The 72089-nt window shown below is 38.4% G+C and overlaps 2 protein-coding genes across 2 annotated transcripts; one reads left to right on the top strand and one right to left on the bottom strand.

The window, feature by feature from the left end:
* Positions 1-18377: 18377 nt before the first annotated feature.
* LOC117279017 (uncharacterized) lies at positions 18378-19202 on the top strand. The gene has a single exon (XM_033658449.1). It carries the CDS (start codon positions 18378-18380, stop codon positions 19200-19202), a length of 825 nt encoding a protein of 274 aa, XP_033514340.1.
* Positions 19203-50867: 31665 nt separating this feature from the next.
* On the bottom strand, positions 50868-52393 carry LOC138892238 (uncharacterized mitochondrial protein AtMg00810-like). The gene is made up of 2 exons (XM_070175943.1): positions 52260-52393; positions 50868-51840 (listed from the first exon to the last, which is right to left on the bottom strand). The coding sequence occupies exons 1-2, from the start codon at positions 52391-52393 to the stop codon at positions 50868-50870; spliced, it is 1107 nt and encodes a 368-aa protein (XP_070032044.1).
* Positions 52394-72089: the final 19696 nt, after the last annotated feature.

The following is a 72089-nucleotide window of genomic DNA, read 5'->3' as shown; positions in this document are numbered from 1 at the left end:
TGTCTATTATTTACTGATTTTCATTCCTTACATACTCGGTACATTATGTGTACTGACGTCCCTTTTACCTGGGGATGGTGCGTTTTATGCCCGCAGGTCTCGATAGACAGGTCGAGAGTCCTCCAAGTAGGCGATCAGCTCAGTAGAAGATATTGCTGCACTCCATTTGCTCCGAAGTTGCTTGTTTGGTCAGTATGATTTAGATGTGTATGGTTTGGTATGGCGGGGTTCTGTCCCAACCTCTATGACAATTATATGCTCTTAGAGACTTGTAGACAAATGTCGTGTACGTGAAAGATTGTACGGCCTTGTCGGCTTATGTTTTGAATTTATAAATGATCATGTTTGCCTATTAGGCCCGTATGTCACGTGTATATGATAAAGTAATAAGAAAGATACGTTACGTTGGTACTCGGTTGAGTAAGGTACCGGGTGCCTGTCGCGGCCCATCGGTTTGGGTCATGACAAAAATGGTATTAGAGCAGTTCTGTCCTAGGGATGTCTACAAGAAGTATCTAGTAGAGTCTTATTTATGGGTGTGTTGTGCACCACACTTATAAGCAGGAGGCTACAGGGCATTTGGGACTGTCACTCTTTCTTCTTACTCTAGATCGTGTGGTAGAGCTCAGTTGTAGGAACTCAATTTCCTAAACTCTATCTTATTTCTAATATGACGATGCCTACGTCTAAAAAGACGGTTGGTAAGAGATTGCATGTGGATGTGAAAGAGTTGAGTCAGAGGAACTCGATTTTGCATGATGCTTATGATAGATCAATGAAAAGTCTTCAACAGATCATGTGTGTACTAAGACGTGTAAGCCTTTTTAATAAGGAGCCTTAAGGCAGGAATATCTATCCACCCATATGGTGAAAGGCAATGAGAGATTTAGAAGATAGATACAAGTTTCAACAAGTAAAAGAAGCAAGATGAAAAAGGGTACGGGGCGCCCAGTTAATGAAAATTATCTGTATTTACAATCCAGGCAGAGGAATATAAGCCTTTTGAGTTACCTTCAACAATAATAGTGGTATGTACATTTGGCCAGACCCATCTCATTTATGCCCTATGGGGGCTAACATAAGTAGTATAAGAGAAGGCATGATATCAGGATCTAGCTGGGGTTAGAGTGACCCAAAATGATGGATGGATTGTTTGCGTTAGTTGACAGTTCTAAAGGATATTGCAAACGTGCTAATAGATGGTGCACTCTAAAATAATACAGCTAGATATGAGTACTACAAGGATAGGCACTGGAATCCTGGAAGGGATAAATATTATCTTAGTGTAGCTCCCGTTCCTAGTAGACAGAAAATGTTAGGCAACCCGAAGTGCCAGTAGATGGAGCAAAGGGGAGCTAAAAGCAAAAGAATGTCTTATTGAGGTTTTCAAAATAAAGTGATAGACAGAAATGTTAGCAGGGAAATAAGAAGAGAGTTAATGTGATACATGGATGACAACGGTAGGACAAAAAAATGACTATATTACAGAGTCTATAGTTAATTGAATGAAAAAGACGAAAGGTGACAGGCCTTGAGACCACAAAAGAGTAAAGGCCATACAGTCATACCCTCATTTGGAGGAATAAGTTCGTGACTCTAACGTGATTACTAGAAGAAAAAGTTAGACCCCAGAATAATAGAAATCAGTATGGGCTGGTGAACAAGATAAACTAAATGTGAGTTAAGGACTAAGTGACTGGAAAATAGTCAGCATAATGAGAATTTCATATTACGTTTCGGTGACAATAGAATGGATAACGGAAGAAGATTCATGAGAAATTCAAAGAATGGTCATTCAGGAAGACGCTCCCTAAAGCAAGCAATGTGAGCAAACTTAAGCTTAACGGACCGTATGTGCCAATTATACTAAGTGTCACCCTCGCGAGTAAGGAAATTTGTTATCCTTGGTATAGAAGGATTTCCGCAAGGCAAGTAAGGGCTATCGATGATGTGAAAAGACTCCAAAGATGAATAGGTAAAACATCTATACGTAGATTATCGTATCACCAGTCTTAGTACTCCCCTAAAGGGGGGAATATGGAGTAATGTGGCATTGAGTCATAATTAAGTGGTTGTAGTAACTATGAAATGGTAAAGGAAGAATGCGATAAAAATGAGAAAGGGATGAGATTGCACTTATTCAAATCCTATAGATATGCTACGATTCCAGAACATTGTGCAAGCACGACATTAAGGAGAGGAAGTAAGGGTTCTTGCTCAAGATGTTATTGATAGATAAGGAGCCAGTGCGAGATGTAAGTTAAGACAAAGGAAATAACCTAAGAATGATTTTGCAGAATATCGATATAAGAATGGGCCAACGAGTAGTTAGTAGTTGATTCACGAAGAACCTAGTTATGGCTAGACAAGAGGTTACAGACAAATCAACAGATCGTGCTAGATAAACATAGTGAACCCCTACATGGGGAATTCAGTCTCGCAAATATGACATTGTAATACTTGAGATATATTCAGATAGGAGGTGGGGTAGTCAAAGGTACCAAAAATATTATGGAAATAAGAGAGAATGCCACTGGGAAGACAATCAAAATATCAGCTCAGAGGCAACCTTACAAGCACAAGGGCGTGGACATAAGTAACTACGGATAAGTAGAGGCAAGGAAGGACATCAAAAGGTCTGTCGAGTATACAATGTAATACACTCACAGCTTTACAAGAGTCAGAGGGTTCTCTCTAAGTACCACAATAAAAGACTAGCTATGGAAAATAAGGAAGAAGGCTTCAACCTAAACTCATTGACCTAAAGAGAAAGTGATCTTATAATAACAGTTTCACAACAACGTTGTATGCACTCCATAAGAAAGTGGCACCTACCGTGGCTAATGAACGGGAAGAAAAATTAGAAGTGATATTCAAGATCATATGAGTTGTATGGAATTCAATATGTGTTGGCACTAAGGTAAGCTAAGTATGCACGCAACAAGGGGGCAGGAAGACCGGGAAAAGTAATTGCTCACATTTAAAGAAAGCTGGGAAGGAACGGAAAGAATCATTCGATTGATAATCCAGAGTTAGTTATGTTATGAACGCATGAGTTCAAAGTTTTTTTCTTCTTTTTTTTTATATACATGCAGCATGTATGTTGACAATCATACAGACATAGAATACTCTGGTATAAGTTAAAGGAAGGAATTGAGCCCAGGGCATAGACAAAGGATTGAGTTGTTAGAAGATTGTATCATGGATATTCCAAAGCACCATGAAAGGCTAAAAGTAATAACTAACACCATTACCCACAAATCGGAAGGTAGCTTAAGCCTACATAAAGGTTGATCAGAGGAAAGAGGAAACAAAAGAGTTACATCAACTAAGTAAATCAGGAGTTTGATTATTGAACCCAGAAAATTAAAGAAATCGTGATTGAGAACATTGCACGATCACTCTTAATATCAGAGTTACAAGAGAGAAAGTACAACAACCATGTTCTATAACGGCCCTATGATAAAGCCAGTTGGAAAAGTACCAGCCTCATAAAAAGTCAGTACGAAACTTCCACCGAATTGTGTATGCACTAGAGGTGCAAGTATTATAATAAAGCTTCAAGTTATGGACGTGAATTATACCTATGTGGAAGGGAGGTCATGAAAGAGATGGAAGATACGATGCAAGATTTTAAGGTAGCAAGGTAAAGGTGAACAACGTACGAAATACTCAAATGCAGAAGGATGTGAATAGTCCATACTTGGATAAAAGGCTAGAAGTGCGGGGATTCAGTATCCAGGAATGATAGCAGCATCGTCAGTGGCATATCTTCCAGCCTATGGTTTCTAGGTACCGAGAGATCTAGCCAAGAGAGTAAAGGAGAGCTAGAGATGATGAGATGTCTCGCTTGATGTTCCAGAATAATACAAGAAAATCTATGGTGCAAGAAAGATTGCGAGCAGTATAAATGGATATATGTAGGTCGCAAGCTAAAGTATGATAGAGCGACAAATTTTTAGGAAGACAAGAGTAAGAACAAGAAATGGTGAGTGAGAAGGTGACGAGAATGAATAAGTTCTCGGGATTAAGCCCATAAAAACAAGAGAGCTGATGGGTTCTCTAAGTAATAAAAGGCTCAGTATAGCCTGAATGAACTCAAAAGAGTCTAAGACTAGTAGCATTTAGAAGAGATGGAATGCTGCCCTGGTAGTGAAATAAAGGTATAATTGTGACAGATAAAAGATAACGTTTGGGCCTTCGATTGAATAATGATTTGAAGAAAAAAAAGGAAAAGGAGAAAAGATTTCGCGGACGGTACGAGATAAGAATACCCCCATAAGGTGAATCACATAGAGATACTATGAAATATGATTATGGAAATAACTTCAAATATTCCTCGATGCAACGTAAGCCCTAGTGGCAAGGTTTTACGTAAGAAGTTTCAAGTTATCAATGGTATATTGTAGATCAATATTGAGGTAAATCATAATGGATGGACAAAGTCACAAAGTGTGAGCTGAGATTAGGTCATCATTCTTAAGATGAACAGTAACGAGGAAGCATTAAAGGACTTAGATTTATACATATGGATAAGCAACAAGAGTAAGCTGGAATTTTATAGCAGACCTCCGCAACGATAAATCGAAGTAAGAATTATGATATAGTATGGCCTACTTAGATGTAATAAAGCTAATGACGCCTAGAGGGACAGCTTGATATAATTTTTATATGTTCACAAAGTGAAGCCTAGAGATTGGCTAAAAGCTGGAAGAAAGAGAAGAGAAGAGTCGCATAAGCACACATACAAAGTTAGAGTCGTAAAGGCTGCGTGATAGAAGGTAGCAATAGTTACGAGATTAGAAGAATTTCGACTACAAGTCGTGGTGTGAGAAAGTGGCTTAAATGGGGGAATGCTCTGGCCTTTGGGATTCATTCACAGAACAGTTGCCTAAATGGCAAGAAGAGTATTAATGTTTTCGCAAGAGTTATGGGTTATGAGAATGATAAGTGCATCAGTCAATATTCGAGGACGAATGTTCCAAAGGGGGGAATGATGTTACACCCCATATTTTCGTACGTAAAAGTATGCCATAAGCAAATTGGTAAAAGCTCGAAAATGAGATATTACATCCCGCATTTTGGTATGTTAAAGTTTCATTGTAAGTTAATCAACGTAAGTTCGAGAATGAGATTATTTTGAGATTATAAGCATTATGCTATTTCAAACAAGTGATGAATAAATTCGTGAAGATGAGAGGGCAAGCAAATCGAAGAAATAAATTTTCGTCGAAAGTGATATTTTGGGATAAAATACGGTCCAAGCTAAAATACCCGGTACTTATGGACTAGTACCATGCAAGGTACCACATGACCATGATAGTAAGGTGTGTTAAAAGTGAGTAGTATTCTAGGTAATTTGCGATAATTCTTAATTATATGGATAATTGATTGATTGTAGAGATTATTATAATATTAGGTGGATAAGTGTCTTTTGGGAATTGCCACATGGCATAGACTAAGCCAAAGTGGCAAGATGCATAAAATGAGTCATAAGGCAAAAGGCCATCTTGTTTACACGTATAGATACTTGGTCTATCTATTAGTAAGTTATGGAATTTTTCTAAGAGTAAGTAAAATGACATTCCAACATTATTAAGAGAGAAATAACAAGAACGATAGCACTTCCTAAAATTCAAGTTCCTACATGAAACCAAACAATTCCAGTTACAATTCAAAACACTAACAGACGCTAAACTCCATCCAAAACAAAGCTTCCAACAAAATTCTGGCAACCAAATTCTCCTACAAGGTTTCAACAAAATTCTTGCAACCAAACAATTCTAACGAGAATTGTTAGAACCGTAACAACATAAAATTTTGCGGTTCTAAAGGAATACGGTACAATCTTTTTCAAGAATGTTATACGGATTTTTTCCTACTCCAAGTATGTTAGGGCTATCCTTATTTCTTTGAGCATGATCAATACGATACAAACAAAACGAGTAAATGCACAATTTTCATAAATGACTCTATTAATATGAAATATTAGGGGTGTCTATATTCTTGATTCCCTATGTGAATTATTATTATATCTTCTGTTCATGGTTCTCAGAAAATATGTATTATAAAATTTATCCGACAGGCATATTATTTTTATGACATTTCGAGAAAATCTTATTAACGTATTTTTTAAGGCATATTATTTTTATGACATTCCGAGAAAATATTATTAACGTATTTCTTATGCATTTCATGCATTTATATATATACATTGACCCATGACCAGATGGTGTTATATACGTGTATATATGTATATTATATGTATATGGGATATGGAAAAAAGTTACGGCGTTATATATGCATCACTACCTGATCAGCTGGTATACGTTGATGATTTTTTCACAGTGGCCAAAATGATATGATGGGATGCCCGTAGAGGCTTGATGATGTTATGAACACATATACCTCTGCATGGTATGACATTTATACGCATATGCATGACATTATAAAAATGAAATGATTCACATAACTATGCAGACATATATATCGAGTCTTTTTACTTCATGTTTCTCTCACGTCTATTATTTACTGATTTTCATTGCTTACATACTCGGTATATTATGTGTACTAACGTCCCTTTGGCCTGGGGATGCTGCGTTTCATGCCCGCAGGTCTCGATAGACAGGTCGAGAGTCCTCTAAGTATGAGATCAGCTCAGCAGAAGATATTGGTGTCCTCCATTTGCTCCGTAATTGCTTGTTTGGTCAGTATGATTTAGATGTGTATGATTTGGTATGGCGGGGCTCTGTCCCGACCTTTATGATAATTATGCACTCTTAAAGGCTTGTAGAAAAATGTCGTATACCTGAAAGATTGTACGGCCTTGTCGGCCTATGTTTTGAATTTATAAATGATCATGTTGGCCTATTAGGCCCGTATGTCACGTGCATATGATGAAGTAATAAGAAAGCTACGTTATGCTGATACTCGATTAAGTAAGGTACCGGATACCTATCGCAGCCCATCGGTTTGGGTCGTGACATATCTTTCATCCCAATCTTACTCGGAATAGCCAATTTTATATGAACCACTCGGGACTTACATAATTCACATGAATATTGTGGGATCCAATTCTAAGAGAAGAGTTTAGCCAACATACCTCAATTGATCTTCCTTAACTCTAAAATATTCCGAAATTCTTAGCAACTTCAATCTATTTTAGAAATATAACAAATTGAACTAAAATTAGGAGGATGATTATGGTTCTAGCTCATTTGAGTATTTTATCAAATACTAGGTGTGCATTAAGGTTTCAAGGTCCTTTTTTGGAGGATTCCATCATCCCACAACCCAATCCTTACCATGCTTAGTTCAACAATCTTCCTAAACCCCTTGATATCACATGCATGTAAAATAAACAACTCTCATGCCCAAAAATTATCTTCCTAATTACCCATTTCCATATAATTTCGAAATTAGGGGTTAGGGTGTAGAATCTTACCTCTAGGACGAAGACTTAGTGAGTTTCCCTTCTTAATCTTCCAAAACTTGAGCAAGAATTGAAGAATCAATTGTTGAGGAACACCTTCTCACTCTAGGGCACTCTCTCTCACTCTAAAATATCAAATTATAGCTCAAAAATGATCCAAAATGTGTATTTAATGAAGTAGGGTCGGGTTTTTATAAACCCCAAAATGAAGATCCGGAACAGGTTCTGTGGTCGCATATGCGACCGCATAATAGTTATGCAGACCACATATCGGTCGCATAATTGGTGTCCAAAATGACCAAAAATCTGTCTGTGTCTGCAATCTCTATGCGGTCTGCATAACTGTTCTGCGATCGCATAGTGCACCGCATAACAGTTATGTAGTCGCATAGTCAACTGCATAATTGCTTCTACCTGGCCCAATTAACTGCCTCACTCTGCGGCCATTATACGGTCCGCAGAGTGATTTTGCATTCGCATAATGGACCGCAGAAATGTATTTCATTGCCAAACATTTTCCTTTACTTTCCAGTGCACTGTTCAACCCAATTCGGTACCACGAAACATTATTTTCCTTTGTAAATTTTACCGGGCTTTACACTTTAAGTACTTTAAAATTTTCTGGTGTATTACATTCTCCCCTGCTTAGGATCATTTGTCCTCGAATGAGGGTAAAATCCGTCATTAGCATCTTCTGCAACTCAGTTTGTTTTATACCACACACTAGCAGCCCCAAATTTAACTAACTCCCTCAATTTCAAACAATTTCGCAAGAGTTTCCCTTATAATTAGGCCTATCCACCTGTTAGAGAGCCCCAGAAACACATCCTAACAACATATACATAATCCAACGACGTAATATAATACAAAACAATACCAAATGTGGCCTCATAAGTAATATATTTCCAGAAAGGAACACCCTTAACGCCAATTGTTCAAATGATACAAAATTCATAAAAAATAAGTCTTATAATTTTTCTAGATCACAACTTTATAAATACATAGTCATTCAAACAAATAATGATACTTTTTCTTTATTTCTTCCTCGGCCTCCCAGGTAGCCTCTTCAACCTGTTAGTTTCTCCTTAACACTTTCACAGAGGTAATTGTTTTATTTCTCAATTTTCGGACTTGCCGATTGATAATAGAAATCGGAATCTCTTCGTAAGTCAATTTCTCATTTACCTCAATAGTCTCAACCGGAACAATGAGTGTCAGATCTCCAACTACTTTCTTCAACATCGACACATGAAGCACCAGGTGTACTAATGACATCTCAGGTGGTAACTCAACCTTGTACGCCACCTCATAAATCTTCTGAATGATTTTGTACGGTCCGACATACCTCGAACTCAATTTCCCTTTCTTACCAAATCGCATTACACACTTCATGGGGGAAACTTTCAAGAATACCCAATCATCTTCTTTGAACTCCAAATCCCTATGACGAACATCCGAATAGGATTTCTGATGACTCTAAGCAGTCTTCAACTGCTCCTTAATGATATTAACTTTTTCCATGGCCTAATGCACGAGGTCTGGCCCTATCAACTCTGCTTCCTCAATTTCGAACCACCCAATGGGAGATCTATATCTCCTACTATATAAAGCCTCGAACAGTGCCATTTGAATGCTAGCGTGATAGCTATTATTGTATGCAAATTCTATGAGTGGTAAATAATCATCCTAGCTACCTTTGAAGTCTAGAACGCAAGAATGTAACATATTCTCAAGCATCTGAATAGTCCGCTCTGCCTGTCCGTCAGTCTGCGGGTGAAAGGTTGTACTAAGATTTACCTGAGTGCCCAAACCATGCTGAAATTTCTTCCAAAAGTTAGCAGAGAATTGTGCTCCCCGATCAGATATGATAGAAACTGGAGTGCCATGCAACCTGACTATTTCTTTGATATATAATTGAGCATATTGTTCCGCCGTATCGGTAGCCTTAACTGGCAAAATGTGTGCTGATTTCATGAGTCTATCCACAATCACCCAAATCGAGTCAAACTTATGAGGAGTACGAGGTAATCCTACCACAAAGCCCATATTAATCATTTACCACTTCCACATTGGAATTTCTATGTTCTGTGCCAACCCACCGGGCCGTTGGTGTTCGGCCTTCACTTGCTGATAATTCAGATATCTTGCCACAAAGTCTGCCACATCCCTCTTCATATCATTCCACCAATAGACTTCCTTAAGATCATGATACATTTTTATAGAACCTGGGTGCACGGAATATTTAGAAGTGTGAGCTCCTGTCAAAATTCTTTCACGTAGACCATCCACATTTGGAACACATAGTCGCCCTTGGTACCTTAGTGTACCATCATCCATGCCAACAAAAAAGGCCATGGTCTTATGTTTATGAATCCCCTCTTTCAATTGCGCCAACAATGGATCATTGTATTGTTTCTCTTTGACTTCCACCACAAGTGATGATTCAGCCCTATTTCGCACAATTACCCCTCCTTCACTAGAGTCCGTAAGACGAACTCCCAAACTATCCAATTGATGAACTTCCTTGGCCAATGGCCTTTGATATGCCTCCAAGTATGCTAAGCTACCCATAGATTTTCGGCTAAGAGCACCCGCCACAATATTAGCCTTCCCCGGATGGTATAAAATATCAATGTCATAATCCTTGAGTAATTCAAGCCATCTTCTCTGCCTCAGATTCGATTCCTTCTGTTTGAAAATATATTGAAGGCTCTTATGGTCCGTGAATATATCCACATGGACCCCATATAAATAATGACGCCAAATTTTCAATGCAAATACCACCGCCGCAAGTTCTAATTTATGTGTTGGATAGTTCTTTTCATGATTCTTTAGTTGCCTAGAAGCATAAGCTATCACCTTCCCATGTTGCATTAACACACATCCAAGCCGATTCTTGAAACATCACAATGTACCATAAATCCATCTATACCCTCTGGTAGAGTCAACACCGATACCGTAGTCAATCTTGCTTTCAATTCTTGGAAACTCTTTTCACAAGCATCTGACCATTGGAACTTAATTTCCTTCTGCGTCAATTTAGTCAATGGAGAGGAAAAAGTAGAAAACCCCTCCACAAACTTTCTGTAATATCCAGCTAAGCCTAAGAAACTACGAATTTCTATTGGAGTTGTAGGCCTCAGCCAATTCTTCACAGCTGAAATTTTCTGAGGATCAATCTTAATTCCCTCACTAGAGACTACATGACCCAAGAATATAACCGATTCAAGCCAAAATTCACACTTTGAAAACTTTTCATATAACTGGTGCTGATGTAGGGTTTGTAGAACTACCCTGAGATGATCGGCATGGTCTTCTCGACTTCGTGAATATACAAGAATATCGTCAATAAACACTATCACAAAAGAGTCGAGGAATGGCTTAAAAACTCGATTCATAAGATCCATGAAGGCTGCTGGGGCATTTGTTAGCACAAAAGACATCACCAAAAATTCAAAGTGCCCATATTGCATTCTGAAAGCTGTTTCCGGAATATCCCGCTCCCTGATCTTCAATTGGTGATACCCGGATCGTAAATCAATTTTGGAGAAGTACCTAGCACCTTGAAGTTGGTCAAATAAGTCATCTATTCTTGGCAGTGGATACTTATTCTTAATTGTTACCTTATTAAGCTGCCGATAGTCAATACACATTCTCAGTGACCCCATCTTTCTTTCTTACAAAAAGGACAGGTGCGCCCCAAGGTGACACACTTGGCCGGATAAAACCCTTTTCTAACAAATCTCTCAATTGTTCCTTTAGCTCCTTCAATTCTACCGGTGCCATTCTGTAGGGTAAAATAGATATAGGATGTGTGTCTGGCATCACATCAATCCCAAAATCAATCTCCCTGTCTGGTGGGATCCCAGGGAGTTCATCCGGAAAGACTTCCAGAAATTCATTCACAACAGGTATAGACTCAAGTGTAGGTGCTTCAGCATCGGTGTCCGTAACTCGGACCAAATGGTAAATACATCCCTTTTTGATCATTTTCGTGGCCTTAAGGTAAGAAATATACCTACTATTTGGCACTACATCATCACCCTTCCACTCAATAACTGGCTCATTTGGAAATTTGAACCTAACAGTTCTGGTTCGGCAATCAAGCTTGGCAAAACAAGAATAAAGCCAGTGTATCCCCATTATCACATCAAAATCGACCATTCTCTAAATTAATAGGATCGGCCACGGTGTCTCGACCATGCAACGTGACAACACAATCCCTATAAACCCGCGCAGCCAAAATAGACTCACCAACCGGAGTAGATACATAGAACGGCTCATAAAGATGTTCTGGTTCTATCCCAAATTCCATAGCAACATAAGGTGTGACATATGACAAAGTGGAATCGGGATCAATAAGAGCATATACATCATGAGATTGGATAATCAATATACCTGTGACAACATCTGGAGAAGCCTCTGAATTCTGGCGACCCCTCATAGCATAGAAACAACCGGATCCTCTCGAACTCTGTGCTCCACCCCTAGCTGCAGCACGTCCTACGTGTGTTGGAGTGCCTCGAGTTGGAGGAGGTGCTGCGGATGTAGTAGCTGCAGAACTGGCTGGCTGTGCCATGACCCTGCCTCACCCTGGCGGGACGAACGATAATCCCTTTGAATGTGACCTCTCAATCTGCATCCGTTGCATATGGGTAAGTTCATTTAGCATATTCCTAGGTGCATCTTTCCACACCTAGGACATGGGGGGCTCCTCTGCTTCTAGAATCTACCACCATGACGACCCTGTTGATTTGATCCCTTGTTTCCCTGACTAGGCCTGAAACGGCTCCACTATTGCTGCTGACTGGGCCCTGATGGTGGTGCACTAGCCGAAGACTAAGCAAAGGACTGTGATGGCCCTGACGACCTTCCTCTGAAGGCTGACCTGCCGCCACCAGAAGAACCACCAAAGTTGCCCATAGACCGGGCCTTATTACTACCCTCTTGCTCCATTTTGTTCCTTAATTTGCAGGTCTCTGTGGCTTTAGCGAATGCCACCATCTTTCCATAGTTCATATCAGAATTCAAGGTAGCTGTAGCAGCCTCATTAATTACTATGGGACTAAGTCCCTGCATAAATCAACGCACTCTAGACTCCATAGTAGGCAACATGTAAATAGCATACTTAGACAGGTACGCGAATCTCATATGGTAATCCCACACACTCAGGCTACCTTGCTTCAAGTTCTCAAACTCAGTAGCACGGGCTCCCTTAGTCTCAACAGGCAAGAAATGATCAATAAAGGCATCAACAAACTCACCCTACCTCGCCGGAGGGCTCCCTTCTTCACGGGACTCCTCCCATAGTTCAAACCAAGAATATGCCACCTCTTTCAGGCGGTAGGAGGCCAATTCAACTGCTCTATTTCAATAGCACACATAATTCTGAGAGTCTTGTGCATCTCATCAGTGAAATCCTGGGGATCATCCTCTGGGTTAGTACCCGTGAACACTGGTGGATCTAACTGGAGAAACCCGTTCACCCTAGAATTAGCAGAATCCCCTGGCTGACTGAAAGAAGTGGGTGCAATATTTGACCTCTGGGCATGAGATGCCACTATCTGAGCCAACATCTGTATGGCTCCTCTAAGATCAACATCAGAAATACCAGAATCAGAAGCTAGAACTGGAGATGGAACTGGAATATTAGTTGGAGGAACCGTTGCACCTTCAGTAGGTGTAGGGACAGGTACGGTCTGATCAATTGTAGTAGAGTCAGGCAGTGTAGTAACTGGAGGAATATTATCACTCCCCGGGTGCTCACCCCCATCATCAATTATTGGATCAACCGTCACTCTTGGGGTGACATTGGCTCTTTGTCTAGTTCTTGCCTTCTTCTTAGGTGCCATGTAATGAAAATTAGAGCAACTCAAGAGTTAAAGGAGGAACAATCTTACAACCAGCTTTATCGCACGATCAAGAACATGAAAGAAGGGTATTATTCCTAAATGCCCATGTAGCATCCTAATTATAGATATGGTCAACAACACACCGATAATAAGGACTCTACTAGACATGGCTCCGAGACATCCTAGGCCATTTAAAACCTTAGGCTCTGATACCAAGTTTGTCACGTCCCAAAACCGAGGAGCGCGACCGACGCTCAACCGAGTGAACCCGACCAAGCAAGCCTGTTTGATTTCCTTCTACCCAAACTCATCCACGAATGGAGATAATACATATTTTCATTAATTAGACAAAAAGGTGTTTACGTCTACAATACCAATTCATTTCCAATAGTTCATCATTTTTAAAGTCTCAAATGGACAAGTAATACAACCATAACATAATATATATTTTGACTTTTCCAGTACCAATACACAACCCATACTATGTCTGCAGAGCCTCTATAGTTACAGAAGAGTACAATGATAATGCCGGTAACAAGGCCCCGACTATACCTCAAACAGAATACACAAAGTACAAAAGATACATGACCCCGGGATAAAGTGGGGCTCACCAAGTCAGCTGGGAAGAAGGTTTATTGCTATCACTGATGAATATCTCCTGCTGTGGAACCGCCTGGATCCATTTAAAGATGCAGCGCCCCCGGCAAAAGGGACGTTAGTACTGTCGAATAGCACTAGTATGTATAACTAAACCTTCTCTCAATACAATGACAAATAATACAAACAAGATTATCATAATGTTAATGGAAGCTTTAATCAACATCAAACCTCAATTTAGGATCAAGATAGTGTTTTAATTAATTTCCATTATCTCACATTGGGAGATTTTTAGTATCAATATACCATTGTTGACAATACCATTATTCACAATACCATTATTCACAAAACCAGTACCACCTTACTCTTAGCACGGAGTCCGATCACGACCCGATCGGCTAGGCTATCTCATTAGAGACATCAACCACAATTTCTTTCAGTATCAGTACCACCGTCCTTAACACGGAGTACGATCACAACCCGATCGACTAGGCTATCCTTTAGGGAGATCGACCATAATCACAATTCAAATTACAATTTCTAACACAATCACTACCATGCGTGCGGCATGGTGTTCGATCACGACCCGACCGGCTAGGATGTTTTATTCAAGACATCAACCTTTTTGTATCAATCATCGCATTTCATATTACTTTCACATCTTTTCATTTCATTGGCACTAATGGCCATAATTTATAAGATCATTCTTGGTACGTTGGCTGTACTTAGTATTTCATGCTCACCTTTTCACTTTCTAACATCAACATCATCAACAATAACAACAACAATTCAAATCAAGGCATAGAGCACACATGTGAGCAATTAAGAGTCTAAGGCACATAGAGATTCTTTACAAAATTTGGCATAATAGCCTTCGTTTGAACTTGACTTGAAGTCGAAACATTATTAATGCACAACCCATATTTTAACACATCCTCAATGGATAACATAACATGAATAAAGCATTTGGGAAACTTGTTGAACATATATCTTTCATCCCAATCTTACTCGGAATAGCCAATTTTATATAAACCACTCGGGACTTACATAATTCACATGAATATCGTGGGATCCCATTCTAAGAGAAGATTTTAGCCAACAAACCTCAATTGAGCTTCCTTAACTCTAAAATATTCTGAAATTCTTAGCAACTTCAATCTATTTTAGAAATATAACAAACTGAACCAAAATTAGGAAGATGATTATGGTTCTAGCTCATTTGAGAATTTTATCAAACACTAAATGTGCATTAAGGTTTCAAGGTCCTTTTATGGAGGATTCCATCATCCCACAACCCAATCCTTACCATGCTTAGTTCAACAATCTTCTTACACCCCTTGATATCACATGCATGTAAAATAAACAACTCTCACGCCCAAAACTTATCTTGCTAATTACCCATTTCCAGATAATTTTGAAATTAGGGGTTAGGGTATAGAATCTTACCTCTAAGATGAAGACCTAGTGAATTTCTCTTCTTAATATTCCAAAACTTGAGCAAGAATTGAAGAATCATTGTTGAGAAACACCTTCTCACTCTAGGGCACTCTCTCCCACTCTAAAATAACAGATTATAGCTTAAAAATGACCCAAAACATGTATTTAACGAAGTAGGGTCGGGTTTTGAAAAATCCAAAAATGAAGCTCCGGAACAGGTTCTGCGGTCGCATTATTGGTGTCCAAAACGACCAAAAATCTGCCTGTGTCTGCGGTCACTATGCTGTCCGCATAACTGTTCTGCTGTCGCATAATGCATCTTGATTCACATCATAGATGCTAAAACATCATACAACCTACTGCTCGAACATCCGTGGATTCATGAGAATGAAGTGGTATCGTCTACCTTGCATCAATGTCTGAAGTACATAAGGGATGGAGAGATAGTTAAAATTGATGTAGACATCAATCCTTTCACTAAGACGGAGTCATACTTTGCAGATGCAAAATTCTACCTAGATTCTTGTGGACCGAGTGTGGAGAAACCATCATCAGTCGACGAAGCTGATATCAAGTCAGAAGAAAAAAATGAAGCTCAATGGACTACCACCAAGATGCCTAAGAAGAGAACTGAAGAAATCTCCATTAAGCTCTGATCATTTGAAGGTGACATACAGACAACGACTGATAAGGAGAATCTAATTTTTTGCTATGTTCCACGTGAGTGTCGAAAGAAAGGGAAACCTTTGCTATAGGAATGTACTCTAAAGAAGCAAATGGGTCACAAAGATATTCAACATTTGAAGGAGCATATGACTGTCCCAGTTGCACAAATCCCATACGCGACTTGTGAGTCTACTAAAGGCAATCTCCAAGTTGATAAAATAAGGCACTATGATCCTAAGGCCTTCATACTGCTTGAAAAGTCTGGTTATGACTTCTCCAATCCATCAAGACTAGGAGAACTCAAAGACGAAGTCACTGGTGAAAAGATACATGGGCTCAATGAATCCCAAATGAAGTTGAGAAAGCAAGGGCACTACGTCGCCACTCCAAAGTTTGGGTTGGGATTCAGTTTAGCAGAGCCTCTTCGAATTTCATCTAAGAGAAGCAAAGAGATAGCTTCATCATAACACACCTCGGTAGAGGAGATGAAGGAAGTTAAGGGCAAGCAAATAAAACAACGGGCTTCAGTGTTTGATCGCATTGGAGGCTCAACCCCTCCGGTCTCGGTGTTTGAAATGCTAAGTCACAAAGGTGAACGTGTATCTTCCAAACATCTAAAAGAAGTTTCCACTACCTCAAAGACCTCTGTCTTTTGTTGCCGGGGAACCACAAGGAAGTCACCATCTAGAAAGATATTGTCAAAACATATGGAGAAAGTCCATGAGGAGCGGGATCATTTTGAAGTTGTTGCTGACAAAGAAATCTGTAGTGCTTTCCCGTCACGTATGAAGAGGAAGTCTATTTTGTCAATATCCACAGATGGTCCACTGAAGGTGCAAAGGAGAACTATTATTTACACTTGCCAACCTCATAAAGAAGTAGAGAAAAAGAAAGAGAAAGAGAAAGAAGCCAGGCCGACAATCCAAGGAAGTCGAAGAGAAAGGTCAGACTTTGTGGAAATATCCTATCACATAACTGTGGAAGATAGCCCATGCCTTGACGTTGATGATGAAGTCCACGAGGCTCCCCCTCAACAAGAAGATGGCAGTTAATCAACTGTGGATGAGTTTAAGGAACTCAATTTAGGCACTCCGAAATATCCACGCCTCACCTTCATTAGTACGCTTCTTACGCCTCAGGAAGAGGAGGAATACTCCAAGTTATTGACCGAGTACAAAGATGTCTTCACTTGGTTGTATAAAAAAATGCCTGGTCTTAGTCCCAAGGTAGCCGTTCATCATTTAGGGATCAAAAGTGGAGCACGCCCTGTGAAGCAGTCACAACGCAAGTTTCGACCAAAGCTAGTACCACAAATTGAAGTCGAAGTCAACAAGCTCATCGAGGCGGGATTTACTCGAGAGGTGAAGTACCCATCATGGATATTGAATATTGTACATGTCAGGAAGAAGAATGGTCAAATACGTGTTTGTGTTGACTTTCGAGACCTAAACAAGGCATGTTTAAAAGATGACTTTCCGCTACCAATTATTGAACTCATGGTTGATGCTACAACAGGGTATGAAGCTATGTCATTCATGGATAGGTCCTCCGGATATAATCAAATCAGAATGTCTCCAAAAGATGAAGAGTGTACTACTTTCCGAAGTCCGAAAGGGATATACTGCTATAAAGTGATGCCCTTCGATCTGAAGAATGCTAGTGCCACCTACCAACGCACGATGCAAAACATCTTTGATGACATGCTTCATCAGAGGGTTGAATGATACGCTTATGACTTAGTGGTGAAGATGAAGAGTAGGCGTTACCACCTTGAAGACCTTCGAATTGTTTTTGAAGGGGTAAGAAAATTTGACCTAAAGATGAATCCACTCAAGTGTGTATTTGGAGTTACCTCAGGAATGTTTCCTGGCTTCATTGTGCGTCATTGTGGAAATGAAGTTGATCCCAAAGATTGACGCCATTTAGAAAATGCTCGAGCCAAAGAACTTGAGGGAGCTTCGAAGTCTACAGGGAAACTTAGCATTCATCCAGAGGTTCATCTCTAATCTGGCAGGACGATGTCAACCTTTCAATCATCTATTGAGGAAGGATATCCCTTTTCATTGGGATCAGTCATGTCAAAATGCTTTTGAAAGCATAAAAAGATACTTGCTGAATCCACCTGTGTTAGGGGCACCAATGCTTGGGAAGCCATTGATACTCTACATTGCGGCACAAGAACACTCACTTGGGGCACTACTTTCTCAAGAGAATGATGAAGGAAAGGAACAAGCCTTGTACTACCTCAGTCGAACTCTGATAGGAGCTGAGTTGAACTACATGCTGTTGAGAAAATATGCTTAGTGTTACTTTATGCAATAAGGAAACTAAGGCATTATTTTGAAGCATACACCATCAAACTCATCTCTCGAGCAGATCCTGTGAAGTTCGTGATGACTCGACCTATTCTTTCTGGATGCCTAGCAAGATGGTCCATATTGTTTAACCAATATGAGATCACATACATACCTCAAAAGGTTGTGAAAGGACAAGCACTCGCCAATTTTCTAGCTGATCATCCTCTTCCAGCGGAATGGGAGCTTTCTGATGAGTTTGTAGATAAAGACGTTATGTTCGTTGAAGAATTTCCACCATGGACAATATTCTTTGATGGATCCACATGTCGGAACGGTGCGGGGGCAGGTGTTGTGTTGGTCTCTCTAGATAGACAAATCTTGCCATTCTCCTTTGTTTTAGGTGAAACATGTTCCAACAATGCTGCAGAGTACCAAGCTTTGATCATCGGTCTTGAAATGGCATTAGACATGGAGATTCTACAGTTGAAGATATACGGTGACACTAAGTTGATCATCAACCAAATTTTGGGGATTTACGATGTAAAGAAGGAAGATTCTTTGCCATACCACCAATATGCTTCTTGTTTATTTGAAAGATTCGACCATGTGTTCTTAAACCACGTCCCAAGAGAAGAAAATCGCATGGCTGATGCTTTGGCTAAATTGGCCACGACGATGGCACTTGGAGAGAATGAGTCAATAAAGGTACAAGTGTGTCATCGATGGATCATTCCTATACTTCTTGATCTTCAAATCAACGAAAGTCATCATACGTCTGTTGGGGTGATTGAAGAAGAGGATTGGAGGCAACCATTGATAGAGTACCTTGAACATGGAAATTTACCCGAGGATCGGCGACAAAGAATAGATATCAAGAGAAGGGCACCACAATTCATCTTCATTATTTCGCCGCTCTTTTGAAGGACTATTCTTGCGATGTCTTGACAAAGAAGAAGCCCACCAAGCGATGGAGGAAGCACATTCTGGCTCATGTGGAGCACACCAATCTGGTCCTAAACTCCATTTTTGCATCAAGAGGATGGGCTACTACTGGCCGACAATGGTGAAGGATTGCATGGAACATGCCAAAAGAAGTCAAGTGTGTCAATTCTATGCTAACTATATCCACCTACCTCCGGAGCCTCTTCATCTAACTGTAGCTTCATGGCCTTTTGATGCATGGGGACTTGATGTTGTTGGACCACTTCCAAAGTCATCAAAGGGACAAATATACATATTGGCTGCCACAAACTACTTCTCTAGATGGGCTGAAGTTATTCCACTCAAGGAAGTAAAAAAGGAAACTGTTGCCGATTTTATCAAGTCGAACATAATTTTTAGGTATGACATACCAAGATACATAATCACTTATAATGGAATGCCATTTGACAACAAGCTCGTGAGGAGTCTATGCGAGAAATTTAGTTTTAAGCAACATAAGTCTTCAATATATAATGCACCCGCCAATGGCCTTGCTGAAGCTTTTAACAAGACGCTTGGTAACCTTTTGAAGAAAGTTGATGCAAAGAACAAGAGAGTCTGGCATGAGAAAATTGGTGAAGCTTTGTGGGCATACCGGACAACCTTCAGAACTGCTACACAAGTAACTCTTTACTCGTTGGTGTATGGTGTAGAAGCAGTCCTTCCGTTGGAGCGACAAATTCCATCATTGCGGATCGCAATCCAAGAAGGACTCACGACCGAAGTGAATGATCAGCTTCTCCTAACAGGGTTAGAGGCATTGGATGAGAAAAGATTGGATGTGCAACAAAAATTGGAATGCTATCAAGCTCGACTAGCTGGAGCCTTCAACAAGAAAGTGCGGCCACGATCATATTCCAAGTAGGGGATTTAGTCCTAGCTATTCGACGACCCATAATCCTCAACAAACGCATAGGCGGCAGGTTTACCTCAAAATGGCATGGGCCTTATATTCTGAAGGAAGCCTATTTAAGTAGCGAATACAAAATCGTTGATAAGGATGGTCTTAGAGTTGGTCCGATCAACGGAAAATTTCTGAAGCAGTACTTCCCATGAATGTCACCTACGCTCCTCGAGGCACGAGCCTAAACTGCAAGTCATGACGCTCCTTGATGCATGAGCCTAAACTGCACGTTACTACACTCCTGGCCCGCATGAGTCTAAACTATGTACGGTCAAAACAAATAAAAGTCCGCTAGGTTGAAACCCTCGCGAGAGGCGGCCTAGGAAAAATTAATACATAAAAAAAGGAAAAAAAAAAGAACTCACCCTTTTGAACTACGTTATGACTTGATCCTCTTCATCGAGGTACGTAGGCAACTTAGAGTTTAAATCTAAGTTCAGTTGCATGAGTTTTTAAAAAATAAAAATTTGGCGTCATTAGATCATCACATAAATTCTTTAAGTGTAGAGGCACATATCTATGAAAAAAAGAAGACGATTTGCGTTGAAGTACAAAAGATGTTTTATTGCTTCAAATACATCCAAAAATGTAGAGACAAAAAGGAACTAGACATATTTCTATACAAAAGCCTAAATCATGAAGATGATCGTAAACTAGGCTATGTTGCTGACGCGTCTTAAATACTTTTACAAGTCCATATGACGTCTTCACATTTAATGCCATTCTCGATTGTTAGTTGAAGGTCCCATATATGAGAAGTCGTCTCTCTTGAAAAAAATATTCAATCACCATGGGAGCTGCCGTTGATGAACTTCAAGACTATCAACAAATCAAATGCAACAGTTGGTGAAGGAGTGGCTCCGCATCTTGTATGACACCTCGGTCTGATATCTCGACCCGTTGAGCTTCTTTGCGAGTCTACAAAAGGAAACCAAGAGATAAGATTTGTGAAGCATGATAGTCAAAGTTACTACATGCAAGATAGTAAAGTCAATTTAAAGAAAAAAAAAAACAACATTCTCAAAACAACTCAGAGAGCATAGAGATGGAAAGCGAGCTCAACAAATGACGGGATTCTCATTGAAAAATTACCGCGGTCCATCTGGAAGATGTTATGCCCCTAACATTTTTTATGTCGTAGGTTTGGATGTCTAGTTTCCAATAATACAAACCGTTTGTGATTTGGAGGCTCCTAGCTCAAGATACGATTTTGTTTTTGCCGGAACTATACGAATCTGAAAGTTTACTGCAGCTAGGTCAATTTTGAGAATTTTCTGTTTCCATACCAAACGTATTTAAGCCATGAAATTCATATGTGATGCAGCTATATGAGTTTACTTTCTTACGGCTCAAACGGATCACAATTTGGAGATTCCTAGCTCGGTATATGAATTGTTCGCCTGGAGCGCGCAAAGCTGAAAAGCAGCAAGGCAGACGTCTAAATCAATTTTAAGAAATTGCTGCGGCCAATCTGGAACGAATACTTTCGTAATATTTTGAGAATTTTCTTATCTCTAAGTCTTCTTTCTATTGGCACAAACATCTTATGATTTCAATGTTCCTAGACTTAGACATGACTTTATTTATCTAGAGTGCGCAAATATGGAAATCAAGTGCGACAGATGTCTATAGCAACTTCAAAATATTATGGCGGATGTTCTGAAAGGATTTTTACCATGCTATTTACAGATATTTGAGTTTTGTAGTTTCTTTCCAACAGTACAGATGGATCGCGATTCCGACCCACAAAACTCGAGATATAAATTTCTCGAGTAGAATACACAAAGCAGAAAAATAGCAAGATAGACATCAGGAGCGACTTCAAAATAACATTGTGGCCAATATAAAAGACGTTTTGCCACGATATTTTCAAGGATTGCTGATCCCGAACTTGTCTTTTCGATGGAATAGACGGTTTATCATTTGGACATTTTCGGTTTGAGATATGTACTTCCGATGACAACATGCAATATTTTAAAGTAGAAATGACAGACTTGTGCATCACCTTCGAAAGTTTATTCCGACCTGTCCTGATGAAACTTGGCCTAATTTTTGGATATGATGCTATGGTGAAAGTTTTGATTCTGTAGAATTAAGTGGATTACAATTTAGACACTCCTAGGTCAAGATATAATTTTTTCAATGAGAGAATAAAATGCTATACAGTCAAAATAGCAGAGATGCGCCAGGTGCTTGCTTGCCGAAGTTGGAAAGGCCTACTCCAGTTGTCTTACTCGCCAGCCTACAACGATGCAATATGGTGCATATTGCACTCTCCAATTATGACATAGGTACTCTCCGAGCCTCCAAGAGTAGAGATTTCATCGTTGATGTTGAAAGGACACTTCATGTGTCTCTCTCGCCAACCGCAACAAAGAGACGAGCGGTTCGTTCGCAATGCATCTTCCTAGGGACATCAAGATATCTGGAACTCTCTCAAAATCATGCAAAATAAAATATTTTGGGAGTCCTCGGTGCCAGTAGCATGACGTTTCTGCAGCACGATACTTTAATTTCACAATATCGATGCAGACGATAGGAAGTTTTTGATTTCACATGATTGATTGGTGTCGACGGTGCAAAGCTCAGTTTAGAAACCAATGCTTCATAGGCTATAGCTGATTTCATTTAGTGGTTCTACTGCTTCATGAATACTTCTCTACAGACCCACATTCTAAGAAAAGAAAAGAAGAAAAAAAAGGTTAGCATGAGTAACAAAAATTTTGATTAAAACTAATCAGCATGGAAAGGGAAGTTAAAATTTGGGAGCCTCATTAATCTCTAGCCTCGACCATAACTTAGGTCATTGAGTATCCGAAACCAAAATTTCCACCAGCCACATGTAAGCAATAAAGACAACGGCACGGAGCTTTCACTCAGCGACAAGAACCAGTATCAATGACACGACGCTTCAATGCAGATGGTGAGCATTGTGACGTGCACTTCTCCGTCAAATCTCGATGGATCGTATGCTTCATAAACCTCTTCCCTACAAAAAAGGAGTGGTGATCATCCACTTCTTCTTATGATGCAAATTGGAAAACTCGCCATGTATATCTTCTCCAAGCCTGCAACAACAAATAAAAAAAAGAAAGAAAAAAAGAAGTATGCTGCCCGAACTATCGTCCCGATTTTGGCGCTTGATTGATCAAAGATTGGTTACATCTGGATCAAAAGGGTTGGAGCTTTGACTTTCATAGATGTTGTATCTCAGCGAGTCTTCTTACCAACGGTGTAAACATCTCGTAGTTCGGATGCTCCTTCTTGAGATATGCATTTTTTTAGAAAGAGCATGTAAAGCCGAAATGTCAACCGCGACAGAACTTGGACCAAGCTTAGGGAGCTCACCTGGGATAATACATTGCAAATTTAAATCCAATTTTTTGGTATGTTGTAGTACTCCGAATCTAGTTTCTGTAATCATAAACCGCTCGTGATTTTGACATTCCTACATCAAGATATGAAGTTTTTTGTGAAGACGCGCAAAGCCAAAATATCGAATGTGACAGAACTTGGAACCATGTTTAAGAAGTTCACATGGGACAGTACAAAGCGAATTTAGCCTTAGTTTTTGAACGTGTCTTGCCTTAAGTGTCTACTTTTTGGAGGATCAAACGGATTGAGTTTTGGACACTCCTATGACAAGATGTGAATTATTTTCTGTAAGTGAGCCAAGCTGTCGGACTAACGGGAGACGTCCGATTTAACTAAAGCATAAGAAAAGCTAATTGTGAGCTGCTGCCTGTTAGTTAATACAATGAGGCTGGAGGTATGACCACATCTGAAAATAAGTTATGTTAAGCATGACCTCTTATATAGATTCTCAAAGGCGGTGCCCTTGATACGTTTTCAACAGAAACAGCCATAACTTGTTGAACAAGGATTTCAAACATGGAAACAAATTCCAACACTTTTATAATATGTTTGGTAAAAAAAAGGATTCCAAATCCTTATTAAAAGTCGAAGTGCTGGAGAATTCTTAACAAATTTGCTAAGTCTTTACTTGGTCCTATGTAAAATGGATTTGACTTATTTATTTTAAGTCCATACATGTTCTTTCGATAGAGGGAATGACGACCAAGTGTTTCATGGAACAAAAAATACACTTAGCCGATCGACAAGCCAAGTTATTTTAGAAATTTGGTAACACCACTGCTTAGTTCTACGCTGATGGTTATTAATTTGCATTGCAAGCTAACATTTAGGCTGGAGCATGGTGATCATGGTATTTGCCAAAGGCAATTGACGCAACTAAATTCTTCTCTAACATGGAAAAAAAAAACCAAGATGGTTAACTTTGGTACATCAGACAATTTGACTAAATGATTCACGAAGGGACGTTATCTTCATGGGTACTTCAAGTCACTTCTTTGATTTCGGCAAGCCTACATCCCGACAAGCCTTGAAGTAGGGGGCATCTATAGACATATAAAATTTATTGGGTCTAATTCATATAAAATTTGGATTAAATTCAATTGGGTTAAATAATTAATTTGGGCTTTACACATTAAATTAGTCCATTTTATTATTGCCCAGACTCATGCCATATATCAAGTGACATGGCATATCTTGTCAAACTGCAAGCCAAAAAGATGACGCTACGTGTTAAATAATGTGGCAATCCAAGTAAAAAAGCAAGAACCAACCACAAGTCGCCAAGTGGCTAGAATGATATGGGCCAATTAGAATCAAGCAAGAGAGTTCATATGTAGCTGGACTGTCCATCCTCTACAACTATAAATAGAGGGGTTACATAACTCTTAAGACATGCAGAGTTGGAGAAGAATATTTCGTAATTAGTGAAGGCATACACAAACAGAGAGATCAATCATCAAGCGGATAGTTCTTCAACAAAGGAGTGATCAACGGAGTTCTTCCCGGAGATCAACCCGTAACAACAAAGTGTTGCACGACGTTCTTGGCGATTAAATACATCACAAGGAGGTCTGCATCGTCCTACATTCGAGAAAGACGCTTCTCAAGCCCTCGAATCACGGATAATTTTAGAGAGGAGAATCAAGGGATACATAGAATTGTACTCACAAATATTTATCAATAAAATCTCTTTTTCTTCATATTATTTTTGTTGCAGTTTATTTTTCGGACTACAAAAATTTGTTGCGAACATTTACATATGAGGTGACGAGTATATATGCACATGTCGAGGTTATTTTATTACTTGGAATAGATTTTAGGCTTCTTTATGCCTTGTGATACATGTTCTACTTCTAATATGATTTATGTATTTGTTTGACTACTTGAACATACTTATTATACTAGAAATTATATCTAGGCTTTTGATTCCTTATTTGGTAATGATGGTTATTTTGTATGTTAGATTATATGTTATAGCAGTAGTCATAATTTATACATATGCATGCATCCATGTTTATCTCTCTTGTCTGTATGCATAACATATACTTATCTATTGTACATATGCACACATCCCTGCATATGGCTCTTTTATATGAATTGATATTTTGGCAGGACATGACATTCCATGCGATTGAGCAGATTATGTTACGATGGGACATTCCGTGCGATTATTATGATTATGGCATAATAGTTTATTCCGTGCGGATTGATAACTTAGTTTTTTATATTGATATTTAATTTGGCGCATAAATTTAGATTAGTCCTCCAAAGTCACGTGTTCACCTATTGTACCTTAAGTCGTGTGTGTGTAGGTTTCTTGGACACTTAGAGAGTGTCAGTTGATGTAAAATTTGAGTTTTTAGCATTGCATAGACATTCTAGACTTATGTAGAAGCTTTTGTAATAATGCTATTAATGCATATCATCTTATATGTAGATTTGGTGCACAAAAGTATGCTTTGGTAACTTTATCTAAAAAGTATACTAGTTATTACTCTCTTTAATTGTGCAGCTTATTATCTTTGTTCACTATTCCTTATTTTTGTCATAACCTTGCCATTACTTCGTCAGATTTGACATGATACTTACTTAATACATGTTATTTTTGGTACTCATACTACACTTCTACATATTTTTGTATAAATCCTGACATTGGTTCTAGCAATGTTCAGGAGGGAGGTTAGGAGCGTGATTTTGAGACTTCCTAATGAGTAGTTGTGCTTGGATTCACAGCTTATGGAGTCTCCCTATACCTTATCCATGGTTTCCTATTCAAGATAGTATTTTGTACTTTGAGATTATCTTGTATTTTTTTAGTAGATCATGACTTGTACTACTAATATTTGGGGGTTGATGTAGTATTTTCGTACTTTTATGTTAGTTTTCAAACTTATTTCTGCATCTATCTATATTATGATAGTTGAACATCTTTTGTATTGTCTCGTTATGGTTAATTATGTGTTGGTTCTCCTAGTGGGTTAGGTTAAGTGTCATCACGACTATGGTGGCATTTGGATCGTGACAAAGTAATATTAGAGCCATGTTCATAGGTTCTATGAGTCATGAACATGTCTAGAAGGATCTTGCCGATCGATATGAAGATGTCTATACTTATCTTCGAGAGGCTACAATACAGTTAGGAAACTTTCCTTTCTTTCTTTCCTTATCATGCGACTTTGCTTTATCCTAATGTTTGAATCTTTCCCTTTCTATTCTCTCACAGGTGGTCAGGATGTGTGCATCGACAACTCGTGAGCAGGAGCCAATACCTCAGAGTGGAGCAGGGAGGGACAGGGGATGAGGCAGGGCTGGAGCTCAAACTAGGGCTCGTACAGTAGCACCTACAAGAGGTAGAGCATCCGCCATCGCTCGCGGACATTCCAGAGATGTTTTAGCGGACCAATCAACAATTCCAAAGAGTGATCAGGTCCCAGATCAGATTGTTCAATCGGGTCCAACATAGGTTTCTGAGGACTTTATTGCTTCTCCAATGCTTTTGGAGATGATAGTTTTGATTTTTAATTTCTTTGAGTGTATGGTGCAGGCGGAGATGATTCATGAGGTTCCAACTACTTCTCAAGCAGGAGCGGGAGCCCAGACCCCCACCACTCATACTCCCAAACTGGATGCTGTTATATTTGAAACTCCAAGAGTTTCACGAGTTAGGGTAGTTCAAACTATTACTGCAACAAGACTAGTGGTTAAGCCCGCTATAACTGTGGAGGGGAAAAATAGGATGGATCAATTCCAGAAGTTAGATAGTCCCTATCTTGATGGTGATCTCACAACTAATGCTCAGGACTTCCTAGACATGTTCCATAAGATTTTGCATAATTTGGGTTTTGTGGAGTCCAATAAAGTTGATTTCATTACTTTTCAATTGAGAGGACTAGCCAAGAGGAAGTGATAAATTGAGCAGGGTAGATCAATATGGTCCTTTCCTCTTACTTGGACTCAGTGTTTGACTATTTTCTTAGAGAAGTTCATTCCATTCACTAGGAGGGACAAGTTATGTAGCCAGTTTGAGCATCTATAGTAGGATCACATGTTAGTTACTAATTATGAGATGAGGTTTACTAAGTTACCTTGCTATGCAACTCTCTTTATTCCTACCAAGACAGAGAAGGTCAAGAAGTTTATTGAGGGTCTCAATTTTGATATTTGATTTGGTAGGATAGGAGAGGCCGTGAGAAGTGCTACCTTGGCTCAGGCCGTGGAAATAGCTTCGTGGTATTGGTAGGTTGAGTGGCGCCTTGTTAGGAGGCAATGGTCATTATGGTAGAGGCCGTTCTGGTAGGCCATTTTAGGTAGCACTTCAGACTTCTCACGGTGCTCCAGTTAACTATGGTTCATATGGTACTCGTTCAGGGCAGTCATAGTAGAAGGCGCCTCCATCTTATGGTCCCTACAGTACATCACCATGATAGAGTTCTTTTAGTGGTTATTCTGGTCTTCAAGGGCATATTTAGTTCTAGCACCCTCGCCAATAGAGAGATTGCTATGAGTATGGAGACTTGGGGGCATATCAAGAAGAATTTCACTAGATTGCAGATTATTACATCTCAGCAGGGTAATGAGTTTGTGATTCTAGCCCTAGTCCCTGCACCACCACCCTAGCTAGCTGGAAATGGAGGGCATCTAGGTAGAGGTCATCCTAGAGGTAGAGGTCAGTTTTGTTTCTATGCTTTCTTGGCAGACCTAAGGCAGTGGCGTCTGATGCAGTCATCACATGTATTACTTAGTCTATCATAGAGATGCCTCAGTGTTATTTGATTAGGGTTCTACTTATTCGTATGCATTATCTTATTTTGCATCAGATTTAAGTATGTCTCAGGATTCTCTAGATAGTCCTATATATGTGTCTACACTTATTAGAGATTCTATTATGGTTGATAGGGTTTATCAGTTTTGTGTGGTTACTATTAAAGGGTGTGATTGTGATTGATTTCATCTTGTTGAACATGGTAGATTTTGAGGCAAGTCTTGGCATGGATTGTTGTCTCCAAATCATGCTATCTTGGATTATCATACCAAGATTGTGGCTTTAGCCATGATGAGTTTGCCTAGGTTAGAGTGGAGAGGGACATTTAGTCACTTCACGAGTAAGGTGATTTCTTTCTTGAAGGATCATATATGGTTGAGAAGGGGTATTTAGCAAACTTGGCTTTTATTTGGGATACTAATGCGGAGACTCCCAACATGGATTCAATATTATTGGTGAAAGAGTTTCTGGATGTGTTTCTTGTATACGTACCGAGTATGCCACCTGATAGGAACATTGATTTCGGTAGTGATTTGATATCAGGCACTTGGCCTATATCTATTCCATCATACTGCATGGCTCTAGTTGAGTTAAAGGAGTTGAAGGAGAAATTGTAAGATTTACTTGATAAAGGATTCACTAGAACAAGTATTTCTCCTTGAGGTGCACCAATGTTGTTTGTGAAGAAGGAGAATGGTAGTATGAGGATGTGAATTGATCATTGACAGCTAAATAAGGTTACCATCATGAATAAGTATCCATTGCCTCATATTGATAATTTGTCTGATTAGCTTCAGGGTGCTAAGGTATTTTCTAAGATTGACTTGTGATCAGGTTAGGTGAAGATTAGGATTTCGGATATCCCTAAGACAACTTTTAGGAATCATTATGGTCATTATGAGTTTTTGGTGATGTTTTTAGCTTCAAATCTTATTTGGCTTCTTTTGTTATAGTGTTAATTTATAATATCTTGGTTTACTCTCGTAGTAGCGCGGAACATGAGTAACATTTAATGATTGTGCTTCAAACTTTGAGGGAGAAGATTTATGTGAAGTTCTCAACGTGTGAGTTTTAGCTAGACTCAATTGTATTCTTGGCATGCGTGGTGTTTAGAGATGGTAGTAAAGTTAATCCTAAGGAGAATGAGGAGGTTCAAAATTGGCCTAGACCTACTACCGCTACGAAGATTCAAAGTTTCTTAGGTTTGGCTGGCTGATACCGTTGTTTTGTGGAGGAATTTTTATCCACTACAGCCCATTGACTAAGTTGACTTAGAAATAATTTCCTTTTATATGGTCCAATGAGTGTGAGGAGAGCTATCAGAAGCTCAATACTTCTTTGACTATAGCTCAATGTCGGTGTTACCCACGGGTTCAGGGTTATACATAATGTATTATGATGCTTCACGCATTCATCTTGGCATTGTATTGATGAAGAATGGTAGGGTAATTGCTTATGTGTCACGACAGATGAAGCCTCAAATAAAGATTATCCAGTTCATTATTTGAAGTTCGTGGCTATTATGCATATACTTAATATTTGAAGGCATTACTTGTATGATGTTTCTTGTGAGGTTTATGTTGATCATCACAATCTTTAGAACTTGTTCAAGTAGAAGGATTTGAATTTGAGGCAACAGAGAAGGCTTGAGTTGCTTAAGAATTATGGTATCATTATTTTGTATATTTGGGGAAGGCAAATGTGTTGGCGGATGACTTGAGTCGGAAGGTCGGGAGTATGGATAGTTTGAAATTCATTCTAGCTAAGGAGAGGCCTTTGACCATGAATGTTCAGCCATTGGCCAATAAATTTGTGAGATTGTATATTTTTTAGCCTACTAGGGTTCTTGCGTATGTTGTTACCCAGTTATTCTTATTTGAGTGCATTAAGGCTCGCCAATATGATGATCCTCAATTGCTTAGTTCTTAAGGATGCAGTGCAATGAGGTGGTGCTAAGAAGGTTGTCATTAGAGATGTTGGTGTTATGTCACTCCAGGATCGGCTTTGTGTTCCTAATGTTGATGCTTTCAGGGAATTGATACTTGAGGAGGCTCCTAGTTCAAGGTATTCTATTCACCTAGGTGTCATGAAGATATATCATGACTTGAAGAAACATTATTGGTGGTGGAGGATGAAGAAGGTGATTGTTGGGCATATTTCACGATGTTTACAAGTCAAGTATGAATATCAACAACTAGGTGGTTTAACTCAAAAAGATGCTTATACCAGAGTTTAAGTGGGAGCGTATCACTATGAGTTTTATGGTATGCTTGCCATGTACTTCGAAGATGTTTGATGCTATTTTGGTCATTGTTGATAGATTGACAAGTCCGCATGGTTCATATCGGTGTTGACTACTTATAATTCAGTTGAATTTAGCACATATCTACATCCGTGAGATAGTTTATTTGCGTGGGTTCCTATTTCTATTATTTCAGACCGCGGTACTCAATTTGTATCTCACATTCGTAGAGTTGTACAACAAGAGTTAGGTACACAAGTTGAGCTTAGTACTGTTTTTTTCCACAAACTGATGGTCAGTCTGATCAGACTATTTAGATTCTAAAGGATATGTTGAGAGCTTGTGTGATTGACTTTGGATGTAATTGGGATTAGTTCTTTCCTTTAGCAGAGTTCACTTAGAATAATAGTTATCATTTCAGTATTCAGATGGCTCCATATGAGGCTTTATATGATAGGCGATGCCATTCTCCTATTGGTTGGTCTGAGCCTGGAGAGTCCAGATTGTTGGGTACATAATAAGAACGTGATGCCTTAGAGAAGGTCAAGTTGATTTAGGAGTAACTTCGGATAGCTTAGAACATGCAAAAGAGTTATGCGGACAAGAAGGTTAATGATGTGACGTATATGAGGGTAAGAAGGTACTTTTAAAGGTTTAACCCTTGAATGTCATGATAAGGTTTGGAAAGAAGGGCAAGTTGAGTCCGAGATTCATTTACCTATTTGATATGTTAGAGAGAGTTGGTGAGGTAGATTATAGGCTTTCTTTGCCTCCTAACCGAATAGGGATACATCAGATATTTTATGTTTCTATGTTTCAGAAATATAACAAAGATAAGTCACATGTTTTGGACTTAAGCAAAGTGCATTTCGATGAGAACTTGGCCTACGAAGAAAAGTCAATCGCTATTTTGTACATGCAGGTCTGGAAGCTAAATTTAAAGAAGACCACTTCGGTGAAAGGTTTTTGGAAGGGTCAGCCAAGTGAGAAGGCTATTTGGGTCGCCGAGATAGATATGCATAATAGATATCCATACCTTTTTGATAGCTTTGATAAATTTCTAAACCCACTCGAAGATGAAAATTTATTTAATAGATGGAGAATATAACAACCTATCTGATTAATTTGAGTTCTAGAATCCCTTTCCCCTAATTAAGACTTTTCGTAGGTTCCTTCGTGTTTTATGACTTTTGGGTGTAGGTGAAATGGGTCCCCAGAGATTTGGGAGTATTTTGGAATACTTGGTTGCTAACTAAAGGCTTTAAGTTAAGAGAGTTGACCAAAGTTAATATTTTGAGTAAATTAAAATAAAATCATGATTTGAAGGATCCTATATGTTTGCATGATGATTTTGAACCTCTACATTGTTCAATTCAGCACCCGAGGGGCTCAAATGAGATTTGGATGTTTCTTGTGAAAGTTCGAACTTGAAGAACTTAAGAGAGTTCATAAGCTAGTTTGGATCTTGATTCTTTATTGTAATGGTTACATACATTTTTGATCCCTTGGATAAGTTCATATAGGGTATATGAACTACTTGGGATGGTTTAGAGGGATCCCGAACATCTTGTGTGAGTTTTGGGATAATTTTGTAGCATTTTGGAGCAAAATGCACAAGCAAATTTTCTAATGCACAGCAGTGCATCGCGATCGCGAAGTTGATGCTTGGGATTGCGAAGAAGAAATTAGGCTGGGGAGATTTGTTCATTGCAGTCGAAATGGAGGTCTTCACAATCACGAAGGGTAGTTTCCAGCTTGTGATTGCCTCTGGTTGCAATCACGAAAAGCATATTTGCCTAGAATTGTTCAATTTCATCATTTCTGAGCTTTGGTTAGCGGACAAAGGTAATTTTGGAGGAGCTTTTCACCAAAACTTGAGGGTAAGTAAATCTAACTTTAGCTTTGTCATAGATCTTGGATACCCTTTGATTTTTCATCTATAAATATGGAACTAAAGAGTAAAAATAAGGGTTTTGTTCAAACTTAAAAGTATATTTTATGGTTTTGAACTCCGATTTGGAGTCTAATTTTGAAACTAAATATATATTTGGACTCGGGGAGGTTATGAGTCATCGGGATTTGGACGTGGTTTCAAATTTTAACTATGTGGGCCCGAGTTGACGTTTTGTTAATTTTTGAGATTTTATTATCGATCAAAGTTTTATCATTTGGAATTAATTTATGTAGCATTATTTTACTTCCATGAGTAAGTTTTGTCTAGATTGTGGATGTTTGGCGGCCGAAGATAAAGGAAAAGGAATGTTGGAAGGTTAAAGCCTACTTTAGAGAAGGTAAGTATCATGACTAACCTTGACTTAAGGGAACTTTTCCTAAAATAAACTTATGTGCTACATGCTATATATTCGGATGTAACGTATAATACAAGAGGATAAGCGTATATGTGGATACCAAGATTGTTTCATGCTTGGAGTAGATTTTAGGCTTCTTTATACCTTGTTTAATACGTATTATTTCGTAATATGCTTTATTTATTTGTATGACTACTTAAGTATACTTATTCATGCTAGAAATCATGTTTAAGATTTTGATTATTTATTCGAGCATGATGGACTATTTTCGTATGTTGGATTATATGTTGTAGCTATAGTCATACTTTATGCACATGCGTACATTTCTATATGTTTATCTCTATTGTCCATATGCACCACATACACCTATCTAATGTACATGTGCGTACATCTATGTATATGGTTCTCTTAAATATAAATTGAGGTTTGGTACGACGGGACATTTCGTGCGGTTGAGCTAATTATGGAACGTAGGATATCCCGTGTGAATTAATTACTGATTACTGAGATATTAATATTTGATATGACGCATAGATTTGGATCCATCATTCCAGAGTTACGTGATCACGCATTTTACCTTGGGCCATATGTGTGCAAGTTTATTGGACACATGGATGGTATCTGATAATATAAAGTTTGAGTCTTTATCACGAGTAGACATTCAGAAATCATGGAGACACATTCCTATTAATGTCATTTCTTGCATATAATTTTTTATGCAGATTTGGTGCATTGATTTATGTTTTGATCACTTTATCTAAAACTATGCTAGCTATTGTTGTCTTTAATTATGCACCTTATTACCTAATGAAATTATGAGAATTGCAGGCATGTCGGAGGATTGGAGCTTAACGAAGAAATCTAACTAAAAAAAGACTATTCCAGCTCAACAAGGCAAAAAGGAGAGCTGCAAGCAGAAGTGCGATCCGTAGAAGTAATTTTGCGGCCGCAGATGATTATGGGGTCTGCATAAATAGAAGTGCGGCCGCAGATAAAGCCCTGAAGCCTATGAGGAGTTTGTAGAAGCGCGATCCGCACACCAAATTATACGTTCGCAAAATCTGATCACACTGACAAAGTTTGACATGTTCAAAGAAGGTGTAGAAGACCAAGTGTGAAGCCTTTTAAGAATTCGGCTCGCAATCAAAATGTGCGGCCGCAGAGATAATTATGCGGATGTAGATTTCCAGCACATGCAAGAATAGAAGAAAAGTGCGGTATGCACATAGAATTGTGCGGCCGTAGAACCTCCCATAGGGCATTTTTATCAGCAAAATTCTGAGCACTATAAATAGATGGGAAACACTTTTTTAGGAAAAGTTTTATATTCTTGGCAGCTGTAGCAGTTATATTTTACTTTTTTGTGAAAGTTGTGATCAAAATTGAAGAAGACCCACTACTTTTATCTTTTAATTGTAGTTTTTGTCTTTGATTAATTCTTCTATTTTGTTTTTCATGTCTTCAAGCATGAGTAGCTAGATTTTATCTAGGATTGTGACCCAACCCTAATGTGTAAAACTTATGGGTTGTTAATGCTAATGCTTGTTTATGATTTAGTATTTGTTATTTAGCCTTGTTTATGATTTATATCTAGGATTACTGGTTGAAAACATTAATTCATACCTATTTAACTTAGATCTTACTTGAGAAAGAAGAACCTAGTCTAGAAAAGCTTGGCTAACGATTGAGCTAGTTAAGGTTTTAGCTAATTTGATTAAAGGGTTTGAACTAGAGATAGGGAACACCCGACTTGGAGTCATATCAATTGCTTAGATTGATACCCATTTGGTTTTGAGAAAGCCAAATTGGCCAAAACCACTCTATGACCGAGAGGTATTGAGTGGTACTCGAGAATTGAGTCATAATACATCCCGATCTACCAAGCAAGCATTAACTTAGCATACCCATTAGGTTTACACCTAGGCATCCCTAGGCTTTTCCTCAATTGTTAAAAATACCTAATACAATTTATTCTCTAGTCGCTTTTATTTAGTCTAAATTCTTAGTGTTACATTTAGATAACAATCACCCCTCTTGTTTGAAAGTATAATTTTGTTATTTCACTCTCTCATCATGTATTTACCTTATTACAGCTTGTAACTCCCTAAGGTATTCAACCCCGACTCACATTGGTATTATAATTGCAACGATCATTTCTCATATATTATTGAGTGTGGATTGGACGTGATCAAATTTTGGCACCGTTGACGGGGAGTTTCTACGATGTTAGCTATATATGTGATTTTGTTTCTTAGAATATCTTCTTTTACTTTCGTGATTCTAATTTGTTGAAGTAATCGTAGGTTCCAAATGACGAACAACGAACTTGGAAACATGCCATTGCGAGAGGTGGACGACAAACAGGAGAAACTTGATGAAATGCCTCAAGCTCCACAACAAAATCACTGAGGCCATGTTCAACAAGACAATGTGCCTCCACCTCTCCCTCCTCCACCACCACCACAACCACAAGTGGCGCAATATCGGATTTTGCCCAATGAAGGTTATGCAAGTTCCATTAGGGTGAGAAACTTTCAAACTACCAATGTGATACTTACTTTGCTTGAGCAACGAGGCTATTTCACCAGGGCGCCAAGTCAAAATGCTTATAAACATTTAAAGGGCTTTGTGGATACATGTTGGGGGAGAAAACAAACAAATATTTTGGAAGATTATTTGAGGCTAAGGCTTTTCCCTTTCACACTAAGGATAGGGCTTTGGATTGTTTGGAATACTTGGCTAATCATTCTATCTATACTTGGGATGAATTGGCGGCAAAATTCAGTTCAAACGTTTTCTCTCTCGGGCACATGGCTACTCTTCGGGATGAAATATTGGATTTCAAGCAAGAGCCCAATGAACCTTTTTATGAAATTTGGGAGCGGTACCGGACAATGGTGAAGGAGTGCCCGAACAATGATATGACCGACAACATGATCCAACAAACTTTCTACTGTGGTATTAATACAATGGACCAATGTGTGGTCAATCAATTGGCCGGAGGCAACTTTATGACAACACCTTATGCGGAGGCATGTGAGATTCTTGATGAGATGGCGAAATCTTTATCGTCTTGGAAATTCCGAGCTAATGTTCTCCAAGGTGATCCTAACATGATTCTTCTTCATAAAGAGTTGCAAAACCATGGGCAAGCCATTGCCGAATTGACAACAACTATGACCCAACTCGCTAAGGCCCAACATAATCAAGTACAAGATCCAAAGCAAGTTCATGCTATGGAAGGGGTAAATGTGTTTGTCAACAAGAAAAGGACCAAGGGTCCACAATTTCAAACCCGAGTGTAAAATTATGCACAAGATGATGATAGTTTTGATCAAGATGATTCTTATCATGAGCAAGAAGAAGAGGTACAATATGTTAACAATTACTAAGGGAAACTGAGCAATTTCCAAGGCTCCAATCAACAACAATGGTGTTCTCATACTAAACAAGGCAATTGGGTTCCTAACCATCAAGGGAATTGGCACAACAACACAAATTAAGGAAATTGGGGAGGCAACAATAAAGGAAGTTGGGAAAATATTAACAATCATGGAAATAGAGGATCGGGTTTTCAGAGTCCCCCAATGTATCAACAACCTAGCAACGCACCCCCTTTTCCTTCCCTTGTTTCAAGTTCTTCAAACAATAAAATGGGCCGTATTGACAACATGTTTAAGCAAAATATGGAGAAGAATGCGGACTCGGATGCCGAACTTGCCTCGCATGCCACCTCAATCCGTAATCTTGAAGTTCGAATAGGGCTCTCAAGCTCTTAATACTCATCTTAAGGGTAAACTGCCAAGTGACACAGTGGTAAACCCAAAGGGTGGTAATAACACAGGGCATGCCATGGCAGTTATCACAAGAAATGGAAGAGGTGCGAATGCACCCACCTCAAATCAAAGGCGACCAAGTGATCCAAGAGCAGGAAATCCCAAACAATGATGTTCAAGCAAGTGATGAGGTTCGGATTGACATTGATGATAGTATGGAGGAGAATCAAGAAGAGGTGAATCCATCTAGGGAGCACATTATTTACATACCAGAACCGGTAATGCAAAAGGTTAAGGCACCCTTGCCTAAGCGTCCACCTCCGTTTCCTCAAAGACTTCCCAAGAAAACTAGTGAGAATCAATTCAAGAAGTTTATTCAAATAACGAAAAGTCTCTCTAGTAATGTTCCATTGGTAGAAGCTTTGGAACCAATCCCTGATTATTCCAAGTTTATGAAAGATTTTGTGACCAAGAAGAGTTAGATGAATTTTGAAACTAATAAAATCACTCATCAAGTGAGTGAAATTGTTCATTCCATGGCTCATAAGTTGGAGGATCCCGATGCTTTCACGATTCCTTGTACTATTGGGAGTGCTAATTTTGCTAAAGCTTTTTGTGATCTTGGGACGAATATCAATTTAATGCCCTATTCAGTTTTTAAAAATTTAGGAATTGGGAAACCAAGACCCACATCTATGAGGTTGCAAATGCCCGATCGTACCATGAAGAGGCCATTGGGAGTGATTGAGGATGTATTGGTCGGAGTTGATAAGTTCATTCTTCCGGCGGACTTTGTTATTCTAGATTGTGAGGTTGATTATGAAGTGCCTATTATTCTTGGAAGACCTTTCCTTGCTACGGGTAAGGCTCTTTGTGATATGGAAGCCGGAGAACTCACTTTCCGGTTTGGTTATGAAAAAGTAGTTTTTCATGTTTACAAATCTATGCGGCAACCAAATAGCAATGAAGTGTGTTCTTTTGTGGACTTGGTGACCGATGTTATAATTGATTATACAAGTGCTACAATCAATGTTTGTGATATGTTGGAAGCATTTTGCTCAACTTCGATGATGATGAGATGGATGGTTTCATGGAATGTGTGAACTCTTTGCAAGGAATGGAGTCGTACAACTATGCACCCCATATATTATCTTTGGATCTTGAAAATAGGAAGACTCCTCCTATAAAGCCTTCTATTTAAGAGCCACCTACTTTGGAGTTAAAACTATTTTCACCACACTATCGGTATTAATTTCTTGGCCCTTGCTCTACTTTACCGGTTATTCTTTCCTCTTGTTTGACTAACGTGCAGGTTGATTCCACATTGGCGGTGATGCAAAAGAGGAAGAAGGCTATTGGGTGGTCTTTGGTGGATATTCGGGGTATAAGCCCCACATTTTTCATGCAAAATATCAAGTTGGATGATGGAGCTAAACCGTCCATTGAACATCAAAGAAGACTCAATGAAGCTGTGCAAGAAGTGGTCAAGAAAGAGATTATCAAGTAGTTGGATGCCGGGGATGTCTACCCCATTTCTGATAGTTTATGGACCTCTTCGGTTCAATGTGTTCCAAAGAGGGAGGCATGACGTCTGTTACCAATGATAAGAATGAGTTGATACCCACAAGAACGTTCACTAGGTGGAGAGTTTGTATGGACGATTATAAGCTCAACAAAGTCACAAGGAAGGATCACTTTTCCCTCCTTTTTATGGATCAAATGCTCGATAGATTGGCCGACCGTGCTTTCTATTATTTTCTTGATGGGTACTCGGGATACAACCAAATTCTTATTGCTCTGAAAGATTAAGAGAAAACTGTCTTTACATGTCCTTATGGTATTTTTGCCTTCAAACGGATGCCTTTTTGTTTGTGCAATGCACCGATGACTTTTCGACGGTGTATGATGGCTATTTTCACGGATATGGTGGAAGACTACTTTAAGGTCTTCATGGATGACTTCGGTGGTTGGAGATTCTTTTTATGATTGTCTTGCAAATTTGGTCAAAGTGTTGGCTAGATGTGAGGAAAAGAATTTGGTGCTCAATTGGGAGAAATATCATTTCAAGGTTGAGGAAGGCATTTTACTTGGCCATAAGATCACAAAGAATGATATTGAAGTTGACAAGGCAAAGTTTGAGGTTATTTCTAAGCTTCCACCCCCACCTCGGTAAAGGGTGTGTGGAGTTTCTTAGGCCATGCGAGTTTCTACCAGCGCTTTATCAAAGATTTCTCTAAAGTGGTGAACCTATTGTGTAAGATCCTTGAGAAGGATGCTACGTTTTATTTCAATGATGATTGTATGAGGTCTTTTGAACAATTTAAGTTCATGTTGACAACTACTCCTATCATTACCTCTCCAAATTAGAGTTTGCCATTTGAGCTCATGTGTGATGCAAGTGATGTAGCGGTAGGGTCTGTTTTGGGACAACGTATCAACAAGGCTCTTCATCCAGTTTACAATGATAGTAAGACCATGAATAGTTCCCTAGTCAATTATACCGTTACGAAAAAAGAGCTCCTTCCTATTATGTTTGCAATTGATAAGTTCCGCCCGTACTTGATGGGTGCCAAAGTTATTGTCCATACGGATCATGCAACACTTCGCTATCTTATGAGCAAAAATGAATATAAAGCTCGGTTGATGCGATGGGTACTTTTGTTGCAAGAATTTGATATTGATATTCAAAACAAGAAAGGTAGTGAAAATCAAGTGGCATACCACTTGTCTCATTTGGAGGAGGAGGGGAGGCCACATGACGGCCTTGAAATCAATGACTCTTTCCCCGATGAGAAACTTTTAGCACTATCAATGAAAGAAGTACCGTGGTTTGTGGACTTGGCAAATTTTCTTGTGAGTGGTATCATTCTGGATGAGTTCTCTTCAAACCAATGGAAAAAGGTAAAAAGGGATTGTTAAGACTACTATTGGGATGAGCCATACCTTTTTCGGATTTGCACGGATGGGGGTGATTAGGAGGTGTGTTCCGGAAGAAGAGCAAGGTGATATTCTTGGAGCTTATCATTCTTCGCCATATGGTGGTCATCATAGTGGAGCATGAACGGTGGTTAAAGTTCTAAGTTGTGGTTTCTATAGGTCGAGTCTCTATAAAGATGCAAATGACTTGGTAAAAAGATGTGATGAATGTCAGTAGGCCGGTGGAATTTCAAAGAAACATGAGATGCCTCTTACAACCATCTTGGAGATTGATATCTTTGATGTTTGGGGAATTGACTTTATGGGCCATTTTGTGATTTCTTGTGGAAATACTTACATTTCGGTCGCCGTGGATTATGTGTCCAAATGGGTTGAGGTCGTTGCCTTACCCAACAATGAGGCTAGAAGTGTAGTGTCTTTCTTGAAGAAGAATATTTTCACAAGATTTGGTACTCCACGTGCAATCATAAGTGATGGGGAGTCACATTTTTGCAACAAGGCTTTCGACACTTTACTTAGCAAGTATGGTGTTACTCATAATGCCATGACTACCTATCGGCCACAAGCTAGTGGTCAAGTGAAAGTCTCCAACCTGGTGATTAAGAGTATCTTGTCTAAAACCGTGAATACAAACCGGGCAGATTGGTCCAAGAGGCTTGATGATGCACTATGGGCATATCGGATGGATTATAAAACGCCTATCAGGATGTCTCCATACCGGTTAGTGTTCAGGAAAGCTTGTCATCTTCCGGTGAAACTAGAGCACAAAGCAATGTGGGCCTTGAAGAAATTGAATCTTGATTGGGATGAAGCTGTTAACTTGCGGGTTACACACTTGAATGAACTGGATGAGTTCCGATATCATACTTGTGAGAGTTTGTCCTTGTACAAAGAAAAGATGAAATGTCTTCATGACAAGTACATTTGTAACAAAGAGCTCAAGGCCTGTGATCTAGTGTTGTTGTTTAACTCAAGGTTGAGGATGTTTCCTGGGAAACTTAAGTCCAAGTGGAGTGATCTATTTGAAATTGTTGGTGTGACACCCTTCAATGCATTGGATTTGAAGAACAAAAAGAATGAAATATTTCGAGTCAATGGTCACCAGGTGAAGCACTACTTGGGAAACGTTGGAGAGAGTCATGTGGCGGCAGTTATTTATTTCACATGAGGATGCTATGCCATCGCGTCGTGCCACAAAGTTAAATAAGGCGCTTCTTAGGAGGCAACCCAAGTTCTTTTCCTTTTTCTCTTTTTAGGTAGATGTTATTACATGTTTTTAACTTAATTTGAAGTGTGCTATAGGGATGAGAGATGAGAAATGGCAAGACAATGCTGTGTTATCAAAACAGGAAATGCAGACTGCTCTTTTCCTTTGTACGGCCGCAACAAAAGAGTGTCATCGCAGAAGCCCTTGTGCATCTGCGTACCGCACTTGCATGGGCAAACTTAGATGTCAAATGAAAGGTCCTCTGAACTTTTCACCGGTCAATGTGGGGCAAAAATGCGGACTTTCGGAAAATTGTACTGCTATACTTTTAATTTTGCGGACCGCACAGGAGAGTTTGACCACTGAAGGCCAGGTAGCAGAGTGCGGCCCGCACTTGAAATTGTGTGGTCTCACTCGCCTCTTTAACCTTCCAATTTATCTGAGTATAAATAGAACTGATAGTCTCATTTTACACTTTTCCCAATTTGCAAAGTTACTATTATTCTGAGAGTTTACCTGAGGATTTAGCACTTTCAATCACACACCGCCATTTGAATTCACTAGGATCTTTGAACATTTACACCATCCGGTATGCTTCATTTCATGTTGATTTTACTTTATTTATATTTTTGAATTTATTTTTCCTTTTTAACTTCTTTTTAGGTCATTTGTTATTATATTCCTTCAGTGTGTCCATGTGGGGTAGTTTGTAGTAGGTATGTTGATAAAGCATGCTAGGTTGGGTTGAGTTAACTAATTTCTACGTCTATACCATTTAGCCAAATAGATTTGAACAAATTTTTGGATAACCTAGGTAATGTGAGACCTGCCCGTTTGTGTTTTTAAATGTACGGACTGCACTTGGAATTGTGCGGTCAATAATTTTCTAGTTAAAATAACTTGTTGGATGGTGTTTCTACGGACACACTTTAAATTGTGCAGACCGTAGAATTTCTAGAGAGGTCACATAGATGGTCTTATCTGTCAATCAGAAGCTTACCCTCTGAGCTTCTAAAGTGCGGACTGCACTTAAAATTGTGCGGGCCGCATATGAATTCTGTGACCATAAATGGTCCCTGCACTGTCAATCAGAGAAGGGTGCATCTAAGCACCTTCAACATCTATGCAGAAGTACGGCCATACTTGGAATTATGCGGTCCGCACTCCAAATTATGCGGACCGCACTTCCCTATTTCTTCTGCATGCTTAACTAACTGATACCTCACTACTTCTATGTTGTTCTCAGTCACTTCCATATGTCTTAGCAGTTCTAAAACATGACTTTTAACTGATAATTCTCTCTGTGCTTATACAGACAAGGTTACGATCACGAGGTCGAGGTGAATCTACCAAACGAAGAAGAGAATCTTCAAAGGGCAGGGGCAGAGGTGCCTTTCTCCCAAATGTGCCGAAAACTATCTCCAAGAAAGCAACATCAGGCCATGGGAGAGGTAGAGACCTCTCAAAGTCTAGCTCATATGCCCCGTCTATGGAAGCCACTGAGGGGAATTCTGTGTCATTACCGAAGGAGCACGCTGAAGAACAATCCAGGCCACAGAGGCAGCTTGAGACTCTGGATGTGCCTTCTACATCCCATAAAACTTCCAAGGTGTGGGGAGTGATAGTCAGAAGTCCAATGCAACTGCCACGAGCTCTAATTTTGATGATGCCCCGGATGATGGGAGAGGGGATATAGGTGCACAGGCAGGTTTGGCTAGGTCAAAGAAGAAGGAGGTCTGAGAAGGTAGATTTGTGAGCCGTCGACATTTTCTGATTTCCGAATGTGGTGGCCTATTAGGTCCTTGACTCATGAGCAGCAGTTCTTACTCAATGATCTTGACAAATACAACCCCACAGTCTTGGAGCAATTTACTAAAAGAAAAGGGTAGATGTTGTTTACTGAGAAACTAGTGGATGTAAAGGAGCATCTTGTCCGGGAATTCTAAGCCAACACAACACATATTCTCAAAGAGACAAAGGTCACCAATGTGCGAAACTTGAAGGTGAAATATCATCAGCATACTCTGAATGCGTACTTGGGGTTTGATGATGTGGAGCCGAAAGAGTATTTAGAGATGTTGGCTTTGAAAGAAGAGGCTAGGTTGTGGCTTGCGAAGATTCTAGCATCTAGATCCACACCTCCTTGGATTGCTGCTGGGGTGCCTATCCTCCGGAACACTCTGAGTTTCGAGGCTAAAGAATGGAAAACCTTTGTATTTAGCAGGCTTAACTCGTGCCTTAATGAGAACAACCTGCCCATTCTTCGAGCTATTCTAGTGGCTTCTATTATGGTCGGATACCTGATCAATCTGGGTGCCCTAATATTGGCTAAAATCTCCTTTGTGGCACAGCAGAGTAACACCTCTTACCCTACTCAAACACTATTACTGAGTATCTGGCAGACACCAAGGTGGAGCCCAGGCCATTTGATACCAAAATCAAGCCGGCATGGCCGTTTGATTGGTACAAGTTGCAGTATCCAAGGAACCTGAAGAAGAGTGCTCAGCCTTCTACTATTGCTGGCCAGTCTGATGAGCCGGTAGTGGTAGTTGATGTTTTGTCTGATATTCCATCCACATCAGCTGAGCCTTCTACCAGTGCAGCAGCTGCTATGCCCGAGCCACCATCATTAGCTCCTCTTAAAACTCCTACAGCTCCTACTGCATTTCCTACTCTAGCTCTGAGGTCGGTCCCCATGCCTATAGGTATATTATCTGCTTTGCAAGTCTCCTATACATTAGTGAGTCTCAATAACTAGATGCAAGCAACTGCTTCAAAGTTGCCTGAAATCTCTAGTACTGTTGCAGGGCAGATATATACACGAGCGCCCCCGGACCCTCTGGCATTGATGAAAAGATTAGAAAAGTCTTGGACAACCAGAAGGTCATCATGGATACATTGGTACAATAAGGTGCTGTGATTGAGGGATTGACCAAGCAAGTGAAGAAAATGAGGAAGTCACAGGCCAGCCAGAAGTCAGTTGATGAGCTTCGAGATGAGGTGACATGGTTAGCTGAGGCCGAAGATTTTCCATTTGACATGCTACTTGACCCCTCCCAGCCCCACCCAGCTCCATCTTCATCGGATGATCTCGCTGCTCACATTGAGGAGCCGTGGCTTGCCACTGACACTGCTGAGGCAGTGTCGTGCGATGTTCACTTCTCCGGACACTCCCAGACTTGATGATGATATTCAGTTGGCTGAGACTGATGTTGCTGGGGACACTGTGATGACTGAGGACACTTAGGGAGTTTCTTCGCCCTCTCTACTCTTTGATCTTATTTTAATAAGCATTAGGGACAATGCTTATTTTTATTCGAGGCAGGGGTGGGGTGGGGTGGGGGAAGGGTGGATATTATTTGATACATTTGGGTACTTTGGAATTTAATAATTGGATGATTCTACTTTATTTTTATGTTATATTTAGTAGTTGTTACCTTCATTAGCTTCTTTAGTTGTTTATCTTTAATTGCATTTCATTTTAGTAGCATTTATGATTTTTTATAGTAGTATTGATAATAAGCCTTTGGTTTTCTTAATGCCATAGTTCTTTCCAAAAGTTGTCTTTTGTGTGAACCGGGTGACTCTTCCCGAGGATAGATAACATGATAACTTTCTTAAGGGAATGAGTCTGTTTCATATTTAGGTAATAGTAGTAGTAAGTAGTAATGAATAAAAGCACTAACTAAGTCATTCTCTAAAAGAGTCATTCATGCTTCATTTGGCACCAACACACTTAACTACATGCTTATAGTTTGAAGCAAGGTTTTATGAATAAAATAGCTCTAGTTAGTGACTTTGAGGTTCTTGAATTGACTTTGATAATCATTAAGTGATTGATTGGATCATAGTGATCTTTAACTTGACTGTGATCGTTGTGGGTTTTAGACTTTATCTTTTTTTATGGTCTAGTTGCATGAGCGGTGAGGTGACATTTTGTTGCTTGTCCAAGTACTTGAGTGGATAGTCTAGAACTTTCCCCGAATGTGTTTCAAGGTAAAATTCTAGGTTTGCTTGGTTTGAAAGATAATTGTAGGATTTCCTTGGTTCGTTTGAGTTTTATATTTGCCACCATATGTTCGTTATCCCTATTCAATCCATTTGAGCCTTAAGCCTTTCTCTATTGGTAACCATACTATAAGCCTTTATCCATTTTGATCATAACCCTCTCTTGGTACCCGAGCCTTCCTTAGCACTCTGTAATAAGTGGCTTAAGGCTTAATAAGCTTGGGGGCAAAGGTTGAGGAATCTAAAAGAGATATCAATGCACTGAAAAGAGAGAAAAGAAATCATCTCCATGAAAAGAGAAGGCAAGAAAAGAAAGAACAAAAAGGAAAATGCCAAAATAAAAATAAAAAGGGAGACTGATGAAATCAAAAAGAGACAACTATCTCTAGTATGAGCATCAAGGGAGATAAAGAATGAAATGAACAATTAAGAGTGATGGCAAGTCTCACTAGCCCCCAAAAAGAAGGAATGGCTCTAAGGGTTTGGTAAATGTGAGCCAAGAAATGAAAAGTAGAATGCTTAAGGAAAGGTGTAACCACTTATCCCATATGGTATCCCACCTCAATCCAAAAGTCTTCATTACAATCTGAAAGAAGTCCTACTTGATTTTGAACCGAGTGAGCTTATATTAGTGGAGATTTACATAAGGGGCAGACCTATGGTAATTGAAGCTTTACTTGTGACATTCCTTTGTGAGAGAAGAGTAAATCCTTTATTGCTCTAGAAATTGAGTGTTAATTCTTGAAGTGAGCATGGAAAATGGAAGGTAGAGGAGGAAGAGTTTGGATTCCACCATGATTTACATGATCAAACAAGAGTCCTTGATGAGTGAAGTCAATTCTTGAAGCTTAAATGTCACACTAAAGTTATCTGCACGTAACATATGTTTTGTCACCTTGTTGAAAATGCATGAGTATTATGGGTAATTATTGGTCCTAACTGAGTATGAATGACTTACAATTGACTCTTTGAAATGACATTTAACTTAGAGAAGATGGGAACTAATCTATTTGCTTAAGGACAAGCAAAGACTAAAGTTTGGAGAAGTTGATAAGTGTGGATTTTTACCACTTTGTAGTACCTTCTTGCTTTAATTTTAGTCCGAAAGTAATAATTTTTATTTCCAAATCTAATAAAATTGTGTGAATTGTAGGCATATTAGAGGATTGGAGATTAACGAAAAAAACTAAATCAAAAAGGAATATTCCAGATCAACAAGGCAAAAAGGATAGCTGCAAGAAGAAGTGCGGTCCACAGAATTAATTCTGCGGTCGCAGATGATTATGCGGTTCGCATAAATAGAAGTGCAACCGCAGATGAAGCCATGAAGCCCTAAAGCCTCTGAGGAGTTTGTATAAGTGTGGTCCGCACACCAAATTATGCGGCTGCAAAAGCTGGTTGCACTGACAAAGTTTGACAAGTTCAAAGACGGTGCGGAAGACCGAGTGTGAAGCCACTTGAGAACGCGGTCCGCAATCAAAATGTACGGCCGCAAAAGCTGAAGTGCAACCGCAGAGATAATTATGCGGCCACAGATTTCCTCTGCATGCAAGAGCAGAAGAGAAGTGCAGTGCGCACATGGAATTGTGCGGCCGCAGAACCTCTCGAAAGGTATTTTTATCAGCAAATATTTGGGTATTATAAATAGACGGGAAACACTTTTTAGGGCAATTTTTGTATTATTAATAACTAAGCCGGTTATATTTTACCTTTTTGGGCAAGTTGTGATCAAAATTGAATAAGACTCACTACTTTTATCTTTTAATTGTAGTTTATGTCTTTAATTAATTCTTCTATTTTGTTTTTCATGTCTTCAAGCATGAGTAGCTAGATTTTATCTAGTATTGTGATTCAACCTTAGTGTGTAAAACTTATGTATTGTTAATACTAATGCTTGTTTATGATTGAATATTTGTTATTTGGCCTTGTTTATGATTTATATCTAGAATTAATGGTTGCAAATATTGATTTATTTTTTATTTGATTTAGTTCTTACTTGAGAAAGAGGAACCTCGTCTAGAAAACTTGGGTAACAAAAAATTGAGCTAGTTAAGGTTTTGGCTAGTTTGATTAAAGGGTTTGAACTAGAGGTAGGGAAAACCCTACTTGGATTCATATTAATTGCTTAGATTACTACACATTTGATCTTGAGAAAGCTAAATTGGGCAAAACAACTTTATGACCGAGAGGTATTGAGTGGATACTCGAGTATTGAGAGTCATAATACACCCCGATCTACCAAGAAAGCATTAACCTAGCATACCCATTAGGTTTACACCTAGGTGAAAGTTATATCCCTAGGCTTTTGCTCTATTGATAAAAACGCCAAAAATAATTTATTCTCTAGTCGCTTTTATTTAGTCTAAATTCTTAGTGTTATAATTAGATAATAATAATCCCTCTTGTTTGAAAGGATAATTTGGTTATTTCACGTTCTCTCATCAAGTATTTACCTTAATACCGCTTGTAAACTCCCTGAGAAATTCGACCCTGACTCATGTTGAGTATAATAATTGCAACAACCGCTTCCCACTTATTATTAAGTGTGGATTGGACATGATCATCTACATCCACTATTTCTTTATTAGATCGCTGTGTTTCTATTGATTATGAACTACTCAAGTTATGAAAATTGAGTATCATTTTTGTCAAACCTCGCTGCTACTTAATCAAGGTTAGACTTGATACTTATTGAGTACACATTGCCTTTAATACTCATATTATACTTTTGTATATTTTTATGCAAATTCTGGCATTGGTTTTAGAGATGTTCAGGAGGAGCTTAGGAGCATAATTTAGACATTTCCTGGTAAGCTGTTGTGCTTCGATTCGCAGCTTATGGAGTCTTTGTCACGACCCAAATCCCAAACGTGTCGAAACTCACCCGAGCCCCTCAGGTTCCCTCCATTCTATCCCAAAAAGTTCAAATACCCTATATGGACTTGTCCAAATGCCCAAAACACATATGAAAATATCACAACTAAGAATCAAGGTGCAAATCAAACTTAAGAACTTTTAGAAAACTTCAAGTTCCAGCTTTCTCACGATAGTGCCAAATCACACTCGAACCTCTTGGGGTGCTAAAATGAATATGTGTACAAGTCCAAAATTATCATACGAACCTATAGAAACTTTCACATCATGATTTTGAGTCCGTTTACTTAAAATGTTAACTTTGGTCAACTCTCTTAACTTAAGGCTACTAGTTAGGAACTAAGTATTCCAAATCATTTTCGAACCTCTCAGGACCACCAGAACCAATCATACCCCCAAGTTATAAATCACCAAATGAATCTAAGGGAAGTCTCAAATCAAAGAACGGGATGCTAGAACTGAAAACAATCGGTTTGTCGTTATAGTCTCCCTTTACCTTCTCCACTATTTCTTATTCCAAATACTTTTTGTACTTTGAAACTATGTTGCATTCTGTTCAGTAGCTCATTACTCGTACTACCACTTCTTAGGGGTTGATGTTATACTTCCACACTTTTATGTTGGTTTTAGACTTATTTCTGCATTTATCAATATTAGACAGTTGGACATCTTTTATATATATTATGTCGTTATAGTTAATTATATGTGTTAGTTCGCCTAGCGGGTTGGGTTAGGTGCCAACATAGCCATGGTGAGATTTGAATCGTGACACTACTACCTTGATCGACAGAGTTGTTTGGCAAAGAGAGTCTGACATGCTTCTTGCCAACGAGCAGCCGAAGAAAAGCGGACTTGGATATCGCCTACAGCCACACACTGAAATTAAAGGATAAAGGAAGGTCCTCAAATATAAGAGTATTTAGCTTGAAACCAATATGTGTATCGCATTTTCGGGCTCAATACGGGATAGATATGAGGTGTATTGGGTCAAAAGTGGACAACTTTATCAGTTGAAGCCTTAAGGGGATGGATTGGACAAGCAGCGCGAGAAAAAAGAGAAAGGTTTGAAGAGCTTCTGGCTAGCTAGCAGCTGTAGGAAATAACTCCATAGGTTGCCTAGAGTCAGAGAAAAGAGGGGAAGATCCTTTACAGTGATAGTAAGGATTGGAATACAACACAATAGTAATGTGTGTTGCAGTTTAGTTTCAAAATCTAAATTATCAAAATACTCTTGATATAGTTTGGTCATGTCTTTTGTCGATCTTAAGGTACACTAGTTTGTTAGTGTGAAATCATAATAATTGAAGGTGTTAACGTGGAACAAAGTTATCTTGAAAATTCTACACTCTCTTAATTAGAATTCATGTAGAAGGAAAAGATATATGATAACAATAAGATGAGAGTATGTTTAAACCATGTAGGTAGGTTTAGTCTACTTTAGTTCCTACGTTTTTTTAGGAGTCTTTTAGTCATGTAATAAATTTATGTACTAGTAGAACATATGGAGAAGTACCAGTAGTACTTTTTATTTTCATTTTTTTGTTGTATAATGTTAGCTGAGATGAGCTTAAATGGAAAGACATAGTTAGTAATTATTAGATTGTATAATTAATTTAACTTGAGTTAGAGATTGATGCAGAATTATTGATGTTGTTGTACAGAAATATTACAGATCAAATTTATATCATTTGACTTAATTTTACTCCTAAATCAACAAAGTCGAGACATATAACCCTGACCTTTCGGATCAATCAAAAAGATTCTACATATTGTCTAAGTAATATAATTAAATTCCAGAGCCTGTTTCTACAATCGTGTGCTTAAAGTTGGCATCAACGTACCTACTAAGATATTCAACACTCCTCAGCAATCATGCTACTTTCTTTTTCTTAATACTCCCTCCGTTTCAATTTATGTAAACCTATTTGACTGAGCACAGAGTTTAAGAATAGAGAGAAAACTTTTGAACTTGTGGTGTAAAATGAGGTACAAATATTTTGTGTAGCTATAAATCATTACATAAAGGTAAATTATTTTCAAATAAGGAAATGAGTCATTCTTTTTGGCACGAACTAAAAAGAAAATGCGTTCACATAAATTGAAAGGGAGGGAGTAATACAATAATGATCGATGGCAACTAGTTTGACTAAAAATGTTTAACAAATAGAATGATAAAAGTGAATCTCATATAGATATACGAATATCCAACCAAGAGAGAGAGCGCACAATTGACATTAGTTTTGTGAGACTCCTTTTTGTCTCACAAATTTGTGAAATGCATTCGGATTCTTTTATTTTTAAAACTTTAAAATCAGCCCTTAGAGTTTGAAGTTTTACCTTCCTCGCCTTGTCAACTCCTTGGAGAGAATTTTGTAAAATCTCCCAAGCTTCCTTTGAGGTAGTAGCATTTGCCACCTTCTCAAACATGACATCATCCAAATATTGGTGGATGAGCGTGAGGGCTTGTTGATCCTTCTTCCTTATCTTTGCCAAGACCTCTTTTTTATTTTGAGGCAGAGCTTTCTCATTATCGAATTTTGCATACCCTCTTGTCTACGATTTCCCACACATCCTGGGAGCCAAGAATGGCTTTCATGCGTAGACACCATTTCTCATAATTATCTTTTGTGAGACGGAGATACTAAAAAGACAGCGGACCATTACTCGCCATGGCTCTGATACCACGTTGTTGGGAAGAATAATATCCCGCCCAGAAATAATATCCACGATTAATAACAATAACACAATAGAGTAACAAAGACACTAAATATTTTAACGGGGTAAAATACAATACCCGAGTAAAGTAATATTACCACTATAATATTACAACTTAGTAGTGTCAAGAGACTACTACAACTTCAAAAGAAATAACACTCTTTATTTTAAACACCTCACTACAATATTACTCACACCCACTATTTATCTCACAGACTACAATCTGTGGATTACTCTCTCTAACTTTAGTTGATTCTCTTTTGTTTTGGTGTGTCTGAATGAGAGAAATAAGCTCCAATTTATCGGAGAACTTGCCAACATATGAACAAATCAGAATGGTTCATTCCATTACAATTTGCTTTGCAAGTTGCCATCCAAAACGGTGTACCTTGTTGCAAGACCAAGTTGTGAGCCTACAATTGCCACCCATTTCATCTAATCAGTTTTATTCTTTTTATTTCAATTGGGAATGGTCCGACAAATCTCTCCCTTAATTTTAATTTTTCTTTTTCATTCCAAGTCTTGATATCATTCTTTGAAAATCTTCAAACTTGAGAGGCTTGGTAAAAATATCTGCAACTTGATCATGAGATTTCACATACATGAGCTTGACTTCCTTCTTGGCAATGCATTCTCTGATCAAGTGATACCTTGTATCAATATGCTTGCTTCGATCATGATACACTGGATTCTTCGAGAGTGCATGTGCAGATTTGTTGTCAATACAAATCTTTGTAGCTTCGATTTGTGATAAATTGAGCTCCTTCAACAATCTTCTCAGCCAAATAGTATGACATGTACAAGATGTTGCTGCTATATATTCAGCTTCACAAGTCGAAAGAGTAAAAATTGATTGTTTCTTCAAACTCCAAGAAATAACAGAATCGCCCAAGAAAAATACAAAACTAGTTGTACTTTTTCTATCATCAATATCTCCTGCATAATCATAATCACAAAATCCCACAAGGTTAAAATCACTAGAAGAGGGATAAAATAGCCCAAAGTCAATCATACCTTTTAGGTAACGAAGAATTCTTCTAGTGACCTTCAAGTGAGTGGAGGTAGGAGCTTCCATGAAGTGACTTACTACTCCAACTATAAAGAGTATATCTGGCCTGATACAAGTCAAGTATCTCAAACTTCCCACAAGACATTTGAAAAATGCGGGATCCAAGTTTTTTCCTTCATCAAACTCGGACAATTTTCTCTCACTCTCCATCAGTGTGTTCACGGGGTCACAACCGAGCATGTTGAATTTCTTTAAGATCTCCTTCGTATAGCTTTCTTGAGAGATGAAAATTCTACCCTCCATCTGCTTCACTTCTTGGCCCAAGTAGTATGACATGAACCCTACGGCCGTCATCTCAAACTCACAGGACATATCTTTCTTAAAAACTTCAAACAAACTTGGGTTATTACCCGTGAAAATAAGAACATCAACATAAAGACAAACAAGCAAGATATCTCCACTAGTATGAACTTTAAAGTAAAGAGCATATTCATGGAGACAATGAGTAAACCCATTATTTTGAAAATACTTGTCGATGCAACTATTTCATGCCCGTGGGGCTTGCTTCAACCCATATAAAGCTTTGTTCAACTTCAACTCTTTAATTTCATGGTTTTTGACCACGAATCCCAATGGTTGTTCAACATAGACTTCTTCTTCAAGATAGCCATTCAAGAAGGCTGACTTGACGTCTAGTTGATGGATTTTTCACTTCATTTGTGCCGCCATAGAGATCAACAAACAAATCATCTCTATGCGGGCAACAGGTGCATAGATTTCTTCATAGTCAATTCCTTGTCTTTCCTTATAGCCTTTAGCCACAAGTCGTGCCTTGTATCTCTCCACTTCTCCATCATCATTTTTCTTTGTTTTGTATACCCATTTACTCCTATTGCTTGATGACCCTTGGGAAGAGTTGCTAATTCCCAAGTGTTATTCTTTTCTATTGACTCGATCTCCTCCTGCATGGCCTGTCTCCTTCTTTTATCTGTAACAACTTCATCAAAGTTCATTGGTTCACTATCAGCAAAGAGACAATATAAAAATCAAAATTAGTAACTTCTTCTGTGCCATCATAGAGCTCTTGAATACTTTTTGTCCTTTGTGGTTACTTATTTTAATTTTGTTGAGAAGAAGAAGATGCAACATTGGTTAGAGAAGGAGGTGGAGTTATATCCTGCACAAGTTCCAAAATATCTGGTTCTTCTGCATCACGAAAGTATGGAAGAAAATCATATGAAGTTTCTTCCTGAGCTTCCCAATTCCATGCCAATTCTTCATCAAATTCAACATCACAACACACCACCACCTTGCCGCTACTTAGGTTGTATAGCTTGTAGCCTTTTGAACTCGTATCATAGCCAACAAACACATACTTGGCACTTCGATCGTCAAGCTTCGCTCTCCCTTGATGTGGCACATGAGCATAGGCTTTGCTTCCAATGATTCTCAAGTGCTTGACACTTGGCTTTCTTCTGCTCCATGCTTGTTGAGGGGTTTGATCTCTAACATTCCTTGTTGGAGACCTGTTGTTCAAATAAATAGGCATAAGAAATAGCTTCGTCCACAACTTCTTTGGGCATACTTTTAGCTTTTAACATACATCTAGTCATATTAAGAATCGTTCGATTCTTTCTCTCTGGAACTCCATTTTGTTGGGGTGAATAAGGTACCGTTAAAGGGCAATGAATTCCATGAGATTGAATGAAGTAATTAAATTCTTTTGAAGTGAATTTGCCTCCTCTATCAAACCTTAAAGCTTTTATTTCATAAACATTTTATTTTTCCACAAGTACTTTGAAATTTTTAAAACCAGCAAAAGCTTCAGATTTTTGGTTCAAGAAATAAATCCAAGTATTTCTACTAAAGTCATAAATAAAGAGCATAAAGTATTTACTTTTACCAAAGGAAGGTGGATTGATTGGCCCACACACATCAGTGTGAACCAGTTGTAGTGGCTTGGTTGTTCTTGACATGGACTCCTTCGGAAAATACCTCCTTGCATGTTTTCTAAGAAGACAAGCTTCACACAATTGATTGGGATGGGTAATTGATGGTATCCCATGCACCATGTTCTTTTCTCCCATTGGTTTGAGCTCTTCAAAATTCAAGTATCCAAATCGCATGTGCCAATACCATGATTCATCTTGCACATTAGCCTTCAAACACTTTGCATTAATTATCTAAAGATTCAGAGAAAATAATCTATTGTTTTCCATATGCACTTTAGCAATTAGAATTCCACTTGAATCTCTAAGCCAAAGATGCATATTTTTCATATGGATATCATATCACTTTTCAAAAAGTTGGCCCAAACTGAGAATATTACTTTTTAATTTGGGCACATAATAAACATCTTGAATTAACTTATGGCTACCATTTTTACAGGAGATCATAATCGCACTTATCCCTTCGATTTGAATCTTTGAGGTATCTCCAAAGCACACATTACCTCTCACCGATTTATTGATCTCCACAAACTTCTCTTTGCATCCACACATATGATTGCTTGCTCCATTGTCCAAATACCACAAGCTACAATCATCCATGTTTTGTTCCTTGAGTGCCAGCAACAATGTTGACTCATCTTCTTCTTTCTTGTCGATCGTCAATAGGGTTAGTGAGTTGTAAATAATGCATGCTACTTTTGAGTCAATTCTTGAGGGCATGGTGCTTTTGAGTCAATTCTTGAGGTGAAGATATTACACTATTGTGCTTAGTCTATTTTAAATATTCTTGGTGTAATGAGTTAAGAGAGTTGCTTAGTAAGGTTGTGTCTATATAAAGTATGGTGTGATTGATCGAGGACGAGCAATGGTTTAAGTGTGGAGTTTTGATGGTAGGCTATAACCTTGTATTTTAGTCGCTTATTACATTCCAATTTACTGCACTAGTTGAGTGTTAATTGCTAGTGTTTTGCACTAGTTGTGTGTTTTATGCCTTGTAGGAATGGTTCTGAGCTATGTAGATGTTATGGAACTAATTCGAGCTAATTGGAGCTTTGAAGTCTGAGTAAAAGCACAAAGGAATAAGCCGGAATCGTGTTCGGGGATCGAGGATCACTTTTGGGCGTCAAAATTCAAGGAAGAATAATTTGCTGAAAAATGTACTGGTGCAGCGCACTGGGCGACGCACAATGCGACGCATCAGTGTAAAAATCTATCAGAAAATAGCAAACTTCAGAGACTGGGTTTTTGGGGTATGTCGGGAAAAAGCACTAATGCTACGCACAGTGCGACGCATGAAATATAATAAGTTTGCAAGTTTTCCTATTTCAGCTAGGAAATGGTGATTTCGTTTGGGCCCGACCCTACTTGGTATAAGTACATGAAAAAAGGGTATTTTCTTGACTTTTTACATATCTAATACCTAAGGAGGCTAGAGAGAAGGTGGAGATGCCAAAGCACAAGGAATTCATCATTCAATCCTCACTCAAGACAAGAGTTTGGATCGTTTAATGCTTTTTTTTATATTTGTGATGAATTACTCCATATCTATGGAGTTGTTCTCTTTAGGGATTGATGAATTTGGTATTTTGATGATTGTTTGTGGATATTAACTTTAGTTTTTATGTATTGAATTGTTTTGGGTGATTTAATTATTGCATCTATATTCATATATTTATGTAATCGAGAGAGGCATAACTTGTGATATTTTAGCATCATCTTATTGGTTGAATTCATTTATTCTTCTTATTAATCGAAAGAGGCTAGATGAATTATTGTTTAGACCTAGTTAGGAGGATAATCGAAAGAGGTTCTCCTAAAGACTAGCCCGCTACGAATTGATGTATATCTTCACCGAGCATAAATTGGTTCATATTGTGAGGTTGAGACGTAATCGAGAGAGGAGTTTCTACTAAACATTTGAACTAATAATTAGGTGAATTAGAGAGGCTCACTTGAATATTAGAAGTGAATTAACGAGAGTTAGATCCCAAACAATTATCTTGCACCTATCCAATAAACCCCTATTTTCTCCTATGGATATCTTCTTTGCTTAATTTTGTTCAATTGTCATTAGTCAATTAGATCTAGAGTCTTAGTTAATCTTAGTTCTTAATCAGATAATCTCAATTATTGATCATCTTGGATAGCAATCTAGCTATAAGCTATGAAAATACTGTTTAACTCCAATCCCCGTGGATACAATAATTTTCTATACTATCTTTGACTACCGAGCATATTTAAGTGTGTGTTTTGAGCTCGTCACCTGGGCAGGATTGACAATTCACATTTTATCCATTCCAAACCCTTAAATACACGACCTAGCTTATTGGAAACAAATCTTTTGGCTTATTTTCAGTCTCTTGACTAGAGAACACAAGTTTTGGAGTTAGGGTTCTTGCATACACACTTGGGACTTGAAGATTTGAAACTTTTGGTTGAGAATTTCTTACCCATTTATGTTCATTTCTTCATTTCCTTCTTTTGTATTGTATATTTAAGTGTTTAGTATTTTTTGAATCTTGTTTATGGGAATATCCATATTTAAAGTGTAAATTAAATATCTTGTTGTGCTTGTGTATTGAACGATTTTTATTTATTATAAAGTGAGTTATTGTTTCTTTAATTATTCTTGTTCTTTAATATTTCCAAAGAGATTATCTAACCCTAGGCCTTGCCCATTCACTTTGAATTAATTTTGGAAAAGACAATTTGGGGGTGGGAAAGATTAATTAATAAGAACTTGAGGCGTTAACCCTCACTTTATAGATTCTACCTAGGGATAGGATTGAACTACTTGTAGCCATATTTGGGTGTGCTTAATCTCTTAATTGTCTTAGAGATAATTCAAATAGGAAGTCTTGTTAGTCTTCGGAAAAAGCTAATACAGAATTATTACCCGAGGCTAATTAACATAAACTCGCTCGTATTTGTTGTATCGTGAAATATATTGGATTGTTACTTGAGTATAATTCCCAATGCATCCATGCTTGTAGCCATTGATCATTTTACTTGCTTTCAAGGTTAGTTTATATTTTCGCATTTAGCTATAATATTTTCACAATCACCCTTTAAGTGTTTGGCTTAGCATAACAAGTGATAATTCTCTTACACGCCTAATCGCCTACATATTGTTCTCTGTGGGATTCGACCCCGACTCATAGTTGAGTAAATTATATTGCATGCGACCGTGTCTATTTACTTTTTAGTAGTGGATTTGGACTTCATCAAAATTTGCGCCGTTGCCCAAGAACCACTTGGTGTATTTAGGTTGTTTGAGAAATAAGCGTACGTGCTTTGGTCTAAACTTGTGAATATTTGTGTAATTATTTTCTTATCTTTGTTTACTTTTCTTGTTGTTTTTCTTGTTCATTTTCTTAGTTTTTGAAAAATGGCATCATGTGATGAAAATTGGTCTAATGGTATTTATTCATACTTTGATGATCCTTATCCTTATTGTGGAGGACCACACTCGTGGTAAAATTATTTAAATTCTCCCGAGGGCGGATTGTGCGTACAATCTCAAACCCATGAGTGGAGTATTTGTGATAAGTGTTGTCAAAATGGTCATTGGGTTAATTGTGTTTTTTTTTCCTTCCTTTCCCCAAACCCCCGCTATATTGATTCTACTTTTTGTGATGATAAGTATAGGGATATGGAAGTGGAAGAAATTGAGCATGGTCAAAATGGAGAGTTCAAGCTCATGTTGGAATGCCTACTTGAAGGAGGAAACAAAGAGCAAAATTTCTTGGAGGAGCTTTTGGAGAATAGTCTCCAAAATGATTTGGTACTTGAAAGGTTGAAATCACAAATGGGAGAAATGCTTGAAGCTTTAGAGGTCCAAAAAGCCTCGGAAGTGAATGATAGCCAAGAACCTTCCTTAGAGGTTGAAGCCGAAAATCGTTCTTTGGCACTTGATCAAAATCAAGAAGAACTCTCAAATGCTCAAAATGAGAGGATGATGCTCATGTTAGAGGCCATTCTTGAAAATGAGGAGAAGCAAAATTTGGCACTCGAGGACTTAAAGCAAGCACAACATCGGAATGATGAGACTATTCGCACTTTGGAAGATCAAATGAAGTCATTGATTGAGGCTCATTATGCCTATCAATTTGAGAATGTGTAAAGAGGTCAAGAAGAGTCTAACTTTGAGGAAGAAAGTGAGCTTTATTTCGAGGAATCAAGAATTAAACATCCGCCAACCGACTCCATGTTTGTTGGTGATGCCAAGAAAAATATAGAATTAGAGTCAACCGATGTAACTGAAAATATAGTTGAAGTTGACTCTAGTTCGGGGGAAAAAGAGGATGTCAAAATTCGAAAAAATTTGCAAGTTGGGGGGGGGGGGGAATATCTCATTCCAAGCATTTTTCAACTTTGGGTTTGTATAGTGATATGGGAATTAAACTATGTGAATCCATGTGGGAGTGCAAAGAAGAAGGACGAGAGCCATACATCTTGCACTTTGAAAATTCAAGAACGCAAAATGACATTCCTCAAAAGAAAGCCAATAAATACAAAATGCAGAAATTGATGCTTGGCTTGATCATCTACTTACCACCCCAGTCGCTCGTGGTGACAAACTTGATTCCGGGGTAAATGCACAATTCGTATCATCCAAGTGGCAAGAAAAGTGGTAAAATCGATTTGTGTCGTGCGACAAAAGTAAATGCGGCGCTTGGTTGGAGGCAACCCACCATTTTCAAAATATTAAGTCATTTTTGAATTTTTTTTTTAGAATAGTATAGTATATTATTTTTGACTAATTTACCAAGTTTCAGATTTTTTAGAGTTGAATTGAGGAGTTTGAGGTGTTGGAGTGCACACAAACAGTGGGTGCCAAATCTGTGCATCAGTCATCTGGTGAAACTGCATATGTGGAACACTACTCACAGATGCGGCCCCGCAGAAGCACCAGTTGGAGCGCACATGCGAAATCTTTGCAGAAGCGCTTCAAAATCATGTCTATGGGCTTCAAAATCATCCGCTCGAGCTAATGCGAGAAAGAGATACATACAAGAAAGAGATACATGCAACAATGGGCTTCAAAATCATCCGCTCGAGCTAATGCGAGAAAGAGATACATGCAACAATGGTGACTGGCTAGTCTCAAAGCTTTGTCCTACAGGTCAAACATTAACTTGGGCTAAAAAGAAAAAAAGCATCAAATGTGATGATTTCACAGTTGAAGCAAGAATGTGGTTGTATATCATTGCGAGCAGAGTGTCTCCTTGTGGGAACGTGTCTGATGTCACATATACTAGGGCCCTGATAATTGCTTGCATCCTTGATGGCATTCCAGTGAATGTTGGTCATTACATTGTTTAGGAGCTGAAAGAGTATGTGCTTCAAGGTGGCTCGACATTGATGTTTCCATCACTGATTATAGAGTTGTGTAGGCGTGCGCAGATTGAAGAATGGAATGTATATCATTTTATACCGGCAGACAAGACCTTTCACCCATTGAGAGTAGCAGGACAAGGCAGTATGGTAAAAAGCAAGAAGAGGAAAATGGAGATTGATGTTGGTGAGGGGTCCTCCTCACAGGCAGCCCTGCCTGAGGGACCATTTGGGATGTTGAACTCACAGTTTGTCTCCATCTGTGACTTAGTGTCACAGCTCCCTAGTGGCCCCTCACAATCCTAACCTACGCCCGAGTATTTTACCAGGGAAGAAATGAAGACCTACCTGGAGAACTAGAAGAAGCAAGTAGAGTCGCAGGAGAGGTTGGCAACTTCTGTTAGCAGGCTCGAGGAAGCCTATGGAAACATGGCCAAGGCACATGTAGATCTTCAGGCAGACTTCCATAAGGAAAAAGTGAAAAATAAGAAGAAGAGCAAGTTCATGATAAAGATGTGGAGAGGTATCAAGTCCATATTCAAATGGGGGCAGCCAAACAGGAAGATACCGGTCGAGGACAAAGATGATAGTGAAGAGTATTCCTTCTTGTCGAGTGCTGATGATGCTGATATTGATGCTACCGATGATGATGAGGCTGAGAGCTCTACACAGCAGTGATAAGCTTTTTCCCGCAGTCTGCTAGTCTGATGCAGACCTCAGGGAGACCCTCAAACTACTCTTATTTTATCTTGATATTGTGTAGTGAGGACACTGCAGTGGTTTTAGTTGGGGGTGGCTTTAGGGATATACCTTATTTGTACATTGATGCTTAACTTGTGCCCTTTCCAGGCTTATGATTTTGTATGGATATTGTGTTCCCTTGCCGGGTTTGTTCTACTATTGTTTATCATGTGCCTTTGCCGAGCGTAGTTTGTGATTGGTGATATAATAGCGAATTAGTTGCTTTTGTTATTCTATTTTATTTTTCTTTATTTATGTATTTTCTTTAGTAGTTTTTAGTTTATGTTATTTCTGTTCCTTTAGTATTAGTTGTTTTTGCTATTTTAATTTCTTTAGTAATTTTTAGTTTATATTATTTTTATCTCTTTAGTAGTAATATACTTTTAAAAAATTATTCTTGAGTTTTCTTTATGCTACGATTCTTTTCAGGGGAATATTTTTGTGTTGAACCGGGTGACTTTTTCCTATGATGGATGGCGTGATGATTTTCTTACGGGGATTAGTCTTATTTTATTATGTGGAGACTTTTAGATTGTTTGGTGCTAATAAAATTAGTCTCTTGTATGTGAAGTGTGAACTAAGAATACCCCTCCAAATTTTGGTTGTAAATTGAAAAGGCAAGTTGCACGGGGAAGAATAATTTTTGTGATAACGTTTTGGCTCATTTTGTGATTCTTTGCCCACTAGTTGGCATAATATTGCTCTAATTGTTCTTATTAAGAAGTGAAATTGATCCGTCATAATTAGTTCATGTGCCATGTGTGTTAGTTTTTGTTAAAAATAATTCTTGTGTATACTTTTATCATCTAGAACTTGCTCGGTCGGTCTTTCAATGCTTATGCTAATTATGTCTGGTTGGAGGGATGACCTTAGACATTCTTTGTGATCTTTGAAAAATCCTCTTTAGCCTTTCGAGCCTACCATTGCATAAATATTACCACTAGTTAACCCCATTTGAGCCTTTAACCTTTTCTTTGGCTACCTCATTACAAACCTTTACCCTTTTTGTGAAATAATCCCTCTTTTGAACCCGTCCCTCCTTGAGTGTTAAGAATGAGGCTAAAAGCCTAAGTTTGGGGTGTTGGTGTTAATTGGAAAATGGTGAAGATGTACATTGTGTGTAGAAACATATACCTCAAAGTTGTTTATATGAAGATACTCAAGCTCCAAAAGAAAATAGTTGTATAAAAAACAAATTAATGGATTCTTGAGAAAATTAGAGAGGTACTTTAAGGTGGTTCTATGTTGGTAACTAGATGTTAATAAGTACTATGTGATTTAAAAAGAAGCAAAGTTCAAAAAAAAAAGAAAAAAAAAAAGAAGACAAATATGAATAGTGTTCAATGAGGGTGTAGTCACTTGTATCCTAAATGCTTATCCTACGCTTCCCTAAGCCTACATTACAAGCTTAAAAAGTCCTTATGGTATCTCCAACTGAATGTTCTTGAATAGGCAGTGAATTAAAATAACGGCAAGCTTATGGCATGATATTTTGTAACACTTGAAATTCTTTGTTGAGAGTGAGTGTCTTTGTGCATTTGTCCCTTGTGTTGTTAATGTAAATATGGTAATTTTGGGACTTTCTTTCTTGTGATGGCACATGGATTATGATGGATTGGTGACATTGATATATTCCGAATTGAGTAAACTGAGCATATATAGTAGGCTAGTGATTTTGAGTCACTTCTTGAGGCTTGGTTGTTGTCACTTGATTATGTTAAAACTCCATTGCATTCTTGAAACTGTTTTAAATGAGGGAGATATTTGATTGAGAATCACATGCTTGAGCCTAATTATTAGTATCACCCAAATTCATAAGTGTTATACTTAATTGGAGAATGTGATATGGAAATGATAGCGGTTCTAATTGTGCATTGAATAGTCGAGCCTCATTGAATTTTTGGTTTTGATTTGCTTGAGGACAAGCAAAAGATTTAAGTTGGGGGTGTTGATGAGCGGTGATTTTACCATTTATCTTAGCCTCTTTTCTTTAGTTTTTGTGACCTTAATTATAAAATGAGGTGATTTATGGTGTGCATTGCTAGATTTTCAGGTAAATGAAGTCTCGAAGAGAAGTGAAATTAAATGAAGTGGATTCATGCAAAAAGAGTGAAAGAAGTGCAAAAATCTCCAGTAGAATCGCATCTGCGCAGAACCATCCGCATCTGCGAGAAATGGTCCGCATTTAAGGAATGAGACTTGCAAGGAAGACATCGCACCTGCGATTGCAGAACCGCTTCTGTGGTGACATGTCTGCTTCTGCGGAGAAGGAAATTCTCCACAAGTATCGCATATGTGAATTAATGTCCGCTTATGCGGAATCGCACCTACGATGATTCTTCCGTAGGTGCGGCCAACGGGCTTCAAACCTGGGAAGGATTGACAATTCACATTTTCTCCATTCTAAACCCTTAAATACATGACCTAGCTTATTGGAAACAGATCTTTTGGCTTATTTTCAGTCTCTTGACTAGAGAACACAAGTTTTGGAGTTAGGGTTCTTGCACACACACTTGGGACTTGAAGATTTGAAGCTTTTGGTTGAGAATTTCTTACCCATTTATGTTCATTTCTTCATTTCCTAGCTTTGTATTGTATATTTAAGTGTGTAGCATTTTTTCCAACACTTAAATATTGTTTATGGGAATATCCATATTTAAAGTGTAGATTAAATATCTTGTTGTTCTTGTGTATTGAACGATTTTTATTTATTATGAAGCGAGTTATTGTTTCTTTAATTATTCTTGTTCTTTAATGTTTCCAAAGGGATTAGCTAACCCTAGGACTCGCCCATTCACTTTGAATTATTTTTGGTAAAGATAATTTGGGGTTGGAAAATATTAATGAACAAGAACCTGAGGCGTTAACCCTCACTTTATAGATTCTACCTAGGGATTAGATTGAACAACTTGTAGCTATATTCGGGTGTGCTTAATCTCTTAATTGTTCTAGGGATAATTCAATTAGGAAGTCTTGTTAGTCTTCAGAAGAAGCTAATATAGAATTATTATCCGAGGCTAATTAACATAAACTCGCTCATATTTGTAAAATCGTAAAATACATTGGATCGTTAGTTTTTATTTTTGCATTTAGCTATAATATTCTTACAATCACCCTTTAAGTGTTTGGCTTAGCATAACAAGTGATAATTCTCTTACACGCCTAATCGCCTACATATTGTTCTCTGTGGGATTCGATCCCGACTTATAGTTGGTTAAAATATATTGCATGCAACCCTGTCCATTTACTTTTTAGTAGTAGATTTGGACGTCATCAGTAGTCCCGTTCCCCTATTTTAGTAGTGGATTTGACCGGGAGTTGACTTTGTTGATATCGAGTTCAGATTTTGGTTCCGGGAGTTAGAATAGGTCCATTGTGTCATTTGGGACTTGTATAAAAAATTTTAGGTCTTTCGAGTTGATTTGATATGGTTCGCATGAGTTTTAAAAGTTAAAAATTCATTAGTTTCATTAGGCTTGAATTGTGGTATGATTTGTAGTTTTGGTATTGTTTGATGAGATTTGAGGCTTTGAATAGGTTCGTGTTGTGTTTTCGGATTTTTGTTATATTTAGTTGAGGTCTCGGGGGCCTCGGGTATGTTTCAGGTTGAGATCGGACTAACTGTGGACTTGGAAGAATTGCTGAAGGTTGCAGGTACTGGTGTTTTTGCATCTACGGAGGGCTTGGACGCAGATGCGGGCGCACAAAGATGCGAGTTGTGATGGAGTCTGGATGGGAGTGCAGGTGCGATGTATTTCCGCATCTGTGAGTCCGCAGATGCAGACATTTGAGCGCAAAAGCAAAAACTAGATAGAGGCCTGGGTGTCTGCAGATGCGGACTTTGGATCGTAGAAGCGGTCCTGCAGGTGCGGTAAGTGTGATGACCCTATCGGTCGTTTTGATAATTAGCATCCCGTTTGGTGGCTTAAGGTATCGAGAAGCTTCGTATTGTGTATTATGACTTGTGTGTGCGGTCGAGTTCAGGTTTCGTATGATTCAGTATCAATTTGGAAGAGGGATTCTTGTTTTAGAAGTTTAAGCGGTAAGAGTTTACTGAAAGTTGACTTTTGTGTGGACGACTTTGAAATGGTGTTTTGATGATTCTGATAGCTTCGTATAGTGGTTTTGGACTTAGGCGTGCGTCCGGATTTGGATTTGGAGGTCCGTAGGATAATTTGAAGCATTTTGGAGAAAAATTGGAAAGTTGAAGTTTTTGGCAGGTTGAGATGTTTGACCGAGAGTTCACTTTGGTGATATCGCGGTCGGATTTAGATTCCTAGTATTAGCTCTGTTATGTCATTTTGGACTTGCATGCAAAATTTGATGTCGTTCCAGGTTGATTTGATATGTTTCAGCACAAGGTTTGGATGTTGGAAGATTTAAAAGTCCATACGTTCGATTCGAGTTGCAATTCAGAATTTCGACGTTGTTTGATGTGATTTGAGGCCTCGACTAAGTTTGTATCGTGTTTTAGGATGTGTTGTTACATTTGGTTGAGGTCTGGAGGGTCTCGGGTGTTTTTCGGATGGGCTACGGGCCATTTCTCTATGTTATTGGACTGTTGTTGCTGGTACCTGATTTCCTTCTTCATGATCGCGAAGTTCCAATCACGATCGCGTAGCCTGTTTTGTGACTGATCAATTTCCTTCTTCCTTTTAGCAGTGAGAGCTCCGCGATCATGAACGTGTGGGTTCTACTTCTTTGCATTCGCACTCCTTTATTCGCATTCGCGCAGATCTTCTGGTGGGACAATACGATGTCTTCTACGCGATCACATTCCTATTCTCGCGATCGCGTAATTCATTTTTCTAGAAGAGGAATTTCTTATATGCAAGTGCGTTATTTCTTCCGCGATCGCGATGTGTAAATCGCTGTGCAGCAGAATATATTTTCCAAAATCGTGGGTTTTTTCCTCTTTTCATCTTTTGAGCTAGATACCTCAGATTTGAGCGATTTTTGAGGGGTTCTTCATGTGGTTGATTGGGGTAAGTGATCTTTACCAAAATTTGAATTTATTTCATGGTTTTATCTTTGTTTTCATCATTAAATTAGAGAATTAGGTTGGAAATTTGAGGAAATATGTAAGATATTTCAAAAGTGTAAAATGATGATTTGAACGACGAATTGATATCGGAAGTTGATAATTTTGGTATGGTTGAACTCGTATAGGAATGTGTGTTCGTGTTTTGCAAATTTTATCGGGTTCTGAGGTGCAAGACCGAGGGTTGACTTTTTAGTTCTTGTTAAAGATTGAAGCTTTATTATACAGAATTGTTTCCTATGAGTTTTATTTATGTTTTGAAGTTATGTTGGCTAGATTTGAGTCGTCCGGAGGTTGTTGCACTCGAGAAGTTCATTTTAGAGTAACAGTCTAGGTTCCTTGAGGTAAGTATCTTACCTAACTTTGTGTGAGGGAACTACCCCTTAGGATTTGAGTCTTTGGTGCTAATTGTGTCAGGTAAAGGCCGTGTATGCAAGGTGACGAGTACGTGCTCGGGCTTATTTGTGGAAATTTGACCGTTTAGGGTTCTTAGGTTCTTATGTCCATTAAATATGAAGTTGTTTTGTCATGTTAAATTCCCCATTTACTAAATTCACCCTTACGTATCTTATTAGGAATTAATTGCTTCATGTTTTACCCTTATTGCCGATTAAACTCTTATGTGCCTTAATTGAAGTTGTTGCCTCTTTTTTTGCTATGCTATCCTTTCCGTAATTGTTTATCTTGGATTGAAGTTATTATTATCTTTTCCGTTATTGCCTATCATTAGTTGAAGTTATTATTATCTTTTCCATAATGTGCTTATCCTTAATTGAATTTGTTGTATCTGTTCCGTAATTGCTCAACCCTAAATGAAGTTTTGTTATCCCTTATCATTGTTGACTTATCCTTATTTGGAATCACTGATTCATGTTATCCCTTTTATCGTTGAATTTTACTTTTGTGGAATTATTTTTAAACATTATCTCTTTCTTGTTGAGTTATTCTTGTTGAGACCATTATTCCTTGTTATGTCTTTCTTTGTGAGCTCATTCTTCTGTTTCTTTGTGTTTTGAAGTTCCTGGGTGGATTTACTTGTTGTATCCTCGTATTATTGTCGTTGTTGCTGTTATATTCAGTGTTGTTGAGCCAAGGGCTATGCGTGGTTGTGATATTGAAACTGTTTTGAGGAAATGTTGTGGCATGTGGGCACATATTGTAAAAGTCATTTGTTTGAGTTGTTATGTTTTGGCATACGTGTTATTGTTGAGATAATTGTTATGTTGTTTGCACGAGTTTTCTGTCGTGCCGTTGTTAATGTGTTTGCACGAGGTTTCTGTCGTGCTGTTGTTATTGTGTTGCACGAGGTTTCTGTCGTGTTGTTCTTATTATTAATACGCATGCGGTGGTATAAGGTCTGGGTGTTGAAATACATGCGGTGAGATAAGGTAGGCTTGAAACGCATGGCTAGTAGGGGAACTACTAGAAGCCATGTGGTGTGATAATGTGGGCTAAAATACGGGATGCTATTTCGGGAAAAATAATTTTCAAAAACTAAATATAAAGACTCCCGCGGTGGTATAAGGAAAGTTTGTGTTTCATTTTATGATTTGAGACTATGAGGCGATGCCTCGGTAGGGCTCTTGTTGTCATTTCCCCAATCTTTTGTACTTTTCTTTTTCCTCCTTAGCATACTATTAATTGTCTCCCTCCGTGTTGCACTGTTTGTTTAGTTCTATGTAGCTAATCTTGTTGTGCTATTCATTGCTTCAAACTTCATTGCTGCATTTATTACACTATTCATTTCGTGATGATCATTTCTTATATGCCATTCATTGTCTCTACTCTTATTTGTTGACTTGGATTGTGGTAGAACACATGAACAAACATACACGTAATTAAATCGCCCATATTGGTTTTAGAAGATGAATCCTGACGTCATTGACCATTATACGTACTCTTGTCTACTAGCCTTCTGTGTGAGGAATGTTCTATTGTCATGTGAGTCGTCCGTGCAGTTATGAGTTATAATGTAGGCACAAGATACCAAGTGAATAGGGTTCCTAAATTGGGACCCGTGAGCTGTGCTTATAAGGTTCGGTACCTCGTGAAAATGTTTGAACAGATCTAGTGTGAAAGCGGTTGTTCTTATTGAGTTGTTGCTGGTTTTCCTTTATTTGGTTTCACTGGACTTAGATTGTGATCAGCTTACTCTAAAGCATTATTACCTGACTGCTTCCTGTTAAATATTGATGTTACTAGTGTATCATTGCAAGTATTGTTTTGTATTCTTTAATTGCTTAGCTTTATATTAATATTGTTTCTCTGTTAGTTCACATTCACACTTGTTCAGGTTGTTTAGTCTAGTAGGTGTCTTGACTTCCCCTCGTCACTACTCCACCGAGGTTACTCTCGATACTTACTGTGTACCACTGTGGTGTACTCATACTACGCTTTTACACATTTTTGTGCAGATCCAGGTTCCTCGGTTGTTGAGGAGTATTAGCTAACTGGTCAAGCATTGTTGTGGAGACTCAATGTAAACCTGCCGTAAACAGGCCTCAGAGTCACCTCTGATATCTTACTTGTACTATTTAATTCTATTCCGAATAGTTGTATTTAGGGATTTTCTAGCAAACTCAGCGGATCTTATGAATTGTACCACCGGTTTGGAGATTGTAAGTTGTGTATAAATAATTTTATTTCATATTTATCAGTTGATGGTTGAATTCTTCTATTAATTCAGTAAGTGTTAAGCTTACTTAGTCTTAGATACTAGGTGTCGTCACGACATCCTACGAAGGTAAATTGGGGTCATGATAGTAAGATCGCAGGTGCGCATGGTCGGGACTTTAGTGAATCTCATAGATGCAAGAATTTGACCACAAAAGCTGCGTCGCAGGTACGACGAAGTTGACCGCAAATGCGGTTTTGTTAGGTAGAATGTTGAAAATGAGGGTTTGGTCATTTTTCTCATATTTGGAATTTTTGGAACTCGGTTGAAGACAATTTTTGGTGTGCTTTTCATCCTAATTGAATAGGTAAGTGAAGTTTAGTCACTTTTGTTGATAGATATTGATTACCCATTGATTATTATACCTAGTTTATGTTAATCTATGGTGAAATTTGGGGATTTTAGACTATGTTGTTGGAGAGTGAGATTTGAGGGTCGATTTGTGGATAGAACTATATGAAATTAGTATGGTTGGACTTATAATTTAATGGGTATTCAGAATTTTTAAATTTTTTCGGGTTCTAGGGTGCGAGCCCGGGGTTTATATTTTGGGTTGACCTTGCATATTTGATTCACGATTTTAGCTTTATAATCTGGAATTATTTTTGATGGTTTTATTGACGATATTAAGTTGCTTTGACTAGATTCGGGTCGCTCGGAGGCAGATTCGCATGGCAAGGGCCTTTTAGAGTATTGATTTGTGCGTTTTGATATAAGTAACATATCTAATCTTGGATTTGAGGGTATTTAACCCTGGGAACTATATTACATGAGAGGTATTGTGGTGACGCACATGCTAGGTGACGAGTGTGTGTGCACGCACCAAAGTGTTCATGAATAGAGGTGGCATTTACACTATTATGATATTTGATTGCTATCATGGCTCGTTATATCCGTGTCGTTTCTACTTGTATGATTATTTGAGGTATGATTCATGTTAGAAACTATGTCTAGGCTTTGTGCCACTTGTTTGAGACATGATAGGGTTATTCTTGCTGTTTCTGAGCTATTTACCTTAATTGCACACATACTCTCAGTCGTGATGCTATCCGTTTATGATATCTCTATCTTAGTACTTTTGTATTTGATTCCCCACATGTTGTTGATGCCTCATATGTGCAACACTGTTGAATTGTGTATTCTGAGATGCGATTATCTTAGACTTGAGCGGTTAGTGATGAGCTTGAGCCATAGAGCCGATTTTGTATTGAGTTTGAGGTGATGCGTATTCCAGACTCATATTAGTCTAAGTGTTATTGATTTGGGGATACACGTGCATCGGGCCCCATTATTTGGGCTATGTGATTATAATTAGCTTGGGCATGGATCCGCCCCTCCGAAGTCTGACATGCCAGCAGTGGGCGCATGCACAGTATTATACATATATGATTTGGTGATAGGCATCTATGCCAGGCACCCGTACAGTGCTAAGTGTTGTTGTGTGGTTATTTTACTGGTTTCACTCTGTTATTGTTGATTTGACCTGTATATTTGACATGTAGGCATAGAGATGTACCTTCCTCATACTAGCTGGTAAATGAAATGTTTTATCCGTGTTGGTCTTAAATTGTTATACTTGGAAAGCATGTCTAAATTCCTGAAATGTGCACGAGCTGAACATAATACCATTAAGTTGCCTTCTTCTACTATTTCCTTTATATCCTGAACCGTTATTGGTTATTGACATTGAACTTTGACTGTTTCTTCTGACCTCGTCACTGCTTTCAGCCCAAGGTAGGTTTGTTACTTATTGAGTACATAGGGTCAGTTGTACTCATACTATACTCTGAGCTTCGTGTGCATCTCCAAATACTCCTGGACATGGTGATGGCTAGAGCTGGGTTGATACCAGCATTTTAGGAGACTACGAGTTAGCTGCTATTCCATCCGTAGACCTTGAAGTTCTCTTTAATTATTTCTGTTATTGTTGTTCTACAATTCAGACGGTTGTATTAGGGATTTGGTCTTGTATTTTGATACTCTGTAGTGCTCATGTACTTGTTAACACCAGATCATTGGGATGGTTTTAGCGGTATTGTTGTTATTTTCATCAGTTATTCCACGATATTTTTGCTGTTGAGTTTGTTAAACCATGTTTATTATTGTGTGACTGTTGGATTGCCTAGCAAGTAGTGTTAGGAGTCGTCGTGGCTCCAATGGAAGTTGGGTCGTGAAATATTTTCACCATATGGATGGGATAAGTATTTTTGACTCATATATGATTATTTTACATGATTCCATCTTTGATTTTTGCATTTAATTCGATGAATCAAAAAATGAAATTGGGGGTTTTGTCAAAATGTTTCTAAAGTGAATTTGGGATTTGACCATCGATTCGGAGTCAGATTTGACTGAAATTAGTATGGTTGGACTCGTGTTAGAATTGATTGTTGGAATTTGTAATTTTTATCGGATTCCGAGGTGCGGGCCCAGGGTGAAATTTTGGTTGACTTTGAGTGTTTGATTAAAGATTCGACCTTTATCATTTGAGTTTGATTCTTTTGATGTTTTTGAGTTGCTTTTGGCTAGTTTTGAGCCATTCGGGGGTCGATTCATGCGGGGTGGCATTTATAGAGTATCGGTTTGGCTTGATTGAGGTAAGTATCTTACCTAAACTTGGTTGAGGCACTATTTTCCTGGATTATTTGTGATAGATGCATGCTATGGGTGGCGCACATGTGTGTGGTTGAGCCCATGTGAATGCACCAGTGTATTAATTTATGCTCGGGGTAGTGCTCAGTCTATGATATGCCTTGAATCGATTGCCAAGTTTCATGTTGTGATGTTTCTTATACTTGTACCCCATTGTGAGCTATTTGAGCCATGTTTGAGGTTTTATAGTGGTTAATCTCCTGATTAAACCCGATGTTGATATTTTGTGATATTTACTTAATTTGAGCTATGCTATCACACTTGCACATGCATACACCTTAGCATGTCAATTATACCAGTCCAGATGTATAAAATTTGTTGTTCTTAGATCATGTACATGTATCTTTCTGTATCTGCTTTATATGTGATATGGATTGGACTAGTAGCGCGTGACCATGCCAGAAAGATTGTGAAATTGCGCCTGTGATCACGTCGGTCGGATTGTGATATCATGCATGTGACCATGCCGGGCGGATTGTGATATTGTGTCTGTTACCACGCCGGGCAGATTGTGTTATTGAGCACGTGACCATGCCGGGCGGATTGTGATATTGAGCATGTGACCATGCCGGGAAGATTGTGATATTGGAACGTGAGTTTCCTGTGCAGTTGATATTATTGGCACGTGAGTTATCCGTGCAACACGTGAGTTGTCAGTGCGGATCAAGATATTGACATTATTAGCACATGGGTTATCCGTACAACACGTGAGTTATCCATGCGGTTGATATTATTAGCACGTGAGTTGTCCCTGCGATTGATATCATTAGCACGTGAGTTGTCCATGCAGCATGCAATATGGATCCATTCCCACAGGGTCACCCTCTCATGTTTCTCTTTTGATGGTGTAGACACGAATTATGAGAAACCGACGGGTTTATGGTTGATGCGAGATCTTGGAAAGCTTGTTATTGCTTTGGTTTGGTTACTTAGACTCTGATGGTGGCTTGAGAGCCATGATGTGATTTCTATTTGGATTGGGTTGCACGTTGCAACAGATTGATAATTGGTTATTGCATATCTTCCTTATATGCAGGATCATTGAGTACGTTAAGAAAATTGTGTGCACCAAGGTGGGGTTATTTGTGATTTTATTATTTGATCATGTACTTTGTCCTATACTTGTTGAAATTTTATGAACTTGTATAGGTTATTGGCGAGTATCATTTATAATTCTTGCTTCTATTATCTCGCCGAGGTTAGTTATGATACTTGCTGAGTAATCATAACTACACTTCTGCACTTCTGCACTCATACTACACTTCTGCACCTTGTGTGCAGATCTTGGAGTTGAGATGCTATGGATGACGGGAGGTTGGCACTGAAGATACACTTGCACTCCCCATATAAATACCACTTGTCCCTAGTAGTGTTAGATTTGAATATTGTTAACGTACATTCCAAATAGACATTGTTTTTATTTCATATCTGCTTTGTAAATCTAAGTCCTAGTGGCTCGTGACTTGTACTACCAGCCCTTGGGATATTATATAGAAATTCAATTATTTCAATTATTCACCACTTTTATTTCATTAGAACTGTGTTGACTGTTATTTGGCTTACCTAGCGGGTTGGGTTAGGTGCCATCAAGACTAGACGGATTTTGGGTCGTGATAGTTCTTCATCCCTTCATCCTTTCTTTGTAATTTGTTTATGCAAAATACTTCGATAATTGTTAATACGACATAAGTGGATAAGCACTCTAGTTTCTAAGGTTGTGATTGACATGAATATTGATGTTTATTAATTACATCTTCGTTAATTCAAATTATTATCTTGTGATTGTTTCTTTAATTCTAGTTTTAAATTGTGAATTATTTTAGCTACCTATTCACCCTACTATCTATATTATGCTGGAAAAAAAATATGTTTTGATTAGAGTTGAATTAAAAAAAGCTTGTTTCTGAACCCGTGACTCGGAGAAAGTTTTCGCGGTTATGATAGAAATATACCTAACCGTTATGCTTAGTTGAATGACATATTCTCTTTGTTCATGATAGATTCAATACCATAGAAATATATGATTGATATATTGTGGATTGATGGATAGTATTGTGAAAATATGCTATTTATATAAATCAAGTGGTCAACTAATAACCATAGATAATTTGGTTTAATAGGTGTAACTACGAACTCAATTGGATTAATAAACCGACCACAACCCTAGAATCTTCATCTCCTTTGTGTAAAATCCAACAACAAACTCCAGCATTCTTGTTAACTTAGTTGCTTACTTGTTTAATTTTTGTATTAGTATATTAATAGAAAAAATAATATTTTTGATTACCTTGGGCAGTAAAATAATTTAAGTTAGC

This window comes from Nicotiana tomentosiformis, chromosome 5 (assembly GCF_000390325.3).
Source record: "Nicotiana tomentosiformis chromosome 5, ASM39032v3, whole genome shotgun sequence".
Lineage (NCBI taxonomy): Eukaryota > Viridiplantae > Streptophyta > Magnoliopsida > Solanales > Solanaceae > Nicotiana > Nicotiana tomentosiformis.
This window is presented reverse-complemented; position numbering and strand designations above follow the sequence as displayed.

What these genes read in the sequence shown, in the direction of transcription:
- LOC117279017 (XM_033658449.1), top strand. Translation starts at nt 18,378, where the DNA reads ATGACTCGACCTATTCTTTCTGGATGCCTAGCAAGATGGTCCATATTG.
- LOC138892238 (XM_070175943.1), bottom strand. Translation starts at nt 52,393, where the DNA reads ATGAACTTTGATGAAGTTGTTACAGATAAAAGAAGGAGACAGGCCATG. An exon ending in CAAGCAATAGGAGTAAATGG is followed by an intron (nt 51,841 to 52,259) that starts GTATACAAAACA and finishes AGTTCATACTAG; the next exon opens with TGGAGATATCTTGCTTGTTT.